The 72,089-nt window shown below is 42.5% G+C and overlaps 2 protein-coding genes across 4 annotated transcripts; one reads left to right on the top strand and one right to left on the bottom strand.

Annotated features, from left to right (window-relative positions):
* The first annotated feature begins 26,210 nt into the window (after window positions 1-26,210).
* Window positions 26,211-51,677, top strand: LOC147459381 (tryptophan synthase alpha chain-like). Its single transcript, XM_086510658.1, has 9 exons — window positions 26,211-26,453; window positions 26,777-26,923; window positions 27,126-27,191; window positions 27,294-27,402; window positions 27,473-27,549; window positions 27,626-27,703; window positions 27,884-27,961; window positions 50,917-50,976; window positions 51,050-51,677. The coding sequence occupies exons 1-9, from the start codon at window positions 26,277-26,279 to the stop codon at window positions 51,182-51,184; spliced, it is 927 nt and encodes a 308-aa protein (XP_086366784.1). The 5' UTR covers window positions 26,211-26,276; the 3' UTR covers window positions 51,185-51,677.
* Window positions 51,678-53,176: 1,499 nt separating this feature from the next.
* LOC147459380 (heavy metal-associated isoprenylated plant protein 28-like) lies at window positions 53,177-55,221 on the bottom strand. Of its 3 annotated transcripts, none has more exons than XM_086509819.1 (3): window positions 54,759-55,221; window positions 54,460-54,547; window positions 53,177-53,699 (listed from the first exon to the last, which is right to left on the bottom strand). In XM_086509819.1, the coding sequence occupies exons 1-3, from the start codon at window positions 54,762-54,764 to the stop codon at window positions 53,350-53,352; spliced, it is 444 nt and encodes a 147-aa protein (XP_086365945.1). In that variant the 5' UTR covers window positions 54,765-55,221; the 3' UTR covers window positions 53,177-53,349. The 3 variants fall into 3 exon arrangements, with proteins under 3 accessions (XP_086365945.1, XP_086365946.1, XP_086365943.1); XM_086509820.1 differs by having other exon boundaries at window positions 54,460-54,590; window positions 54,759-55,219; XM_086509817.1 differs by having other exon boundaries at window positions 54,460-54,550; window positions 54,759-55,217.
* Window positions 55,222-72,089: the final 16,868 nt, after the last annotated feature.

Raw genomic sequence — 72,089 nt, 5'->3', positions numbered from 1 at the left:
TCCAAGAGGAGAGAGAGCTTAGGAGGCCTCTTGATGAGGACCCCAAAAGAAGACTCTCTGCCATACGAGAGGAGGAATCCAAAGAACAAGAAAGTAATGAGTCCCTAAGTTCCTTTGAAGACGTGGCTCCACGAAGACGACAGACTGAACGATCGCCAACTCCTCCCAAGAGGAAACGATTAACCCATAGTCCTCTCCTCGTCATTCCGAAAGGGAAGAGAGGAAACAAAGGTAGAAAAGGGCAAGAAAGAGGTCACCCTCTTCTTCTAATTCTTCACCTTCCTCTTCCGACGAAAGCTATGGCTATTCTCCTAGAGAATACAAGAGGGGAGGACATCGCAAATCTTACCCTGCATGGTGAAGGTCCAAAAGCTTAAGAAGTTCAAAGAGGGAGGAAAGAGTATCTCTTTTCTCACCTATGATGGCACCTTTGGGGTTATCGACCAAGTATTGGCCTTCAACCAACAATTTGATGCAGCCTTTGGGGACGAGGGCTTCACGGAGTCCTCCAAGCTACACCATGTAGCTATGCAGTTCCAAAAAATGGCTCGTCAATGGTGGGCTAGCCTTCGTGAGTGGCAACGACAAAGCTCCAAAGACATGAAAAACTCTACGAGTTTCCATCATGAAGCAATTCCTTGCAAGCAATGCAAACGACAAAGTGCTTACTGAACGATGGACTTTGAAGCTGCTCTCTCATGAGTCTATCCACAAATTTGTGGACAAGTTTTTGGGATTTACATCTCAAGGCCTAGAACTATCATTGAAGTGATTCACCATACTATGGTCACTTCACAAATCAAATTCCAAAAAGGGGCTAAAAGGAATTTTATGCCCACAAAAACTAGGGACCGAAATGAAGCAAAGGGGAAGAACAATGCCCAAAACTTTTCCCAAGGAAACTTCAACAACAACCAGTCCAAAAAGAAGGGAGTTTACAAAGGTAAATATAAACTCGCTCCTAAAGAGCTAGAAGATTTTCGTAATGACCACAAATGCTTTAAGTGTGGGGAGCAAGGACATGGATATCGTTCTTGCCCCAAAGAAATGCCCGCAATGAGACTCCTAGAGCTTCCAAGATCGAAGCTCCAAAAGAGAATGCTCATTGCAAAGGATCACCTCTCTCCTATGCTTGGGGAAAGGTAAGGGAGCATGATGCCTTCATCTTGTTTGACCCTGGCTCTACTCAAAATTCCATATCAACAGAGTTGGCCACCAAGTTAGGCATTGAGATGGGAGATGTGGTTGTAGCCGATGGAGCCTTCAAGGGGCAAGAAGCCGCAATTACTCCCTTGATTGGGAAATTGAGGCTTCATGTCCAAAGCTCTGTGGACAAAGAGGATTTCTTCATCTCCCCTCATCTCCCCTCTCAAACATGAGATGTTATCTTTGGGGCACCATGGTTCAACCGCATGGTTTCCAACATGAAGTTCCCTGAAAAGAGAATCTACTTCACCTACAGGGAAAAGAGAATGTATATAGATGCTAATGAGTCGAGGAACACCATATCCCTGGTAAATATGCTTGCTTTTGATAAGTCCATGAAAAGCTCTACTTCTGCGTATATGATTTTTGTTGGAGAATTTGTAAACGATTCCAATGGTTTCACAAGTAGCAATAAAGGGAATCAAGAGGAATTAGAGTTGTCTAATTTCCTAAATGGATTCCAAGATTTTTTCATCGATGACATCCCTAGTGAGCTACCTCCAAAACAAGGGATGATGACATGCAATGGAGCTTCTACCAGGAAGCTCACCGCCTAACAAGCCTCCTTATCAAGTTTCCCAAGGTCAACAAGAGGAGATCATGAGGCAAGTGCATGATTCGGTGGAAAAAGGGATGGTGAGGCCTAGCTCCTCTCCATTCTGTTCACCAGTACTTTGTGTAAAATAAAGACGGCACATATCACATGTGTGTCGACTATAGAGCACTAAATAAGATCATCAAAAACAAATTTCATGTGTCATTGGCCACTCAAATTCTCTTGAGGAGTACAAGCAACACCTTCAGGTAATCTTTCAAGTTGTGAGAGAAAATAAGCTTTTCATTAATCAAAAGAAAAGTGATTTTTTTTCTATAAGAGATTCAATATTTAGGTCACATTATCTCTAAAGGTGACACCCGTGTGGATCCAACAAAGTTAGAGGTAATAAAAGGATGGCATAATCCAAGGAATCCATAGGAGGTACAAAGCTTTGAAGGTATGTGTGCATACTATAGATGCTTCATAGAAAAATTCTCGCTAATAGTAGGCCCATTAAGAACGTTAAGTATTCATGGACTGCAAACGTGCAAGAAGCTTTTGAGAAGCTTACCTCTCAACTTGTGCTCATACTACTAGATCTCTCAAATCCATTTGAGGTCCAATGTGATGCTTAAGGTGGTTGCCTTGGAGCTATTTTGCTTCAAAATGGGCATGCCATAGCATATGAGAGTCAAAGACTCAACTCCGATCAGCGAGTATTAGGCAAATATGAAAAGAGCTACTAAGTTGTTCTATATGCCCTAGACATGTGGAAATTCTCTCTTGAGGACACCATTCATTCTACGAATGGATCACAAAGTCTCAAGAACTTCATGACGCAAACCAAGCTCTCCAACAAACAAATAAGGTGGGAAAATTATCTTTCACAATTTAAATTTCATATTTCTCACATTGTTAGCAAGCACAATCAAGTGGTCAATGCACTTTCACGACGGCCAAGAGTAAATGTGGTGTCTATAGCAACTCACGATGATCTATCTTTTATGATACATGAGTATGCTACTGACCGAGACTTTAAGTACATAATTACAACCTTTGCATCAGGGAAGAAAAAAGAAGCATTCACCTTGGAGGATGGTTATCTTCCAAACGACAATAGGCTATGTGTTACTCACCCATACAACAAGAAAGTCATGTATGAATCCCATGCTTCTCCTTATGCAGGTCAAAGAGGGATTCCATAATCTACTCTTTGAGGAGTAGAAATGTATTTATGTTGGTCTACCATGAAAAGTAAACATAAAAGAGTATGTTTCAAAATGCGTGGTATACCAAAAGTTGAAATTTGATCAAGGGAAGCAACTTGGATTGTTTTAGTCGACAAGCTTAGCAAGAAAACATACTCTATGCCTGTCAAAAAGACTGTTAAGGCACATCAAACGGCAACCCTCTTCAGATCTCAATTTTTCAAATATCATGGCTTGCCACCATCCATAGTGTCGAACAAAGATCCTAGAATGACTAATAATTTCTAGAAGGATCTCTTTGAAAATCTAGGAATTAGATTAAATTTCTCTTTTGGCCTATCATCCACAAATAGATGACCAAAGTGAAATAACTAATCCAACGTTTCTTGATCTACTAAAAGCCTATGTCATGGAAGTAGATCAACGTTCTCAATGAGAGAAGTACCTACCTCTTATAGAGTATGCGTGCAATGACATTGTGCATACTTCTATAGGGAAAGCACCTTTTGAGGTTAAAGAGGGAAGATCTAAAAGTCCGTGACTACTTAAAGTACATGGGAAGATCTTCGCTACTGATGAATATAGTCGAGACTCACAAGAATCTTTTCCAAAGATTAAAGAGGTTATATCCATCTCAAAGCAAATGCAAGAAGGGTTGTTGCTAATAAGCATAGAAGAGCCTTAGCCTTTAAGGACAATGATTGGGTCTTGCTAAAGTTTCTCAGGGCTTATCTAAGGCCTATTACGGGCAAGAATCCTACGCGCCATGAAGAGTATTATGCTCAACTAGCAAAAAGATACTATGGTCCTTTTTAAATACTTAAGACAATCAATGAGATAGCTTGTCAATTAAAGTTGTCCAACCATTGGCTCATGCACAATGTTTTCCATGAGAGCCTACATAAGCCTTATAAAGGAGCGCCACCAAAAGAAGCAATAGTTGCAGACCCTCCAAAAATCGACAATCAAGACGAAGTACTTCAATATGAGTCCATCCTATGACATGAAAACAAGGTATTAAGAAATGGTAAGATTATCTGTCGATATCTTATTAAGTTAAAGAGTTATTCTTTTAAAGATGCTAAATGGATACAAGGAACCTAGCTTAAGGATAATATGAACCTTTCTAATGCTTACGATGATGCCTTAAAGTAAGCATATGGAAATGCATTTTAAATGAACAATGTTTTTGTCTTATAAGAATAGTTCTCTTTTTATTGTGCACAAATTTAAATAGTATGCATGCTTAGGATCATGTTTGTGGTGATGACGTCCCCCAAACACCAAGTAGAACTTGTCACTCTACTTTGGAAGTATGATATGGACTAAAGAGCAGACATGCTTGCGACAGCTAATTCTCCCAAGCACCAAATGGATTAGTCATCCATTCTGGAATAATGTCATAGGGTAAAAAGGGATCCTCTACCTGCTAAGAAACATGGACTAATGACTAGGCTTTATCTTGTCTACCTCATAATCGAGGAAGACTATGATTTCAAGAGAGAGATAATGTCATAAAATCTAATATCTAGTTAACCTAAATGATTTTCTCAGATTAAACTGATCATTTAATGTGGGAGAATAAAGGGGAACAAGAGTTAAAATAGAGACATGTGCTTCTAAACCTATCTCAATAGGGGACCAAAAGAAGAGATGGTTACGTCTCAACAATGGTCCAAAAGGAGATTGTCTACCAAAGAGCAATGTGTAATAAGTGCTTCTAGACTTATCTCAATAGGGGACCAAAAGGAGAGATGGTTATATCTCAATAGGGGTCCAAAAGGAAATTGTCTACCAAAGAGCAATGTGTAATAAGTGCTTCTAAACTTATCTCAACAGGGGACCAAGAGGAGAGATGGTTACATCTCAATAGGGATCCAAAAGGAGATTGTCTTCAAAAGAGTAATGTGTAATAAGTGCTTCTAGACTTATCTCGGCAGGGGACCAAGAGGAGAAATGGTTACGTCTCAATAGGGGTCCAAAAGGAGATAGTCTATCAAAGAGAAATGTGCATCTAATGAAGCTTAAAAGACCTTAGGGTTAGCTTCTTTAAAGACCTCCAATGGTTAGTGTTAAAAGTTCTTAGACCTAGGACCTTAGGCAAGCTAGGGTTGAGCTTGAGGTGGGAACCCTACCCAAGCTTGAGGTGCATGTCATGCTTGCTGACTAAGGTGCTTGAGGTGCTTGTCATGCTTGGTGACTAAGGTGATTGAGGTGCTTGTCATGTTTGGTGACTGAGGTGATTGAGGTGCTTGTCATGCTTGGTGACTAAGGTGCTTGAGGTGCTTGTCATGCTTGATGAGCAAGGTGCCTGAGAAGCTTCCCATGCATGCGGGTTAAGGGGTATAATCATGTTAACTTGTCATGCTTTTTGTACTAGTTATCATGTGGCAACAAGCATATCTTGTAAGCATAATGAGAGTGTAACTTTTCAAACGTGTGGGAATCCATCGAATATTTCAAAATAGGGAGACCACCCTGAATCCACTTTCCTGACCATTTACGCGGTGTTACTCTTAGGGGAGTGGGGCAGTCAAAATGCGTGGAGAGAAGCGGAGTGGGGCAGTCAACATGCATGGAGAGAAGCGGGACGCAGGGTTCAGAGGTAAGAGGGGCGCAGGGGCCAGAGGTAAGAGAGAACCAAAAACAAAGTCGACCCCTGAACTTTCTGCTACTTCTTCTCCGCCCCGAAAAAGGGTGAAGCTCTCTGATTCCCCAACATCCCCAATGGCAAAGACCTTGCATACAAAGGGGAAGGATGACTCAGGTACTCTCTCTCTCTCTCTTCTCTCTCTCTCTCTCTCTCTCTCTCTCTCTCTCTCTCTCTCTCTCTCTCTCTCTCTCTCTCTCTCTCTCTCTCTCTCTCTCTCTCTCTCTCTCTCTCTTTATGATTTGCAAGGATATTAGCTGGTGCTGTCTTGGCTGGAGAGTTGTCCCTTGATGTCTGCTTTAGCAGTAGGACATCTTGTGAATAGTCACTTGAAATACAATCGCTCAAGTCGAAGTCTGGCTCAAGAAGCACAAACCAGTGTTTGATTTGAACCTTGAAATTGGAAGGAAGTGCTCAATACTGCACTTTCCTACTGCTAATCTTGTGACATTGGGGGTGTGGAGGCCAATGGAAAGCTCCAAATTTTACAGTCCCAGTACAGAGCAAGTTTTGTATTACAGCAGAAGAGTTCAATTATGTTCATGGCCTCTCCCTGGCTGGTGCCAACCCCAAACTAGTGAGGTGGGATCAGATCAGTGATGTGGAGTGGTTCAGTGTTTTCAGAGAGTCAAAGAATCGTAGTCACTATCGCATTAAATGCAGTTGTTTGTGTACTGATATGTTAGACCAGGTGATGCAGCTGCATTACAAGGTGTACCTGAAGCCCCCAACAAACATGGAGATCAACTCTGCATTTGCCAAGGGGTTTGTAAAAGAATTCAACCCGGCGGCAATTACAAGTAGCTCAGCCATGCAATTCAATTGGGTTGAATTCGTTGTCCAGCATTTGCAGGACCTCCAAGAGAAAGGGTACTACGAGGCCCATGTCGAAAAGTGGAGGATGCACAATGTATGTCTAAACATCGAGGAGGCGCAAGCTGAAATGAAGGAGGATACCAAGGAGACACCCATCTCTCGCCACAACACTCACCAGCAGGCTGAAAGCCTGTCATTTTTTGGCGTTGAGAATTTGCAACACATAAAGGCTGCCTCTGAAATTCTCAGCAAACAACTGCAAGATGCTAAAGAACATCTTCTAACTACAAAATCAGACTTTGAAGTTGCGAGGGTTGTCCAAGCAAGCAATGCTAGGGTCACCCCAATTGTGCTTGCTATGAGACAAAAGCTTCACGACGCTGAAAATGAATTACAGAGGTTACTACAAAGCGACAACGTGGATACAAAGAGGGAAATAGAGTGTAAAGTAAAAATAGAGACGTTTAAAGAGACATTGGAAGGTTTGGCATTTCCTGACAGTGAGGACACTCTTGCTACTGACTCAACTTGTCAGCGTGTAAGTGCGTGACTTTTATGCTTCTACCGTATGATTGGACTATGTGCACAACAAACCTATGTACTTACCATGCTCCACTTTTTTTTGGTGTGCAGATTAATGTGGAGGTTATGGAAGCAAAAGTGAATGCATGTGAAGTTCAACTGCAGCTTCTAATGCACATGAGAAAGATGCTACAAGGCTCCTCCATTCCCACTGCCCTGTGTAATATGGCTATGGGCACTTTTATAGAAAGTATAGAAGGGGTATGCGATGGGACGATGATCAACCCGTGCAGTGGGTGCAGTTTGCCACTTGAAGTAAAGGGAATCTCCGCCACGATCAAGATGCCCTGTGGGCATAGCTACCACTTTCTCTGCTTTGCAGCTGCATGCTCCTTGTCGACAAAATGTAGAGTTGTGACCTGCCTGCAAAGGATACCACAAGAATGGTGTTGGAAACCCACAGGGCAAAGACATCCAATCACACCAACATCTGGTAAGATTGTACAGGGTGTGCTAATTAGCATACGCAGTGTGTTAATTAGAATATTTAGTGTGTTAATTGGATATGCTAATTAGCATATCTTGTATGCTGATGAGCATATTGGGTATGCTGATTAGCATACCCAATATGCTAATTAAAACACAAGATATGCTAATTAGCATATTGGGTATGCTAATTAGCATACCCAGTGAGAATATTGAGTGTGCTAACTGGATATGCTAATTAGCAGACCTTGTATGCTAATTAGCATACCCTGTGCTCAGTGAAAAGATTAGAGTAAGTTTGGCATATTAGCATATCTAGTAAGTTAACTACCATATCCAAATGCTAACTAGCAAACTGTATATGTTGATTAGCATACTGGGTATGCTGATTAGCGTACTGGGTATGCTGATTAGCATACTGGATATGCTAATTAGCATACTGGATATGTTAATTAGCATAGTGGGAATGCTCATTAGCATACTGGGTATGCTGATTCATGTATTGAGTATGTTGATTAGCATACTGGATATGCTTATTAGCATATTGGATATGCTAAATAGCATACTAGATATGCTAATTAGCATACTGAAGACAGTCCTTGTATGCTAGCTACCAGCAGTCCCAGTATGCTAATTAGCATACCCAGTATGCTAATTGGCATATCCAGTATGCTAATTAACATACCTAGTATGCTCATTAGTATACCTCGTATGCTAATTAGCATACTTGTGCTCATTGTACAGACTAGAGTAAGTTTGTCATAATGGCAAATCTAGTAACTAAGCTACCTTCTCCAGATGCAAACTAGCATATTGGATATGCTAGTTAGCATACTCAGAAATTCGAATTAGCATACTGGGCTTGTCAGCATAATGGATTCCAATGTATGCTAGGCCGCACACATAGTCACAGCATATCAAAAATTTTCTAGCATACATGACATGCTTATATGAGTCTTAATCCACGTTTTTTGTTGCAAGCCTGGGGCAGTCTCTCCGTGATGTGGGCAGTGTGCATGACACGAAGGGCAAGGGAAAGGCTGTAATGGAGGACCTTTCGATTGAGGAGAGTGATGAGCTGGATACAGGTGAGAAACCCTTCGACGGAGAAGGGTGTTGAGCTAGATGCAAGGAGTGAAGGGGTGGATGAGGGCTCCCAGCAGATGCCAAATGAAAGCATGAAAACAACGGAGGAAGGCGGTGATGTGAGCAGGAACTCAGAAGATGAAAAAGAAGATGATTTTTTTGTCATGGCTCCTCGTGTGCCTCGTGTGCCAGCGATGCCTGCTGCAACTGACAAAGCAGAAGCTTCTCAGCAGACAATGGCTGGTGGCTCAGGGGAAACTTTGAAGAATGACAACATAGAAGATGAGCAAGAAGTTGGTGACAACAGCACTCTCGAGGGTTTTTTGTGTAAAGCTCAGCTGAAAAGAAAAGTTGGCCTTGAAGAGGTACCCGAAGACATTGCAAGCACAGCCTGTGTTTCGGACAAGGCTGAAAGCTCCAAAGGTGAAAAGAAAGCCACCCGCTCAAGAGCTTGCAAAAAATTGTGTTAAGACTTATTGCTCCCTACCCGGTTGTGCCCTTCACTGTATATGCTAGACCATTTTGAAACCCAAATGCGTATTGTAACTGACATGCATTTTGTTTTCCAATGAAAATGTATTTTTGTGCAATATAAATCTGAGCAGCAGTTCATTGTAATTTTTGCGGTTTTTCCTTTTTAAACTTGTTCATTTCGTATCGCGGTTTCCCTGCAGAGGAAGAGAAACAGGCATTAATCGTCATGCCTGATGCAACTGCGGCCATGCAATGGCAGAAATTACGGAGATGGTGAGTCCACAAAGCCAGGCAGTTAAGGAGACAGAAAATGGAGATTGAAAACGCCTTGAACGATATTCACAGCTTGCCCATAGTATTATTGAGCGCCTAAATTATGTGCACCCAAGTGGGCCGGTTATTTTTGTTGAATGGTATCCTCTACCAGACCTAATATGGGTGCCTAAGCGTTTATGTGATGAAAAAAGGGCTCTGGTGCTGGACCTGAACGGTCTTTTGGTGGCAGTGGTAGAGCCTCGTTTTGGTGAAAGCCCCCCAGCATATGCACATGAAATGCTGAAATACGATGTACTTGATAAGAAGGTGTTCTGTCGCAAGGACAACCTTTTTTTTTTGGACTGGTGCCTGCAGTTCTTTAATGTGTTTATATGGAGCACAAGCCTCCATAGTAAAGTCATGAGTATTTGCCGTACTTTTTTTAAAGAGCAGGTGCCAAAGATTACTGGGTTTTTTGCTCAAGCGCACTGTACAAAGCAATCCTGGCAGATCCAGAGAAAACCTGTGTTTATGAAAGACTTATCCTTGTTTTGGAAACACACTCCGGGGTACAACGCCCAAAACACACTTATAATCGATAATAGCTTCTACAAAGTGTTTCAGAACCCACCACAAACTTGGCTTGTTACTCCCAGTCTAGAGCACAAGAGTGCTGAGCAGAGGGAAAAGTTCCTTATAGAAACTTTGAAGTCCTGGCTTTTTCTTTGGCTGCAAACGGATGATCGGAAAGCATATGTTGCTGATAATGTGTTTGAGACAGGCTCAGATGAGTTTTCAAATGCAGTCGTCAAACGTTTGCTTGACATTCAAAAGAGGGATATAGAGGCTAAAAGACTGGAAGAAATTCGTCGCAAACAGCGGGAAGCTGACCTAGAAGCAGAAAGAGAGAAAGAAAAGTTGGAGAGGGAAAGAAGAGAAAGTGAGCAGCATAGTGCCAACCTAGAAGCAGAGGAGGAAGCAGAGAGAAAAGAAAAGAGGCAGCAGGAAGAAGACAAACAGCGAGGACAGCCCGGTCACTACAAGCGCCCTCCGAGGAGGCCTTAAGGGTTTTTGGGGCAGTGACTGTCATTGTAAAATTGAACCCTATGTAAATAATTTGATGGTGGCAATTAATGTAAACAGTTTGAGTTAGCATGCTGGCAATTAATGTAAACAGTTTGATAGTTAGCATGCTGACCAACTTTATAATAAAACTGCATACCCTTACAGCAAAGTGGTATATAGAAAATCCAGAGGATACAACTTAAAAGCTAAAGGGCATGCTATTACAGATTGCTTCATAGCTTTCTGGAGTGATTGTGTATATCTACCTTCTCCTTGGGACGTGCTCCATGGGTATTTTGATACATCGCAGCAGATGTGAAAGTAGGTGGACGATAGGCTACTTGTGGTCTAGCTTGAAGGTGTGTGCATCCAATTGCTTGTAATACAGTCCTTGCACAACATATGAGCCTCTGTCAATTACATTGCTCCATTCATCAATGTACCCCTTCTCCACCTTCTCCTTTTCTGCAACACACTTAACCAGATAGAAATCCACATCTTCGGCGTTGGTTAAAGCATCTGAATTTACAGCAAATGTGTCTCCAGAACATAGAGCTCTACTCAACACATCATGATGAACTTCGTATGTGAAGTCATCATAGCCAACGACTTCCTCTGTCGAAACTTCATCTGTTTGCTTAAGTAATGGCTACAGAATCTGATAATCCCAAGCCTCCACATGAGCTTTATTGATGCAGCGATGCCACCTTCCGTTCATGCATGCATCACAGAAGCATGCCAACTTTCTTGTTGCAAGGGCAGTTGGATCTTGCGGGTTGTGACCACGAATAGCATGCAAAGAGCGAGTTTTTGCCACAGTGGCACAATTCCACTTAACTTCCCTGTTAACATCTCCCTCTTTAACCTCCTAGAACACACGAGCACATTCCCTTTCTTTTGAAGGATATGATGCAGGTGCTCCATGCGATAGGTTGGCCTGGCAATAAGCAACCACATCTGCTGCATAGTGCAATATAGCTCCATTAGGTTTTAGTTGTTCATGGGTCAAGGTTCTTTTCACAACTGCTCTTGCACCATCATGCTCGCCCTTGCCATGCCCTGATCCAAAGAAGAACCAGCTCATCCCAATCCCTGTGAGTCCACCATATCTTGCAACAAAATAGAAAGGCCTGGCTCCCTTGAATTGCGAGGCCACACCATCTGACCACACCCAATGTTGTTTACAAGTGACACCCTCTTGTTGTAACCAGTCACGGTGTAGCATGAAGCAATGTTGCACAAACAGTGTGTCATGGACCCTATCATTTGATATGAAGAAGTGGATTGTTTTGACTACCTCCCCTGCCTTGCGGTAGTATGTTATGTGTACAAAAATAGTTACTTGACTAGAGTGCCAATGCATTGGCTGAATCTCATTTTGCTCCTTGAAGGCGTAATTTTCAGCAAAGTCAACAACTGAGACAATGACATCATCCGGAAAGCGAAGTATACAATCCTTAAATTGTTGTCCTTGCCATCGTGCCACATAGTTATGAGTGATGAAGAGCTTCAACTTGGTCTGCAACAGTCGAAGAAACTCCCAGCACTACATTTCTTTATGCAAAAGATCTTTTCTTTTCTTACTGTTTCCATGCATGTCTTTTGCTTCTACATACGCAAATACTTTCACATTAATAATCTTACCTGGATTTGCTGTTTCTAAGCAGCATAATTATAACTTCTTTACTCCACATATCTTACAGTCTCCCATCAGGCATTCCCTTCTATGGAAAACTGCATCTGCTGGCTTTGGACAGAGAACGGACTCCCACATCTGTGTGACACCTTTGAACGTGTGATGTGAAGCCAGGCAGCCGCTGCTAATGTTCTTGCCTATAGCACAGATATTGCATACACAGTTGCAACATGTATCATGCAGCCCAAAAGCACGAGAGCGCATGTGGTTTAGTGCGTCTTTCAAAAAGGTCATCTACACATGGTATTCGCAACAGCATGTGTACCTATCCTTCAGCCTCCTGCAAAAGAATGGCTTTAACATCTCAAACATCCTCATGCCAATCTTGCAATCTGGATGTTTTTGTTTGAATCTTTGAAAGAGCTCAACCTGTAATATCCATATTTGATCAGTATGTTTACTAGGAGAAATAATCCAAACAGGAGTATACGCATTGCTACTTAATACATCCACCATAGAAACAAATTGGTGTGTTAAACAACACATTGTATGGTCCTAACATGCATGTAACTGGGTATAACATTGTATACTAAGCATGCTAGTTAGCATGCTGAGTATGCTAACTAGCATAGATGAGTATGCTAACTAGAATACTAGGTGTGCTAACAAGCACAATCAGTGTGTAGTGTAGCATACGAGGCATACTCATCAGCATGCTGAGTATACTCATCAGCATACTGAGTATGCTAACTAGCATGCTGAGTTAGCATACTAGCTGTGCTAACTAGCACACTCATTAGCATACTAGCTAGCATACTCATCAGCATGCTGAGTATGCTAACTAGCATACTAGCTGTGCTAACAAGCACAATCAGTGTGTAGTTTGGCATACGAGGCATACTCATCAGCATGCTAAGTATACTCATTAGCATGCTGAGTATGCTAGTTAACATAGCTGAATATGCTAACTAGTATACTAGCTGTGCTTACAAGCATAATCAGTGTGTAATTTAGCATATGAGTCACTGTTAACCACATGAATGTGTGCTAAGAAGAATAGAAGGTATGCTAACTAGCATACATATTGTGCTAACTAGCACACTTATTATGTTGAACAGCATAGCCAGCACACTACGAATGCTAACTGGCATAAATCAGCTTACCCGTTATGCTACTTAGCATTCTCAGCTCTGCTAACTAGCATACTCATGAGCATGCTAGTTAGCATGCTGAGTATGCTAACTAGCATGCTGAGTATGCTAGTTAGCATAGCTGAATATGCTAACTAGCATACTAGCATAAACCAGCTTACCCGTTGTGAGCGGGATGAAAACACACACAGCGCCTCTATAACGACCCGACACACACTCTTGGGAAGATACACACACACATTATGGGGCACCACTCGGCTTACACAACACACCTGGCCGAGACAGGGAACACACCTCTGGAGTGAGAGGAAAGAGACTATCCACTTGCCCACTCCACACAGACACACACACACACCCAAAAAACTCAACTCAAAAGAGGAGAATTTTTTATTTTTAGATACAAATGAGCTTGGGCCAACACCAATGGGGCAAACAACTCACACAATATAGGTAAAAGATACCAGATACAATCACAAACTGGAGCAGAAACTTCGCTCATAGGAGAAACTTACACAGAAAAACAGCAGGAAAAGAGTGAGGAATTTGGCAAAATGGACAGCGCCATCGCGTCCGGAACGGCCCAAAACCCAAGTCTACAATGTCAAAGTGCTCAAATCCGACCTCGGATGAGCAGTTTACGGCCAAAACAGGCTCCAAAAACACCAAAAACACACCTGCGGCTGTTCCTCCTCTCTTCTCCACGTTTTTTCTGGTCTTCTCTCTATTTTTTCAGTTCCCACACTTAGCTTTATTAGTTGGGCACCCTTGGCCTTTCAGATGACCTCAAACGGACCCCGAACAGGCCAAAAACTGACCTCGCAGTGCATAGTTGTCACCTTTTTGCATCATTCGCACACCTGGCACTCAGCTTTTTTTCAATAATTCATCTCGCCACCACGTGAAGTGGCCCCAAAAAGTGGTCCTCATGATGACCTTTTTGCGTAACTCTCACAAGAAAACACCCACGTTGTGTCCGTCCTCATCTGCGTGCAAATATTGACCTCGTTCGCCCTCCTGACGCCACTAGATGCCATCTGACACACCTGCTGACCTCACGTCGTCGGCCCGCGGATAGCTTCCTCGAGAAGTTTTACGCGCTACAAACTCCTCATTATTGTAGAAAAACACAGTGGTACTGGTAATTCTGAAAATCGATGCACTATGTACACCCTGTCCTACCTGTACACATGTGGGCCCCACGTAACCACCTGGCTATGGAAATTGGGTAATCCTTTATTCGATGCACCATGCATGTGTATGTACATATGCGCAATCCCTTGCTCAAAAAAACTCCTGACATAATTTGCCCATCCCCTAGCCTGCTAGATCATTCATGATCAGCAGCAGCAAAGAGAGATATGAGACTCGCCGCATCACAGGTCTCCTCATCCTTCACAGACATCACTCGCTCTTCAGAAAACTCGTCTTGCTCCACCATCATCAACCTGGCATGATACAACTTAAGACGCAATCCATTTACCCTTGACGTATGTAAAATCCCATCCAGGTTAGCCAACTGATATGTACCATTCGGGAAACACTCCACTACCTTGAAAGGGCCTTCCCACTTAATTTGAAACTTCTTTTGGAAGGTGTTGTCCAGTTTGCTGTTGTAGCGCAAAACCAAGTCATGTTTCTTGATACCCTTACTTTTGACCTGTTCATTTATCTTTGCCAAAGCCTTATCCTGCATCTGCCCATAATGCTCCAATGCGCTCATCCTATCCAACTGGACCTCTTGTAACTGCAAGAGCCTCTCTTTGAATGCATCACTAGGCGACCCAAGCAACTTCTCTAACATCTTGACCGCAGGCAACTCTACCTCCACAGGCAACAGTGCTTCCTTTCCATACACCAAATGAAATGGAGTAAACCCTGTACCTATCTTCACCGAAGTACGGTAAGCCCATAATGCACTAGGCAATTCCAAATCCCAATTCTTTCCTTGGTGCTCTGTCACTTTAGAAAGAATTTGTACCAACTCACCATTGAATCTTTCATTTAAGCCATTACACTGCGGGTAATAAGGAGTGGTATGTTGGTGCCTAATCTTCATCTTTGTGCATAAGAAGTCTAGCAGTTTAGCTCTAAATCCTGGCCCCTTATCTGAAAGTAGCTCTAATGGCACCCCAAACTTGCAACATATTTCATCATACACAAATTTTGCCACATCCTTTGCAGTGATCTGTTTTACTGCTATAGCCTCTGCCCATCTAGAGAGATAGTCCACTGCCGTCAAGATATAGCTTTTGCCCCTGCTTGTGATAGGTAACGGGCCTATTGCATCAATCCCCCACTTTTCAAACACATCAAATGCCATAATGGTTTTTCGTAGCTCTGGCTTCAACACTCTCTTCCCAAATGCTTGACACCTATTGCAAGACCTACACCAATGGTGAACATCCTTGTGCAAACTAGGCCATACATACCCCTCTTGCAAAATCTTATGCAAGGTGATCTTTAGAGCAAAATGGCCACCACATGCGCCTTCATGATTCTCTTCCAACACTCTATAAAGCTCCTCCTGCCAAGGTACACGTCTCAACACGAGATCAGCCCCTTTCATGTATAAGACATCACCAATCAATTTGTACCTGTATGCTCTACGCACAAATCCATACTTCTTAGACTTATGAATCTCCTTTGGAATGATTCTTGTTAGCAAAAACTCCTCTTCTTGAGCCAAACTTTCCCGGCCATGATAAAGAGGTAAATTGGTCCTCAATACGAATAGCTCCCCAATCATGCCTTGAGCTGCTTCATGTGCCTCTCCATTTAGAGCACGTTCAATGTGTCTGATGCTCCATGCTTCAAACTTTTTTAACAGGCCTTTAATTCTAAAGCACATTTCCTTCAATGAGGTGTTCTTGCTCTTCCACACACCCAACACTTGCTTCACCACTAACAAGGCATCACCTTTTATGCTCAACCTTCGAACCCCATGCTTCAAACAAATGTGTAATCCGGCTTCCAGAGTAGCATATTCAGCCTCATTGTTACTATGAGCATCCAATTTGAACCCTCTCTTGCATACTAGCTTCCCCTCGAGATCATAAAGTGCTATACCCCCTGAAGCTGCATCATGGCTCTTTCTGTATGAACCATCAAAGAACAACACATGTGCATTGCTGATCTGTGGCACTTCTTCAACTACCTTCTCACCACCTCTTCCTTAACAATAAGGGGATTCTCCTTGTAGGTCAACAAATCAGCTAGGGTAGCCCTTGTACTATCTTCCACTAGAAAAGAAAACTCAAACTCTTGCAGCTCAATTACCCATTTCTTCACCACATTTGACATGTTAGTACCATTAATTAACTGTGGCAAAAAGGCATAACTCGTCAAGAAAACAAAAGGCCGTGGTAGCAAGTAATGACGAAATCGTCGACAAGCAAATATTACACTGGCCATCACTAGCTCTACTTCCGAGAACTTTCTCTCCGCTACCAACTTCACTCGGCTTGCACAATACACTGGCCTCATATAATGGTTGCCCTTCCCCTTTTGCAATAGCATGGCTCCAATGGCATCATCCCCTACTGATGGATTTACATAAAACACTTTCTCCCAATCAGGAGCCTGCATGGCTGACAACCCCCCTAACACCTTTTTCACCTCTTGAAACACTTCTTCACACTTTTCATCCCATTGCAATGGATCATGCTTTGCCACTTGCTGTAACGGATAAAGAAGCTGCGAAGACAATGGAATAAACCGTGCCATGTACTTCACTTTGTGTATAAAAGTTGCCAATTGCTTCGTACTCGTAGGTGATGGAAGAAGAATAATAGACTTAACCTTATCTGGATCAGCCTCAATGCCATTTTCTGACACCATATGGCCCAATAACTTCACCCTTGGCTATGCTAGATGACATTTCTTTGGATTTAGTTGTCCTCCACATTCATCATATCGATTCAATACCATTTGCAGCTTCTCATGGTGTTCAGCCCTACTGCTATAAACACAGAAGTCATCCATAAAAGCTTTAACACAACTACCAATGAATGGTTCCAACACCCAATTTGCTCTCTCTTGATAGAAGGAAGGTCCATTTGACAACCCAAATGGCAATACTGTGTAGCAATAGCAGCCCCATGGCGTAATAAAAGTTGTCTTTGTGCGGTCTTTAAGAGCAATCTTCAATTGAAAATAGCCTGAAAAACCATCACACACACTGTACCTCTCATAACCTGCCACTGAATCCAAGATCTGATCGATGAATGGAAGAGGATATGGGTTCTTCTTAGTGGCTGCGTTTAAGGGTTTAAAATCTACACAAATTCTCCACTTCCCATCCTTCTTTGGACTGACTACAACTGGACTCACCCATTCTGTGGTCTCCACAGGGACTATGAACCTTGCCTTCAACAACTTGTCCACCTCTTCTCGCAAGGCTTCCATTTGCTCTTGACCCATCCTTCTTAGCCTTTGCCGCACTGGCTTAGCACCTTCTTTCAGCTCTATATGCGTCTCTTCGCCCTTGAACCCTCTGATCTCTTCATATGAAGTAATGAACAAATCAAGAAAACTAGCCAGCATGTGCAAATATATATCCTTCTCCATAGCTGAGAGGTCTCCACTAATCATTTGCGTCATTAATTCCTGCTTCTTTGACAACTCAACCTTGGTTTGCATCAGCCCTTCAATCACTTCATAAGGCCCTTCACTTTCATCTTCAACTTCATTCGCAAATGCGACTAAACCACACTCCTGGATTTCTTTATCCATCAAAAGAAATGCAACATCAGCATCCTCATCACTGCTGGTAGTGCTATCACTGTCCTCATCTGTCACCGTGGAAGAGTCTTCATCACTAGACTCATCCTCATCTTCATAAAGCTCCTCTAATCGTTTCCTTGTGTCCATATTATAAAGCTTCTTGGTACCTGTCTTTCCATAGAGGCTAATCGTACCATTTTCGCCAATCTTGAACAGCCCCCACTGCACGTAACCATGGTCTGCCCAGTATAATAGGATATGCTCCCAACCCTGTTGGCATCACATGAAAATCAACCACTGCCTTTGCATCATATGCCTCCACTTCTAAGCTCTTTACAACACCCAAGCATTTTACTTTTTGATGGTTTGCCAATCTGATCCGAAAACCTGACACCCCAGCCACTGTGAGACCCATCTTCTCAAAGCATGAGTGTGTTATGACGCATATTTGGGCTCCGCCATCCACATAACCTTGTCCCAAATTTTTTCTTTTATGCCACACATCTACTATTGGACAAATGTCTGGTAGCTCGTCCATTGCCAACACCTTCACTGAACCTCTCTCTGGCTCTTTCTCCATTGGGTTAACCATCCTCTTCCACTGTCGCTTTAGCTTAGGCACCATCTCTATAAGCTGCCCAAAAGTAACATCTGCCTTCCTGCTCGTCAGATCCTCCTTCAAGTCATAGCTTAATTGCCCATCCCCTAGTGGAAAATCTGAAACATGAAACTTTCGACGAGCTCTCCTTTTCCTCTTGGCCTTGACATCCTCGCCTTCATGGCTCTTTCCTTTCTTCTTACTAGGACCTGGGGCACTTCTTCCTTCCTTTTCCTCTGTGGTCCTCTTCCCAATAGGCATCACTAATGTATCCTCTAGCTTTGATGCCTTCTCCAAAGTGACTACACTTAGCACTTTTGTCTTTCCCTTTTCCTCCTGGGTCAGTCCACTGGTTCCTTCGTCTCCCTTAATTTCGATGCCATAATCATTTGACCTAGTTAGCACCTGTCTTGGCAATGGATACATGTCTCCCCCCATCCTTGGTGGCTTATCACATTGCGGGCTGATGTGACCCAACTCTCCACAATTATAACATGTGGGCGTCTGCCTCCAAAACCTACCATTGCTTTGTCCAACACCATTCCTAGGCCTTTCTTCACCTCCTGGCTGATTTGCAAACCTCCCTCGATCTCGATTATTTCCCACTTGACCTAGCATGTTTAGGCTGAGATTCTTCATCAAATCTACCATTTGCCTCATGTCTTGCCTTAGCCCATCATCTTGCATTGCTGTAGTGACCACTGCTGGCATAACCTGAGTAGTAACAGGAACCACTGGTTCATGATGAACTCCTGACATGCGACCTTGTAAAGACTCTATAGGCTGAAATTCAGACCTCATTGGCAAAGACTCCACCCCTAACTGGCTCATTTTCCTCAGCTTCCACTCTTTGTTCCTTGCTACCTCTAGTGCATCCTCATATGCCCTAGGCTTCTTTAGCTCCACCCTCCAACGTATATTCTCCCAAAGACCAGCTAAGAACCTGTCCTTCTTCATCATGTCAGGCGGGGGTACTTGTGGTGCTAAAGCCTTGCACATTCGCTCCCATGCCAATGAAAACTTACGTATGTACGCATCTACTGGCTCACCTTCCTTTTGCACTAAAGCCTGTACTTCTTGCCACACTTTTTCAGGATCTTCTATCTTCACAAACTCCACTTCCAACCCATGTCGTAGATTGTCCCAACTCAACCTTACAGGTGGATCAGCCACACGCAACTCCTCTTCAAATGCTTTAGACCAAACTCGTGCATCACTCTTCAAACAAATTTGGAGAAGGCGTAACATTTGCGTAGGGTCATGAATCTGGTTGCTAATGCAGGCAACCTCCATCTTTTCCAAAAATTCTTCCACATCTTCATCACTTCTTCCATGAAACTCCGGATAAGAGAAAGCCATGGCTACCCAAATTATGATGCTTTGAGAACCCCTTCGAACACACGTGCAAGAACCCAAAACTTTTCACTACCCAATCCCTAGAAACTTCAATGGAGCTCAGCTTTAGATAAGGACAAACACATGCACATCAAATGAGTTTTCATAGTTGATCATTGGAATTACAATAGGCAAAGGACATTCCAGGATCTCTCTCAATCTTCTTGGCCCAAACATAAAGACTATGCGCTGCTGGAAAAAGATCTTCTTGGACACATGAACATTAATCTGAATTCTTTGAGTTAAATGAAAAGGAGTGAACTGAGGGCCATTTTGATCATCCATTAAAGCCAACCATGAAGCTCCCAAGAAGGCACACCTGACTCAACCTCTGATTTTGCCAAAATTTCAGCAGCATAACAGCATAAATGGCTCAAAATACCAAAAAACCAGCCATCATAACTTGGGAAAATTTCGACAGAGTTTCCCCAGAAGTAGAGCAGTAGGAACCCAAAATATAGACTGTCTATGTATGCATAAACTGTCAACAATAGAACCCGAGCATCAAGTAGGACTCACTAGTACATAGCCTATGGCGAGGTCACGAAAAGGGTGCTCCACCTACCTGTATCACCGAAAGGATCTCCACATTTGAGAATCCCCCAGCTCAATAAAACCTCACGCTATCGACCCTCACACGAAGGCTAATGCAAATCGCGTATAGTCAAGTCTCAGAAATGACTATCTTCCAGACCAAGTCTCAGAAATGACTGGGACTGCCAAATACAACCAAGTATGGCTCCACAAATGCGTACAATGGCAGTTTCCACAAGTAACGTACAATCCAGCAGACAATGCGCTCAAACAGGCGCCAAATGATGCATACCCACGGCAACGCAACTGACTCCCACTGTCAGTGTCACACTGAACTCCAGCTACCTGTACCTATGTGAATCACCTGTACCTGTACCTGTCCCTGTAACCTGTAACCTGTAATCTGTAATCTGCAACGTGCAACCTGTAATCCCAAAGCTCGAAGCTCGAAGCTCGAAGCAGAAGGTACTCGAAGAAGATCCTCCGTGGGGGCGCCAAAAGAATGTGAGCGGGATGAAAACACACACAGCGCCTCTATAACGACTCGACACACACTCTTGGAAAGATACACACACACACATTATGGGGCACCACTCGGCTTACACAACACACCTGGTCGAGACAGGGAACACACCTCTGGAGTGAGAGGAAAGAGACTATCCACTCGCCCACTCCACACACACACACACACCCAAAAAACTCAGCTCAAAAGAGGAGAATTTCTGATTTTTAGATACAAATGAGCTTGGGCCAACACCAATGGGGCAAACAACTCACACAATATAGGTAAAAGATACCAGATACAATCACAAACTGGAGCAGAAACTTCGCTCATAGGAGAAACTTACACAGAAAAACAGCAGGAAAAGAGTGAGGAATTTGGCAAAATGGACAACGCCATCGCGTCCGGAACGGCCCAAAACCCCAGTCTACAATGTCAAAGTGCTCAAATCCGACCTCGGATGAGCAGTTTACGGCCAAAACAGGCTCCAAAAACACCAAAAACACACCTGCGACTGTTCCTCCTCTCTTCTCCACGTTTTTTCTGGTCTTCTCTCTATTTTTTCAGTTCCCACACTTAGCTTTATTAGTTGGGCACCCTTGGCCTTTTAGATGACCTCAAACGGACCCCGAACAGGCCAAAAACTGACCTCGCAGTGCATAGTTGTCACCTTTTTGCATCATTCGCACACCTGGCACTTAGCTTTTTTCCAATAATTCATCTCGCCACCACGTGAAGTGGCCCCAAAAAGTGGTCCTCATGATGACCTTTCTGCGTAACTCTCACAAGAAAACACCCACGTTGTGTCCGTCCTCATCTGCGTGCAAATATTGACCTCGTTCGCCCTCCTGACGCCACTAGATGCCATCTGACACACCTGCTGTCCTCACGTCGTCGGCCCGCGGATAGCTTCCTCGAGAAGTTTTACGCGCTACAAACTCCTCATTATTGTAGAAAAACACAATGGTACTGGTAATAGTGAAAATCGATGCACTATGTACACCCTGTCCTACCTGTACACATGTGGGCCCCACGTAACCACCTGGCTATGGAAATTGGGTAATCCTTTATTCGATGCACCATGCATGTGTATGTACATATGCGCAATCCCTTGCTCAAAAAAACTCCTGACACCGTTATGCTACTTAGCATTCTTAGCTGTGCTAACTAGCATACTCAGCATGCTAGTTAGCTAGCTGAGTATGCTTACTAGCATGCTATATTGCTAGTTAGCATAGCAGAGTATGCTAACTAGCATACTAGCTGTGATAACAAGCAAAATCAGTTTGTAGTTTAACATATGAGTCATGGTTAACCACACAAAGTGTGCTAAGAAGAATAGAAGGTATGCTAACTAGCATATATATTGTGTTAGCCAGCACACTTGTTATGTTGAATAGCATAGCCAGCACACTAGCATAAAAGGTGTTAAAGTAGCATACATATTGTGCTAACCAGCGTAGTCCTCAAGATCACTAGGCATGCTAACTAGCAGAAGATTTATGATGAACACCATACCCACCATACAGGAATGCTAACTAGCATATACCATAAACTAGCTTACCCATTATGCTAATTAGCATACTACGAAAGGTAGCTAGCATACGCATTGTGTCAAAGAACATACAAAGCATGCTAGTTAGCATAATAGGTATGCTAACTAGCATAAAGGGTGTTATAGTAGCTTACATATTGTGCTAGACAACATACTTATCATGCTAAATAGCATACCCAGCATACTAGGAGTGAGACTATGCTAACTAGCACGGCATACATAGCATAACATATTGTGATAACTAGCATGCTCCGTATGCTAGGTAGATTACTAGCATGCTAGAATGCATAAGTTATGGCACAAGTATGTCATTGATCACCACTCATCCAGGAGGTGCACAGGGTGTTTTATGTAGCTTTTCCTTCCTACTCTCTTTCGACAAACATCCTTCTTGTTGGGTGAAACACGAGTCTCCTCTGTCCAAAATGTGTAGACCAATTCCTTAATTTCATATGTGATAGGGCTATGACGGTGTTGCTTGTGACATTCAACCAATGAAAACAGTTGAGCATTGACACCAGACTTCCCCTGCCGTGATTTTGCTTTGAACAAGCTGCGAGGACGGTCGACTTTTAGGACCTTGAAGAATTTGGCAATAGGCATGTTTTCCTTTGAATTTATCATCATCTGCAATGCTGCATTCTTCAAAAACAGCTCGTCGTTAGAAGCTGGCTGCTTGACGATAGCTAGTGTGTTGCGGACATTGGAGACAATTGCACTTTGCACATTAGCCTCCTCCTCTAAAGACTGATCACGGATTGCCCGAACAAGCGGATGTTGAGCAACAAGATTCTAGATTTCGCACTTTGCTTCTTTGTTGAGACCTTCAGTCCTGCTCTTGAAAGCTTTCACAATCTCGAAGGAGATTTTCCTTTTCTCCTCAACGCCGACGGCATGATGTCCTCATTTAGTTGTCATCTGTCGGTGCTCCCGCTGTTTACGCTTTCTTTCTGTCTCATATTTCTTGATAATAGAAAGAGCTGGATGCTGGTAGTTGTGATTCATTTTCTGTAATGGCTCCCTTCTGCCTCCATTTCTAGTGGCAATAATGTTGTCTGTTGGTTTTCCATATCTGCAAGTCTGCTAAGCTTTGACAACTCAACTTCGAGGCAAGAAGCAATGCGAGAGAGAGAGAGAGAGAGAGAGAGAGAGAGAGAGAGAGAGAGAGAGAGAGAGAGAGAGAGAGAGAGAGAGAGAGAGAGGGAGAGGGAGGGAAGGAAGGAGGGAGTAGGAACATGGAAAACTGTAAACTGGTCTGAGAGTGAGACAGAGAGGGAGTCTGCGCCGCAGAGAGAGAGAGAGAGAGAGAGAGAGAGAGAGAGAGAGAGAGAGAGAAAGAGAGAGAGAGAACAGAGGCCACACCCCACGTCGTCATCGTAACCGAAAACAAAGTCCACATCCCATATGGGAGGGAACAAATAATATATCTTATGGTTATTAAAATTTCAAACTTCACTTGCTCTTTGGTTTTGAATAGATGCTAACAAGCACCTCTTACTAGCATTGTCTCCACCAGTAACCCCTTGCCACTGATTACAACTTCCCAGTGATCGTCACTTCCCTTTTAGAAGAAGGAATCCAACAACCCCCTGCTAAAAGATGGAAACAAGAGCAAGCAGTGATACAGGTCGAATAGTGTCAGTTTTGTCTTCTTCTATTGCGGGAACCTCTACAGTTTCAGTGCGTATCATGACAAGTGCGGTTTCTATGATGTCCACTGTGGTGTCTACACAGACAACAACACCCCGGACACAGGAGCAGGTGCTCAGCAAGCGCAGATATTGGGATTGATCCCTAATTTTGCAGAGTCATGTTACGGACTGTCTCCAATTCAAAGTGAGCAATTGCAGATGACACCGGCACAAAGAGAGCAAATTTTTGAGTTGATTGCACAGAATCAGAGGTTGATGGAGCGACTAGAGGAACTGAGGAAGTGGCTGCACCGAGCTGAGTCAGAACAACACGAGGAGCATGCTCGGCAATAGGTTCGTGAAGATTTGGAAGCGGCCACGACAACTAAAGAACGGCAAGTGGAGTTCGCGCGAAGTGTTTCAGAGGAATTGGCCATCGGGCAAACTATTCTCTTAAACTCGCTCACTAGAAGGCCAATTCTGATTTACTTTCCCTTGTTGAAGGTGATCTGGATGTTGTGGTGTCCCTCTTGAAGGATGACATATAAGTTCAATAGGAGGGCGAAGTCAAGAAATGGCGATCGGCTCTCAAGGCCTCTATCTGGAGTACCAGCTATGCCCGCACCGGGTGGGTCATCTATCACTTCGATGGATCGGGGTAAACAAAAGGCTCATGATTTTGACCCAATTCTGCAGAGACCTATTTTTAGAAACCATGTATCGCAGAGAATACTGATTGGTTGCAGAATGTGGAACTAGTACTTCGAACGATGGAGGAGGAGCTGGAAACTTTGAAACCCAATTGATATTGAGCAAGGAGGAAGTGGCTCAGCTGAAGGGCAGCGTGGTGAAGTATAAAGCATTGTTTCGATGTACTGCGTTCTGTCTTAATCAGTGTGTCAATTCTCTGAGAGTGTACAATCTCCCTTGGTGGAATGAGGCTTCTAACCTGTTAAGGCGGCATTATTCCAACTATCAACCCTTTGCTACCTTGCGGGCTTATGTAAACCCTAACTCGCCTCCCCCTTTTCCTCCACATTTTGATTCTTCTGATGGTGATTAGTTCTCTGTATGTGTGATCAGGTCCTCCATGCGTTCCAAATGTTAGGCCATTGGAAACCTTAATGTATGTATGAATGGGCAGGAGTATTGATTGGGAATGGTGTGACCTTTTGTACCGTTATGTTCATGCGGAGTTATATAGCCAAGCGCTCTCTGCGTGATAAAATATATCAATGTAAAGCTGTATTCTAATGTTAATGGTGATGATACTAATTTGGTGAATTTTATTCGGACTCTTGTACCTTATTTGTGTGTAATGATGCAGTCTTTAATTCTGTTCGTAAGCGTTTTTATACACGTATAACAGATATGCAAAAAACATTGTTTCGAAAGGCAAAAACAAGAAAAACGAGCTGCAACACTTCTTGCTCCTGCTTTTTCTTTGCAAAAATCAGCAATGGCTTGCTGCTCGAGCTCTATACAAGTTGAATACACATGCCTAAGCTCAGATCTGCAATCTGGGCTTCTCTTGCACTGCAATCTGTGTGCACACAATACCGACATAAAAGCTTTCGTGTACACGAGCAAAACCGCTCGCAAACCTGTAATGCGCACACATTGCCAAGCTGTCCCATTCTCCCTTCTCTTGAATGTGTTATTGTCAATGCGCTTGTTGTTGCAAAATCATCGACTCGACCATCCCATTACACCCGCCAAGAAATCGAAGCTTTGATACCAGTTGAAAGAGTACGTGGTGGCAGAAGGTGCGTGTATGCGGTGCGGTGCGGTGCACGAGAGGGAAGAAGAGAAACCTTACGGTGTGAGTGGAGCAACCTCCAAAATGTGAGGAGCTCTTGATTCTGTGTGATCACTAATCAGTGGGTAGTCCGAGCAAAGACACAATCCCTTTACCTCAACATAATGGATGCATGTTTAGTACAAAAACCCATTATCATTTTAGAGTTAGCAAAATTTTTTACCCTCTTCACATATAGGCCTAGGAGCACTTGAAAAAAACCATTTTCTTGGCCATAAATTAGTCGAACAACCAGGATTCATGCCAAAACTTAGCCATGCCTTCAAAATCAAGTCCAAAGGAACGGGGAGTTTTCATTTTCAACCGACACTATGAACCGGATATGTGAGCACAGGCCAAAAAGCCAACAAAAAAGTAACCATTAAGAACGAGTGTAAAATCATGTCACCTGTATAAATGCAGGAAGCTTAAGTCTTAGCTTAAAGCTATGGAAAGCTTGATGGCTGCGCAGAAGCTAGGCCTTCTTCAGCAGCAACACGTTAGTGTCACCCCATGCTCCTTCACACGGACGCGCTATCCTCGTGTCTTGTCCATGTCGGCTGTGACTTCAACAGCTCGCAAGACCATCGCTAGCACCTTCTCCGATCTCAAGTCTGCCGGAAAGGTACGATACTATGAGAGAGAGAGAGAGAGAGAGAGAGAGAGAGAGAGAAGTAAAAGAAGTTCTCCTCATCATTGCAGCCTAAATATTTCGTGCAACTGCCACTGTGAGCACACCTTATGTGCTTGAATATACTTGCCCTGTGCTATATTATCTGTGTTTTCCAACCGGCTTCAAGCAGTATTCAGAGCGATACCTTGTTGTCACTGATCACGAAACTTGCCATGCTTTGGCGTTTCCTATTGTTCATTTTTGTTGTGTTTATTTACTGCTTGTGGTTAAGGAAAATTGCAAACTCTCTCATTTTCTTCGCATATCGACATTAGGTTGCCCTCATACCTTACATTACTGCCGGAGATCCAAGCTTGTCCACCACTGCTGAAGCTCTTGTGGAGCTTGATAAGACAGGAGCAGACATTCTTGAGTTGGGAGTTCCTTATTCTGACCCTCTTGCCGATGGCCCGGTTATTCAGGTACTGCGCATTTTGTTTCATTTATAGATATTTAAACGCTCACGTCAGAAATTGATGAAAAATCTTCAAGCAACACAACATGATATATGTTATATCTTTGCATGATACCTTTGTGCCTAGATTCTATGAGTCGTGATTCAAATGACAAGAATGTTGCAGAACCTTTTGCTAGCTCTTAATTTATGCAAATCACATTCTGTAGGCAGCTGCAACGAGAGCTCTTCGAAATGGCACTACCTTGGAGGCTGTTTTGGAAATGCTAAAAGAGGTACATTGTCTTTGTGTGTATTCCTTTTCTTTTTTAAAACAAGCTTTGCTAAGTCTTAAAGCATTTACTCTGAAACCCGTCCATTTTTCTCTCAATATATAGGTAATACCTCGACTCACAGCTCCCATTGTGCTATTCACATACTATAACCCAATTTTAAAGCGAGGCATAGAAAACTTTTTACAATCTATCAAGGCAGTGGGTGTCACAGGTACAACCACGTCCTTGTATTGGTTTAGTTTGGTTCTCAAGTCATTTATGATCTGATGTTGTGCTGTTAGGTTTGCTTGTTCCTGACCTTCCTCTTGAGGAGACAGATGCTCTTAGAAGGCTATCTACACATTATGGATTAGAACTGGTAATATGACATCTTTTATGCTTCCAAGATAGGTATATCAACACACTTTTACAAAATCTGTGCTTCCTTGTTGAAGGTGTTACTGACGACTCCGACTACTCCAAAGGAGCGAATGCTTGAGATTTCCCAAGCTTCGCAAGGTTTTGTTTATTTGGTGAGATGCTTTTATACTGGTTATTACCTTAATGGGAAAGTTCCAAAGCTAGCATGACTTATAACTATTCTAAGTAGCATTTACCTTGTTGCACCCTTTCAAGCCCCTTTATTTGAAGGCGCGGGGGGGGGGGGGGGGGGGGGGTGTTCGCTTGACTTTGTTTATTGCTTGCTTGTGTAGGTGAGTTTAACGGGTGTGACAGGAGCAAGGGTGCAGGTCAGCAGCCGGGTTGAGTCCCTTCTTCAAGATCTTAAGCAGGTGCTTTTTGGAGAACTTTTAAGCATTCTGTATTCGGGTGTAATGCTTTTCAAGCTGTAACATATTTTTGAAGGTTAGGATTGTGTAGCTGGACTTTATTTCCTTTGATAGATAGATAGATAGATAGATAGATAGATAGAGAGCCCTGCGAGAGCAGACTGCAATCACAAGAGAGTACAAGGCTCTACATTATGCTCCATAGCATGCTAGCATGGGGGTACCTAAATAGGGTGCTGAAAGAAATGCCGGACTCACTTCGAGATACCCCACGATCCATAAAAAGTGGGAATAAGTTGGAAGTAGGGAAAACAGGATGTGCATCAAAAAGACTTGCAAGCAACAACCTAATTGAAAATCCCCCCCCCCCGAATGCCTAGAATCTAGAAAAGCCTCACAAGGCCGGGCACAACCGCAAAGAAGCTCACTCACAATATCTAGACGGGGAAAGTGAGGCAAGATTGCATTCCAAACTTGTATTTATCATTCTCCCCGTACCGTTTGATAAATATGTGTATTGGTATCCGTGTAGAGATATGTCCTTGTTCTCCACATTCAAAACACTTTCCCGCTTTGAAATATTCGTCTCTTTGTTCTTCTCTTAGTCGAGATGATGTATCTCTCTGTCGTCTGCTTTTGTTATGACTTCTTGAAGGTTTATCTGGTGGGTAAGTCAAGTTACCCGAATGTATAGCAAATCCCCAGTTTGCATGTCCCATCAACTTTTGTGTGGACTTGGACTTCTTTTCAAGACAGTAGTCTCGGCTCTCTCTAGGAAGTCCACAACAAAAGCGCTCAATTTGCTCCTTGAAACTGATCTTCTTAAACTTTAAAGGATGAAGCAGGTAGGAAGACATCCCAAAATCTTTTACGGTAAGTATCCAAAGGTTCCGCCTTGATCATCTTGATTCCAGTCAGTAATCACCTTTCATTCGTATTCTTGAGTGAGCCATGAAGAAATAAGGAGTTTCTTAAACTTCAGACACTTTGTCAGTGCTTCTTTTCTTAACAAAAGAGTGGACCACCATGTCCGTGCATTGCCTTTCAAAAAGGATGCTGTCCGTCCAATCTTGGAGTGCTCTGTATAGCGGTCTCCAAAAAATGCTGTCAAACTGTTGGATAAAGGCTAAAGCCTTGGGAGCATCTTGAAACCTTGAAAAGTACTATTGCTTGTCCTCCCTCTTTGAACTCCTTGGCCTTTTTGCCCTTGTCGTCGAGAAAATCATATTGATTGGCTCTGTAAAAGTGCTTCCTTTTTGAATAGAACGAATGGTCCTTTCATCATTTCTTGCCCTTTCTGTCCTCATCACCCGAGTCAGAAGTGGATGAGCTGTCTGAGCTGTTAGTAGAAGATGAGGACGAACTGGACAATCCTTCGAAGCATACTCGCTTCTTCTCTTTTTTGGCATTCTCAAAAGAGGATTTTTGGCCCAAGTAACCAGGGAAGTCAGTTCCCTTGTTACATTTCTTCATATGCTTCTTTACCCCTAGCAGTTAGTTGACTTGTCTTTCAACCACGTCCTCCATTTCATATTCAGTAAACATTCGTGGGGTAGGAGGTTTCTTGAGGGCTGACTTTATTGGGGAACCGAATCTCGATGGCTTTCTCCCAATGGGAATGTACCTTATCAATCAGGTGCAGGGTCCAAAATTTGGCATACTGAGGATCCTTTGTAAATTGAAGCATCTGCTTTGCACAATCATCAACTTGTTGTTGACGTTGCATTTCCATCAATTGATATCCCGTAGGCCGAGGTGGCCCGTACTCTGGATCTGTTGATCTGTTCGAATTTCTCGTGTTGTCTCCAATTTTCGAAGTGTCAGGAGGGTTTGTCTGATACTTGCAGGATTCGTTGTTTGAATTCATGTGTGCTGCGGTAAGAGGATTGGATTTCTCGGTAGAAGAGAAGTAGGCCGTGCTCTGATACCACTGTCACAGGCTTGGGCACCCCAAGTCGGAAATGTGGCATGACACACGAGAGAATCACTTAAAATACTTCACAACTTTATCACACTACAAAATTAGAGTCGACACGGCCCCGACGTAGTTCCGTACCCAGAGGTATTGGCCCCAATGTAATGTGCAATGGATGTGAATGTTGAACTTTGCTCAAGATGAGTGCTCCGAACTGTGCTCAAGGTTCCTTTTACTTACGTAAGGGAGAGCCTTCCGTTCCTTTAGTGAGAGAGTGCAAATGATCACAAACAAAGTGGTGAACACTGTGAATGCGGGTGCATGAGACTGAGAGGTAGAGAGAGAAGAATACGACACCAGAATGTTGTCAAACCCTCCTCCGAAGGCCCCAATCTCTATGGCGAGAGTGGTCTACTATTGATTGCACAAATCTCTACAATGCTTTGGACTTGCCGACGATGTCGACGACGACGAGACGGGCTGAAATCTGAAAATGCTAATGGTTGAAATTTGCAAATCTTTATCTGCTGAATTCTAACTCTATGTCGGTGACGATGTCGATGGCGACGATGCAACGACGACGCACTGAAAAAATCTGCGTTTTTCGGGCTAAATGTGCAAACTTCGATGGATCTAACCGTGCGACGAGGATCTGCTGCGGGAAGGTGAGATCTGCGAAGTTTGGGACTTCTACTGCGATGTCTGACTGCTGAAAACTGAAAATGCTGATGCTTCTTGGGGTTCCGTCGCGGTGAATCTGAAAAACGCTGATATGCTAGACTGATGCAAAAACGCTAGGGCTGAATATTATCTAGTTGCGAAAACGCTAGGGGTCTGTTGGTCCTGCTGTCGTCGCCAGGGGCTGATTTGCAATGCCAAAACGCCAGGGCTGGTTTTGAACGAAAACGCTAGGCTTGCATCTGCAAAAACGCTAGGTCTTCTGTTGTGGGGCCTTGCTTGAGAAGGTGCACTGTGGATGTTCGGTCCCTGCGGCCTCTTCTCCAGAAAGTGTTAGCGCTAGGTTTATTTATATACATGCTTGGTAAATTCGCCCTACCTAGTTCCCAATAAAAGTCACTTCAAAATAATTAGGGAAAATTGGCTAAAATAGGGAAAATAGGTCTATGCACTGTAAAAATGCTCCTGATGGGTTCTGACGAAAATTTGATGATCATGCTGTCTGCAACCAAAGGATATGTATCTAATCTAAGTGTCTGGACATGCACGGTCTGCGAACAGACTCACAAAAGTGCTGGATCACTTGCTAACCTACCTGAAGTGAACCCATGTCAAAGTAGCTTGTCCACGTATACATAGGGTTAGATGTGCACGTGACATCCCCTCCTTTTTAAAGTGAGGTATTGGTACAGAACTGTATGGCGTCGAGGGAGATCGCCAACAGCGTCCGGAATCCTGGAAAGGACTCTTCGACGGCCCACTTTGATGTTAGAGAAGGATCTTCTCTTCACCCGAGCTCTTCTCTTCCGCGGGCGCACCCCTTGGCGGCCTTGCGCTCACACCAAGGTTGCTTTTTCCCACCTCATGTCGATTGGCCGGTTGCTAAAGGCACGGTCCGCTCTCAATGAATGAAAAGAGACACAAGGGGAGGCTGGACAAGCCCTTCTTTCTTGGGTTTCTTGTCACTTTCCAAAAACACGATTAGGAATTGACACGCCCAAGAGGACTTGGGTTACGTGCGACCGCAATAAGCAAAAAAAATTCTGTGGTTCTTGTGGTTCTTTCCTCAAGTGATACAGAACACTGCCAAAGCTCTAATACCAATTTAAGATGCAGCGGATGTGAATGTTGAACTTTGCTCAAGATGAGTGCTCCGAAGCTGTGCTCAAGGTTCCTTTTACTTACGTAACAAGAGCCTTCCATTCCTATAGTGAGAGTGCAAATGATCACAAACAAAGTGGTGAACACTGTGAATGAGGGTGCATGAGACTGAGAGGTAAGAGAGAGAAGAATACGACACCAGAATGTTGTCAAACCCTCCTCCGAAGGCCCCACTCTCTATGGCGAGAGCGGTCTACTATTGATTGCACAAATCTCTACAATGCTTTGGACTTGCCGACGATGAGGACGACGACGAGACGGGCTGAAATCTGAAAATGCTAATGGTTGAAATTTGCAAATCTTTATCTGCTGAATTCTAACTCTATGTCGGTGACGATGTCGATGGCGACGATGCAACGACGACGCACTGAAAACGCGATGCTGAAATCTGCGTTTTTCGGGCTAATGTGCAAACTTCGATGGATCTAACCGGCTGCGGGAAGGTGAGATCTGCGAAGTTTTGGACTTCTACTGCGATGTCTGACTGCTGAAAACTGAAAATGCTGATGCTTCTTGGGGTTCCGTCGTCGTGAATCTGCAAAATGCTGATATGCCAGACTGATGCAAAAACGCTAGGGCTGAATATTATCTAGTTGCAAAAACGCTAGTGGTCTGCTGGTCCTGCTGTCGCCGGGGGCTGATTTGCAATGCAAAAACGCTAGGGCTGGTTTTGAACGAAAACACTAGGCTTGCATCTGCAAAAACGCTAGGTCTTCTGTTGGGGGCGCCTTGCTTGAGAAGGTGCACTGTGGATGTCCGGTCCGTGCGGCCTCTTCTCCAGAAAGTGCTAGCGCTATGTTTATTTATATACATGCTTGGTAAATTTGCCCTACCTAGTTCCCAATAAAAGTCACTTAAAAATAATAAGTGAAAATTGGCTAAAATAGGGAAAATAGGTCTATGCACTGTAAAAATGCTCCTGATGGGTTCTGACGGAAATCTAATGATCATGCTGTGTGCAACCAAAGGATATGCATCTAATCTAAGTGTCTGGACATGCACTGTTGTGAACAAACTCACAAAAGTGTTGGATCACTTGCTAATCTAACTGAAGTGAACTCATGTCATAAAGTAGCTTGTCCACGTACACATAGGGTTAGATGTGCACGTGACATCCCCTCCTTTTTAAAGTGAGGTACTGGTACGGAACTATATGGCGTCGAGGGAGATCGCCAACAGCGTTTGAAATCCTGGAAAGGACTCTTCGTGGGCTCACTTTGATGCGTGGGTCATGCGATACTTGAACTTCATAAAGGTCTGCAAGGCTTGCTTCTTTGGGCCGTGCCAAAAGTGACACGTCAATCAACTGTGGCAAATCACAATGGAAATGCCGATGCTTGATGCTCGATCCTTCTTGTGCTCTTTCAGACACTGTGTCATACCAAGGAAGAGACCTGGAATGTGAACTCCTTGAATGCAAACATTTCATCTTTTCATGAGTAGTCCGCATACATCCGTGCTCATTCATGAGTGAATCGTGCTCAGCGTACAATATGTCATGCCTATGAAAAGGGATCACATAAGGACGGTGACTAAAATACAAGAAACCATCACGAATGAAACACTCCAACAATGCGTATTGACTAATCATTCGAACACATAATACTTCCTGTGGGGGTTCTTTGGACCTAGGCTCGAGAGCCAAGATCGATTCTTTGTGAGGGATCAAAACTTCTTGAGGCGGTTCTTTGGACCTCGACTCGAGAGCCAAGATTTGTTCTTCGTGATTGATCGAAACTGCAATAAGGTTAGCTTCACTAGAAAAAGTATCAACTAAACCATCATCCTTGGGAACAATCACATCATCTTCTTGCAAATCATCATGCTTGTGAGAAATCACATCGTGATCATGCTAATCATCATCATGCAAATCATGTGTGTCATGCTTTGGAAAAGAAGAGACTGAGAGTCTCCTTTTCCGGATTTTTGAAATCTTCGCCTGCACACTTGAAATGAGAGATAAAGAATGAACAACTTGATCTCCATGAATGATAAGGGGAGAGTCACTTTTGGCATTGAAAGTGAACGTATTTTCCGTCCAATCAATGAGAGGGTTATGCTCACGATACCATCGAATGCCCAAAAGCATATCACATCCTGAAAGAGGAGAGACTACAAATTTCCTGCAGAAGGACACTGGTTGAACAATGAACAAAACATGAAGGCACTTGTGCGTGATGAGAGGGTCCATACTAGGAGAGAAGTCTGACACCTCGAAAGGAGACGTCTTGCGAACCTCCAAGCGGGCTCTTTCAACAAGAGAGTCACTAATCAAATCATGCATACTGCCTGGGTCAAACAATATGACAAAACACTGACCCTTCACATGACCGTAACACTTAATGAAAGACTCATCAATGGGAGGATCATGAGAAACTTGGGTCACACTCTTGTTCTCATTTATTACATTGATAGAGGAAGTGGGTTCTGTTGATTCTTTAGATTCCTTAGATTCAAGCTTAGGACATGTTCGTTTTATGTGGCCCTTGATGTGACAATGAAAACAACGACCTTCCTTAGAATAAATGCTTTGTTCTTCCGACATGATGTATCCTCTTAAAATTCCTTGTTCTGCTTTTTCTGTCACTTGACACATCCAACTCTATGTGTCCGTGGACAAGCTACAGCACGACAAGGGTTCAGTCAGTCCAGTCAGTCTAGATTTAGAAGTGATCTGGCACTTTTGTGAGTCTGTTCGCAGACCATGCATGCCCAGTCACTTAGTGTAGATGCATATCCTCTGGTTGCACACAACATGATCATAAGCATTCCCATCAGAATCCATCAGAATCCTTCAGGAGAATTTTCAAGTGCATTTAGCTTATTTTCCCTATTTTTGACATTTTTCACTTATTATTTTTTAGTGATTTTTGTTGGAAAGTAGGTAGGGCAAATTGAGTAAGTTTGTATATAAGCAAACCTAGACTAACACTAAATGGCAAAAGAGGCAGCAGGAACTCCACCGCTCAATAGGCAACTTGTCAAGCAAGACTCCCAATCTTAGCGTTTTTTCATCCCTTGGCGTTTTCCATCAAGCATCATCGCCAGGAGTTCCCACATCCTAGCGTTTTTTCAGGAGATCTTCACTGCAAGGACCCCTCGGCCCTAGCGTTAGTAAAAAGCCCAGATCGCCCTTCCTTCTGGCTGCCGTTTTTCAGCAATGAAGCAACAGCAGATGCAACCCTAACAGACCAGCAGATTCAGCCATAAAGACCATCAGTTTTCAGCTTACAAGAAGTGCAGTTTTCAGCCATAAGGACCAGCAGGAAATCAGCGTTTTCAACAAGCCAAATCAGCGTTTTTCCGCCGCAACAGAATTCAGCCATTAGCTTTTTTGGACAGCAGTAGAAGGACTTCAGATTTCAGCCCATAGCGTTTTTTGACAGCAGATAAAAGATTGCAGATTTCAGCCCTTAGGTCGGTTTCGCCATCCCCGCCGTCATCACCGACATAGCCTAGAATTGCATCAGTCACATGCATTCAGTTTGTACCAGTTTGTGCAATCATAAGTAGACCACTCTCGCCGACGAGAGTGGGGCCTTGGGAGGAGGGTTTTACAACGTCTTTGGTGTCGTATTCTCTTCTCTCTCTATCTCTCAGTCTCATACACTTGCACGCACAATGTCCATTCACTTTGTTTGTGATCATTGCACTCTCTCATTTAGAATGGAAGGCTCTCCCTGCCATAAGAACAAAAGGAACCTTGAGCACAATTCGGAGCACTCATCTTGAGCGAAGTTCAAACATTCATTCCGCTGCACCTAACATTGGTATCAGAGCTTTGGCAGTGTTCTTTATCACTCAAGGAAAGAACCACAAGAACCACATAATTTTTTTTTGCTTGTTGAGGTCGCATGAACCCAAGTTCGCTTGGGCTTGTCGATTCCTAATTGTGGTTTTGAAGAGTGACAGGATTCCCAGGAAAGAATGGCTTGTCCAGCCTCCCCTTGTGCCTCTTTTCACTCATTGAGAGCGGACTGTGCACTTAGCGGTCGGCCAATCGACGTGAGGTGGGAAGCGCAAGGCCGCCAAGGGGTGTGTCCGCGGAAAAGAGCAGAACTCGGGTGAAGAGAAGATCCTTCTCAAACACAGATTGCAAGCGAAAGAAGAACCTCAAGAACCCAAGACCCGCAAGAACCCAAGTTCCTCGTGAACTTAAGAACCCAAGACCACAAGAACCCACAAGAACCCACGACTTCAGAATGGTCATTGCTCGAAGCGAAATGGATACTTCGCTTGAAGGTGATGAGCATGAGAGAGGCGAAGAAGAATTTTCCTCACCAGGAGGTTTTTCCGACCCTCCCCCTTCCCCATTAAGTCAAGGATTGCACTAACTCCTTTGGAGGAGGTGGAGCAGATGTTTATGGAAAGGAAGTTAGAACACGAAGCAAGAAATGCAGAAAGAAAGGCAGAAATGGATCGCAGACACGCAGAAAGAGGAGCAGAAAGAAAAGCAGAAATGGAGCGCAAACACCAAGAAAGAATGGCAGCCGCCGTCAAAGAAAAGAGAGACCAACACATGAAAGAGTTCTTGCGACTCTTTTCTTAAGTTCAGACATAGATGCAAGAGATTTGGGAAAAGGAGACTCTCTCAGTCTCTTCTTCTCCCAAGCATGACACACAGATTTGCATGATGATAAGCATGATGATTTGAATGATAATGATGATTTGGATGACAATGACAAGCTTGATGATTTGCATGATGAAGAAGATGTGATTTCTCACAATCATGATGATTTGCATGAGCAAAATGTGATTTCTCACGAGCATGATGAGTTGCATGAAGATGATGTGATTGTTCACAAGAATGATGTGTTAGTGGATACTTTCTCTAGTGAAGCCAACCTCGTTGCAGATTCGATTAGTCACGAAGAATCGATCTTGGCTCTCGAGCCTAGGTCTCAAGAACCCCTTCAAGAAGAACCGATCTTGGCTCTCGAGCCTTGGTCTAAAGAACCCTCACAGGAAGTATTATGTGTTCGCATGATTGATACGTATGCATTGTACGAGTTTCATTCGTGATCGTTTCCTGTATTTTAGTCAGCATCTTTATGTGATCCCTTTTTCTAGGCATGACATATTGTACGTTGAGCACGTTTCACTCATGAATGAGCACGGATATATGCGGATTGTTCACGAAAAGCTGAAAAGTATGTATTCAAGGAAGTCACATTCCATGTCTCTTCGTTGGCATGACACATTCATAGAACGAGCTCATGAAAGTATGAGCACCAAGCATGGGCATTTCCGTTGTGAATTGCCAGAGTTGATTGATTTAGATCAGAGCGACAAGATTCGATCTCATTGTTTGCGTGTTTGGTGAACGGTTTGGCACTCCGTCTATTGGTTCATCTACATTGTATGCACAGTGTATTAGGACGACATGATTTTTTCCACTCACTTTACATGGAATAGGTATGTTCATGGTTTTGTATTGGAAATGGTTTCAGGAATTTTCAGCCATGGAGATTCTTGAAGAAGAAAGAAGTATGACTCGACGAAGTTGAAGCATCGAAGGAGCCACAGAAGACTTTGTGTCGCTTTCGGCGCGGTCCAAAGAAGAAGACTTTGCAAACCTTTATGAAGTTCAAGTACCGCACGACCCACACATCAGAGAGGGCCGGCGAAGAGTCCCTTCCAGGATTCCGGATGCTATTGGCGATCTCCCTCGACGCCATATAGTTCGGTACGAGTACCTCACTTTGAAGAGGAGGGGATGTCACGTGACACATCCAACCCTATGTGTCCGTGGACAAGCTACAACACGACAAGGGTTCAGTCAGTCCAGTTAGTCTAGATTTAGAAGTGATCTGGCACTTTTGTGAGTCTGTTCGTAGACCGTGCATGCCTAGTCACTTAGTGTAGATGCATATCCTCTGGTTGCACACAGCATGATCATAAGCATTTCCATCAGAATCCATCAGAATCCTTCAGGGGAATTTTCCAGTGCATTTAGCCTATTTTCCCTATTTTTGACAGTTTTTACTTATTATTTTTAAGTGACTTTTGTTGGAAAGTAGGTAGGGCAAATTGAGTAAGTTTGTATATAAGCAAACCTAGACTAGCACTAAATGGCAGAAGAGGTAGCAGGTGAAACCGGCCCGTGGGGCGGTAGGCGTCGGCTTTCATCCGAAATTCTTTACTTTAGACACACTCATAGAGCACTTCGCAAAAGAGACCTGTAACGGGAATTAACACTTAATCACACACAGCTCGGAAGTTGGAATGCTCCGAGCAAACGCCGACAACCTGTAGGCCCCAAAATTGGCGCCCCTTTCGGTATTTCTTTATTCTTTAGGAGGGTAAAGTACAAAGAAGAGTCCTGGGAATCCTTTGACTGTATCCCACTAGGTACCGCCTGTTTTGGCCAAATTTCGGCAGCATAACAGCCCCTAAACTTGCGCGAAACCAATTCCCCTGCTGGAACTTGCTTCTACTGGCATATACCCTCTGATTCCTGCCCAAAAACAGTAAATTCAGCACGCTGTATTTACTGGTTTTTGCCCTGTTTTCAGCCCCAAACAGTCCCCTAACTGTCCTCTGCCAGTGGGGCACGGTTCCCAAAGGTTCTGGCGTCCGTATGGCTGAAAAACAGTAAAATTACAGCGCATACACAGCGCTGATTTTGCACCTGTATGGTGAGGTTATGACCCTCACCAGTGCCTGCTTTGGAGTAGCAGCTAGCTATCCCTGTTCCTGCTCAAGGAGGCTCTTGCCTCAGCACAAAAGCATGAACCCACACAGCTGTACATCAGTCAAATGAGGAGCCCTCTTGTGGGGCATCACATAACTGCACGTAGGGGGGAGAGAGAGAGCAGTGTGTAGTGTGCAGGGCATCACTCCTAGCACCACACTGTACATGAGAGGGAAAGGAAGCACTCCATAGCTCTTAACCTGTGACAGGCTCTCAATGAAGCATCCCCCCAGCATAAATCGAGCGTCCCCTCTACTGCCCTTGACCTGTAATGCATCTCAGAACAAATAGATGCAAAAAGGGGAAGATTTCCATGGCTGCCAAAACCTGTGTATCATTGAAAACGCAGCAAAACGGCCCTGTAAACACGCATTTGATGCCTTCCAATGCTGAAAATGAGCTCCTTGGTCCAAGGTAAAGTCATGGGAAGCTCCAAAATGGAGAGAAATGGCTGAAAATCACAGTTATCAGCCTCCAAAACTGCTCCAGAAAGTCAGTTACGGGTTCTGTTCTCCCAGACTTGGTAAATTGACCAAAAAGTGCCACTTGGCACTCATACATGCAATTTCCCCGCATTGGGCTTCCTACTTAAAAAATCTCTCAACTTGTGCATCAGTTGACTTTGCAACAGAATAATAAAATGTTCTGCTAGTCATACTGAAGGTAATGACGCGAACACATTTCACGGCCCAAAATAGCAGTTCCCTAAATTTTAGGAGATGCTTCCGTTGGGCTCCCACTGGTCATCTGACCATCTATCCTCATTGGGACCGCATCCAAAAGTGCAATGTGGCCCAACCGTCGGATACTTTTTGTTGGTGATACCACCTTTACTTTATGCCTTTATTGAGTTCGCTTCCTAGTATCCACCAATTTGCTAAGTGCGACGGGGGGAGCTACATGATCTTGAACTGAGCCTAGACATCCTTTTACTTTACGAGTTCCACTGCCGACCAACTTTCCGTCTGCGGGTGAAACTACCGTTCACATTGGCCATACAATGTCCGACCATTTGCAACTTCAAAAAGGTCTCAAAAATTAAACAAAAATCATTGGAAAGAAACCAACAACTAAGGTTAGCAGTTGCCACGTCCTTGTGACAGCAGGAGCTCCACCGCTCAACAGGCAACTTCTCAAGCAAGACTCCCAATCTTAGCGTTTTTCCATCCCTTGACGTTTTCCATACAAGCATCATCGCCAGGAGTTACCACAGCCTAGCGTTTTTTCAGCAGATCTTCGCCGCAAGGACCCCTCAGCCCTAGCGTTAGTAAAAAGCCCAGATCGCCCTCCCTTTTGGCTGGCGTTTTTCAGCAATGAAGCAACAATAGATGCAGCCCTAAAAGACAAGCAGATTCAGCCATAAAGACCATCAATTTTCAGCCATAAGGACCAGCAGGAAATCAGCGTTTTCAACAAGCCAAATCAGCGTTTTTCCACCGCAACAGAATTCAGCCGTTAGTATTTTTGGACAGCAGTAGAAGGACTTCAGATTTCAGCCCATAGCGTTTTTGGACAGCAGATAAAAGATTGCAGATTTCAGCCCTTAGGTCGGTTTCGCCATCCCCGTCGTCATCACCGACATAGCCTAGACTTGCATCAGCCACATGCATTCAGTTTGTACCAGTTTGTGCAATCATAAGTAGACCACTCTCGTCGATGAGAGTGGGCCTTCGGAGGAGGGCTTTACAACGTCTCTGGTGTCGTATTCTCTTCTCTCTCTATCTCTCAGTCTGATACACTTGCACGCACAGTGTCCATTTACTTTGTTTGTGATCATTGCACTCTCTCATTTAGAATGGAAGGCTCTCTTTTCCATAAGAACAAAAGGAACCTTGAGCACAGTTCGGAGCACTCATCTTGAGCAAAGTTCAAACATTCATTCCGCTGCACCTAACATTTTCATATGGAGTGAGCTTAGGTTTAGCAATTGTGTTAGCTTTTCCCTTAGGTTCATTTGGACAGTTCTTTTCTAAGAGACTATTGGAAGATTGGTTAAAAGAGTTTGTTACTAAATTGGCTTTATCTTACAGAAAAATAATTTGAAATGAATTATTGGATTTATAAGTGAGGGTTTTCTCGCTTGGAACATCAAGGGGAAATAATTCTAAATGAATTATTGGAATTTTAAGTGAGAGGGTTTTTCTCATTGGAGACATCCGAGTACAGAGTATTCCTAATGCGTCATTCAAAGTAATGACGGGAGCACTGAGAACGGGAATATCTGTAAGGCCACCAGGAACGAGTACTTCTGATGCGTCACATCGGATGGGTGACTGGGAGCATCGGAAAGAAGTATTCGACCATCCGGGAACAGACATCTCTGATGCGTCATAGGATGGGTGACATAGAGCATCGTGAAGGAGATTGTACCGTAAGTTCGGTAGGAAAGGACTAGGTGATGGGTATTCCTGATGCGTCACAAGGTGGGTGACTGGTGCATCGGAAAGGGGATTTCCATAGTCAAGAGGAAATTCCGAACTGTGTTGGAATTGTGTACAAGGAAAAGCAAGCACTTGAATGAGATGGGTTCAAAGGAAACTTTGAGGAAAAACAGATGCTTTTGAGAAAGCGGGATTGCTTTTCAAGAAAGCATGTGCAAGGAAGTCGAGGAAGTCTATGTCTGCATTGCAACTGTGCATGTGATTGCATCCAGGGACGCCTGGGAAGTGTTGTGAAAGCATTGTTTTTAACTTATAAGGTTTTATTGAGTTTTGGGCAGATTCAGACTATTTTTAAAATACGCCGGCCGTCCACTTAATAAGTGGGCAGCCATCTGATAAATAAGGCAACAGATCAGCCAACGCTTTCTCTCTCTTTTTAAGGCAGACAACGCAAAAAAAAAAGAGGGGGAAAAAAAAACCTGCCGCGATCTCTACGCGAGCAGCTATTCGTGCCCGTGACCAGGAGCTATAAAAGCATCACATGCCCTCACTCAGAGGAGAGGATCATTTTTTGCAAGAAGGAGATGCTGTTGCAGAGTTCACCCACAAAGAAGACATTTGCCGGTGATGCCCAGGCCTGTCCCAAGTGTACCCGATGTCGCCAAGACCAAGTGCGCGAGTTCCCTCGTGAAGAAGTGCCTACGGAGTGTGTTTTCATCGCGACAAGCTGCTGTGTTTCTCTGTTTTCAGCCCATAAACGTCGTAGATGGGACTGATTTACGAGAAGAAACCCGAGAACACACCTCTTTTGTGTAGGATTGGAAGAGAGGATTTTCTATGTAGAGATCTCTTCCGGGGAATTGCTTTTCGAGAACTGAGTTGCGTTTCGAGCGTCGAGACTTTGAAGGTAACATTTTCATGTTATGATCTATGAGTATTTGTTTGTGGGTGTACTTCCTCTTAGTGAGGGAGTAGGAGCAGAGGAAGGCATGAGCCTCTGTAGGAGAAAGCGCTCTGAGGAACTAGAGTCAGATCAGCCCAAGGGTTTTGTACCCAAGTTTGGGAAGTAGATCCACGGATCGGAGAGAGGTAGTCTCTCGAGTTGTGATCCGGAAGTTGAGATTCCCAAGTAAGGACTTTGCGTCCGAGAAAGCAGAGTTGTTCTGCGAGAAGAGGACTCTGGAAACAGAGTTAAAAGAGAGGTAGGGATGCCATGCCCTGAGTATGGAAGGTGAGATCCAGAGGCGAGAACCTTGATTCTCGAGGATTTGGAATAAGGAATGGAAGTTCCTTGGAATAGGGTTTTGCCCTAGGAATAGGAAGCCGAGGCTTCCGGGAACCATCAAGTCAAAATTCTAGAACGAACGTGGTAATACGTTTGATTCAAGTGCTTGTATAGACTTCTCCTCAGTAACAAAGATACTATTACGGGGGGAGGGACCAACCCATCTTCTGGTCCCCAGTACTGTGTCGATCTTCTTACTCTCTATAGCCCTCGCTATCTATTTCTCTCTGTATCCTCTGGCTTCAATACTAAATCCTATTTATCCGAATGTATTTTATATTGTTATGCGCTCCCGTTTGTGACAGAGATACTGTTCTTACCATTCTTACCGTTCTTACCATTCTGAGGGTTCTGAGAAGTCTGGGAGGTACTTTGAGACGACCTTTTCTCCTTAGGCTTGCCCTTTTTGTGCTTCATCTCTTGGGAGAGAGCAATTGCTACCGCCTTGTTGAGATCCGCGGGGTCGAAGACTTCTACATCAAACTTGATATATTCGTCCAATCCAAAAAGGAAAGCCTCTTTGTGCTCATCATCCGATTTGCGTAATTTGGTGCTGAGCTGCAAAACACGGTTAGAAAAAGACATGACTGGCATACCATTCTGCTTGAGATTGTGCCAATCCTCTTTCAGCCGCGCTAGGTACTGTGGTGGCATAAACCGTGCCTTGAGCTTGTCTTGGAAGTCGGCCCAATTGAAGGAACAGGGTGCGTCTTCGTCTGCCTCCTCTAGGTGCGCTGCCAACTGTGCCTCTTGTCATGCGTGGTACCAATCAATGGCATCACTGACAAGGTACATGGGTGCCGTCAAAAGCTTGCTATTGCCTGTCTTCTTAGTTGTCGCAAAATAAGCATTAAAGTGGTGCAACCAAGAATAAATAACACTAGCATCCATCTTACCATCATATTTACTGAACGTGACCTTCTCTGTGACGGGGTCGTTGGAGTCCGAATCTTGGCTTGCGCCACTTGATGAACTACCAACATCTTTGGTTGGCTCGGACTTCAAGGTAAGAACATGTTGGATCAATTCTTGCATGCGTAGCTCTCTCTGTGTCTCACGCTCGGCCTCCAAGGCCGCTCGTCTTTCTTCGGCCACTTCCTTTCTTTGTGCTTTTATTTCTGTTCGTTCTTCGGCTGCCAAGCGCGCTTCGCGGTCCAAGGTTTCGTGTCTGTTTTGGCGTTCACTGTCACGTGACACATCCAACCCTATGTGTCCGTGGACAAACTACAACATGACAAGGGTTCAGTTCAGTCAAGTTAGTCTAGAATAGGTAGTGATTTGGCACTTTTGTGAGTCTGTTTGCAGACTGGGCATGTCCATACACTTAGAGTAGATGCATATCCTCTAGTTGCACACAACATGATTATCAGATTTCCATCAGAACCCATCAGGAGCATTTTTACAGTGCATAGACCTATTTTTCCTATTTTTGACATTTTTCACTTATTATTTTTAAGTGACTTTTGTTGGAAAGTAGATAGGGCAAATTTACTAAGTTTGTGTAAGTAGAAACCTAGCGCTAGCACTTTTTGGGAGAAGAGGCAGCAGGAGCACCTTGTTCAACGGACAACTTCTCAGCAAGACCAACCCCCCGCGACAACTCTAGCGTTTTCAGCATTGCAAAAGCCCTAGCGTTTTTGCATCAGATCAGTCAGCGTTTTTGCACTTGCAAATTCACGGCATCAGAAGACAGCAGATCAACCCTAGCGTTAGCAGATTCTCCCCAAATCAGCCTAGCGTTTTTGGATCAGCTAGAGACCTAGCGTTTTTGCAGATCTTCGCGACAGAACCAGCAGTAGCACCAGCGTTTTCATTTTTCAGCAGTCAGACTCCGCAGTAGAACCCCCGAACCTCGCAGATCTCACCTTCCCACAGCATATTCTCGCCGCACGGTTAGATCCCGCGAAGTTTGCAGTTTTTCAGCGCGTCGTCGTCGTGCCGTCGTCATTGACATAAAGTCAGAATTCAGCAGATAAAGATTTGCAGATTTCAGCCCGTCTCGTCATCGTTCTCATCGTCGTCGACATCGTCGGCAAGTCCAAGCATTGTAGAGATTTGTGCAATCGATAGTAGACTGCTTTCGCCATAGAGAGTGGGGCCTTCGGAGGAGGGTTTTGACAACATTCTGGTGTCATTCTTCTCTCTCTATCTCTCAGTCTCAGCACCTTCATTCACAGTGTTTATCACTTTGTTTGTGATCACTTGCACTTTCTCATTAAAGAACGGAGGCTCTCCCTTCCCTAAGTAAAAGGAACCTTGTGCACAGTTCGGAGCACTCATCTTGAGCAAAGTTCAACATTCATTTCGTTGCACCTTACCTTGGTATCAGAGCTTTGGCAGTGTTCTGTATCTCTCAAGGAAAGAACCACAAGAATCACAAGAATCTTTTTTTTTCTTGTTGCGGTTGCACGTAACCCAAGTCCTCTTGGGCGTGTCGATTCCTAATCGTGTTTTAAAGAGTGACAAGAAACCCAAGAAAGAAGGGCTTGTCCAGCCTCCCCTTGTGCCTCTTTTGACTCATTGAGAGCGGACCGTGCACTTAGCGGCCGGCCAATCGACGTGAGGTGGGAAAAAGCAACCTTGGTGTGAGCGCAAGGCCGCCAAGGGGTGCGCCCGCGGAAAAGAGCAGAGCTCGGGTGAAGAAAAGATCCTTCTCTAACACAGATTGCAAGCTAAAGAAGAACCGCAAGAACTGAAGAACCTCAAGAACCTCAAGACCCTCAAGAACCCCAAGAACCCAAGTTTCTCGTGAACTTAAGAACCAAAGACCACAAGAACCCACGACTTCAGTGGATGGTCATCACTCAAAGCGGAATGGATACTTCCCTTGGAGGTGATGAGCATGAGAGAGGCGAAGAAGAATTTCCACACCAAGAGGTTTTCCGACCCTTCCCCTTCCCCATCTATGCCAAGGATTGCACTAACTCCTATAAAGGAGTTGACGCAGTTGTTTATGGACAGGACGTTAGAACATGAAGAAAGAAGGGCAGCCATAGATCGTGACTACGAAGAAACAGCGGCAGCCATAGAGCGTAAGTACCGCTTGGAAGCCAAAGTAAGAAAAGCAGAAAGAAAGGCCGACTTGGAGCGTGAGCGTGAGCAAGCGCGCTTGGCGGCCGAACAGAGCGCCCGTCACATGAAAGAGATGTTGCGACTCTTTTCTCAAGTACAGAGACAGATGCAAGAGATTCAGGAAAAGGAGACTCTCTCAGTCTCTTCTTCTCCAAAGCATGACACACATGAAGATTTGCATGATGATAAGCATGATGATTTGAATGATAATGATAAGCATGATTATTTGCATGATCAAGATGTGATTTCTACAAGCATGATGATTTGCATGATCAAGATGTGATTTCTCACAAGCATGATGATATGCATGAAGACGATGTGATTGATCACAAGGATGATGTGCTAGTTGATACTTTTTCTAGCGAAGCTAACCTCGTTGCAGATTCGATCAAACACGACGAACCGATCTTGGCTCTCGAGCCTAGGTCCAAAGAACCCTTACAGGAAGTATTATGTGTTTGAATGATTAGTGAGCACGCATTGTTCGAGTGTTTCATTCGTGATCGTTTCCTGTATGTTAGTCAGCGTCTTTATGTGATCTCTTTTTCTAGGCATGACATATTGTACGTTGAGCACGTTTCACTCATGAATGAGCACGGATGTATGCAGATTTCTCATGAAAAGCTGAAAAGTATGCATTCAAGGAAGTCACATTCCATGTCTCTTCCTTGGCACGCCACAGTTGTAGAAAGAGCACTAGAAAGTATGAGTACCAAGCATGGGCATTTTGGTTGTGAATTGTCACAATTGATTGATTTAGATAAAAAAGAAAAGATCTCATTGTTTGCGTGTGTGTGGTGAACGGGTTGGCACTCCGTCTATTTGTTCATCTACATTGCATGCACTGTCTTTAGAGAAGACAAGATTTTTTTCCAGTCACTTTACATGGAATAGGTATGTTCATGTTTTTGTGTTGGAAGTGGTTTCAAGAATTTTCAGCCATGGAGATTCTTGAAGAAGGAAGAAGCATGACTCTAGACAAAGCTGAAGCAACGAAGGAGCTACATATGATTTTGTGTCGCTTTCGGCGCGGTCCAAAGAAGCAAGTGTTGCAGACCTTTATGAAGTTCAAGTATCGCACGACCCACATCTCAGAGTGGGCCGGCAAAGAGTCCTTTCGAGGATTCCGGATATTGTTGGCAATCTCCCTCGACGCCATACAGTTCGGTACTAGTACCTCACTTTGAAAAGGAGGGGATGTCATGTGACACATCCAACCCTCTGTGTCCGTGGACAAGCTATAGCATGACAAGGGTTCAATTCAGTCAAGTCGGTGTAGAGTAGGAAGTGATCTGGCATTTTTGTGAGTCTGTTTGCAGACCGTGCATGTCCATACACTTTGAAAAGGAGGGGATGTCATGTGACACATCCAACCCTATGTGTCCGTGGACAATCTATAGCATGACAAGGGTTCAATTCAATCAAGTGAGTCTAGAATAGGAAGTGATCTGGCACTTTTGTGAGTCTGTTTGTAGACCGTGCATGTCCTCTGGTTGCACACAGCATGATCATCAAATTTCTATCAGAATTCATCAGGAGCATTTTTACAGTGCATAGACCTATTTTTCCTATTTTTGACATTTTTTCACTTATTATTTTTAAGTGACTTTTGTTGGAAAGTAGGTAGGGCAAATTTACTAAGTTTGTATAAGTAGAAACCTAGCGCTAATACTTTCTGGGAGAAGAGGCAGCAGGAGCACTTTGCTCAACAGGCAACTTCTCAGTAAGACCAACCCCCACGACAACTCTAGCGTTTTCAACATTGCAGATGCCCTAGCGTTTTTGCATCAGATCAGCTAGCGTTTTTGCACTTGCAGATTCACGGCGATAGTAGACAGTAGATCAGCCCTATCGTTAGCAAATTCTCCCCACAACAGCAGATCAGCCCTAGCGTTAGCAGTTTTCCACCGCAGAACCCCAAATCAGCCTAGCGTTTTTGGATGAGCTTGAGACCTAGCGTTTTTGCAGATCTTCGCGACAGAACCAGCAGCAACACCAGCGTTTCAGTTTTCAGCAGTCAGACTCCGCAGTAGAACCCCCGAACTTCGCAGATCTAACCTTCTCGCAACAGATTCTCGCGGCACGGTCAAATCCCGCGAAGTTTGCAGTTTTTCAGCGCGTTGTCGTCGTACCGTCGTCATTGACATAAAGTCAGAATTCAACAGATAAAGATTTGCAGATTTCAGCCAGTCTCGTCGTCGTTCTCATCGTTGTCGACATCGTCGGCAAGTCCAAGCATTGTAGAGATTTGTGTAATCAATAGTAGACCACTTTCGCCATAGAGAGTGGGGCCTTCGGAGGAGGGTTTTGACAACATTCTGGTGTCGTATTCTTCTCTCTCTATCTCTCAGTCTCAGCACCTTCATTCACAATGTTTATCCACTTTGTTTGTGATCACTTGCACTTTCTCATTAAAGAACGGAAGACTCTCCCTTCCCAAGTAAAAAGGAACCTTGTGCACAGTTCGGAGCACTCATCTTGAGTAAAGTTCAACATTCATTCCGCTACACCTTACATTCACGCTCCATCGCAACGCGATTCGCTTCTTGTTATTGTGCCATTGTCACAAACGGGAGCGCATAGCAATATAAAATACATTCGGATAGATAGGATTTATGACTTATTACTGAAGCCAAAGGATAGAGAGAAATAGATAGAGAGAGAGAGATAGAAAATGAGAAGATCGACACAGTACTGGGGACTAGAAGATGGGCTAGTCCCCCCCCCGTAATAGTATCTTTATTACTGAGGAGAAGTTTATACAAGTACTTGAACCTAACGTATTACCACGTTCGTTCTAGAATAAGACTTGATGGTTCCTGGAAGCCTCAGCTTCCGATTTCTAGGGCAAAACCCTATTCCAAGGAACTTCCATTCCTTATTCCAAATCCTCGAGAACCAAAGTTCTCGCCTCTGGATCTCATCTTCTAAACTCAGGGCATGGCATCCGTGCAACTCTTTCTAACTCTGTTTCCAAAGTCCTCTTCCTGCAGAATAACTCTGCGTTCCTGGACGCAAGTCCTTACTTGGGGAATTTCAACTTCCGGATCACAACTCGAGAGACTACCTCTCTCCGATCCATGGATCTACTTCCCAAACTTGGGTACGAAATCCTTGGGCTGATCTAGCTCTAGTTCCTCATAGCGCTTTCTCCTGCAGAGGCTCATGTCTTCCTATGCTCCTACTCCCTCACTAAGAGGAAGTACACCTGCAAACAAATACTTAGAGATCATAACATGAAAAACGTTACCTTCAAAGTCTCGACGCTCGAAACGCAACAAAAAAGCAATTCCCCGGAAGAGATCTCTACATAGAAAATCCTCTCTTCCAATCCTACACACAAATGAGGTGTGTTCTCGGGTTCCTTCTCGTAAATCAGCCCCGTCTACGACGTTTACGGGCTGAAAACAGAGAAAAACAGCAGCTTGTCGCGATGGAAACACGCTCCGTAGGCACTTCTTCGCAAGGGAACTCGCGCACTGGGTCTTGGCGACATCTGGTACACTTGGGGCAGCCATGGGCAAACGGCAACGTCTTCTTTGCGGCTGAAATCTGTAGCAACATCTCCTCCTTGCAAAAACTGTTCTTCTCTCTGGGAGAGGGCGTGCGATGCTTTTATAGCTCCCGCTCCCTAGCCACAGCAAAGATAGTAGAGCATTGGCTGCTCGCGTAGAGATCGCAACTGTTTTTTATTTATTTATTATTTTTTTATGTGCGCTATTTTGCCAAAAAAAGAGAGAGAAAAATCGATGGCTGGTTTATACTGCTTTATTTATCATAGGCTGCCCACTTATTAAGTGGGTGGCCAGTCACCTTTAAAAATCGTATGAATCTGTCCAAAAACTCAATAAAACTTTATAAGTTAAAAACAATGCTTTCACAGCACTTCCCAAGCGTCCCTGGATGCAATCACATGCACAATTGCAATGCAGACATAGACTTCCTCGCTTCAAAACATCTGCTTTTCCGAAAAGCAATTCCGCTTTCTTAAAAAGCATCGGTTTTTCCTCAAAGTTTCCTCTGAACCCATCTTCATTCAAGTGCTTGCTTTTCCTTGTGCACAATTCTACCACAGTTCGGAATTTCCTCTCGAGTCTCGACTATGGATATCGCCTTTCCGATGCACCCGTCACCCACCTTGTGACGCATCTGGAATACCCATCACCTAGTCCTTTCCTACCGAACTTACGGTACAATCTCCTTTACGATGCTCTGTGTCACCCATCCTATGACACATCAGAGATGTCCGTTCCCGGATGGTTGGATACTTCTTTCCGGTGCTCCTTGTCACCCATCTGATGTGACGCATCAAAAGTACCCGTTCTTGGTGGCCTTACAGATATTCCCTTTTAGAGTGCTCCTGTCATTACTCTGAATGACACACTAGGAATACTATGTACTCGGATATCTCCAATGAGAAAAACCCTCTCACTTAAAATTCCAATAATTCATTTAGAATTATTTTTCCTTGGTGCTCCAAGCGAGAAGACCCTCTCACTTATAAATCCAACAATTCTAAATTGATGATACTTGGGAATTTTTTGGCCTAGAAACAAATTGGCATCACAATTTTCTAAAAACAAACTAACTTATGGGGTCTTTTTTGAAACATTGGGATATAAAGAGAACATACAATTACTAATTTTTTTTCATGAAAAGAATTTTTTTTAAAAAGAACATTTTTTGACAGTGGTTTTAGGTTAAAAAGGCCTGTAAGCTGCACACGGATACTAACTGATATAGTCCATTGACACCTGTAATACACATCCAAGGCTAACGAATTTGTTTGTTTTGTTTGGATGAATGCAAGTGAGGACTCTATCTTTTCTTGGATTTTTTTTTTTTTTGGCTTAAAGCTATTGTCAGCCAAGATAATACACCTGCTCTTACCACTTGGGAAGTAATTCTAGATTGGATCACTATCATTGTATACTAGAATGAGGCTTCATTCTCATATGCCATGTACAAAGATAATTCTAAGACTGAGTTATTTTTGTACTAATTTTTGCCTTTTTTTTGAAGCCAGTTGTCTTTTGAGTGTAAAAGTCCAATTATGTCTTATTATATAAGTTAAAACAACTACACACACACACACACACACACACACACACCCATTTGAGTCTGGCTCCTTCTTGACGTGTACGTTTTGAGTTTAATCCAAGGCCGATGATGAACTCTGCTAACACTTTGTCAGAACAGTTGATTCCAACTCTGTGCAGACCTTAAGAACGAGGGACAAGTCCGCATTCTTTTGCTGTAGGCCCTGAGACTGCTACTTGGTAGTCATGGTGAGCATGCTGCTTTGCCCCTCTATGCTATCTTCAGATGTCCATCCGCATGTAGATGAGAAAATGTCGGTGCCCTCAGAACGTTTAAAAAGCTCGTCTCTCTCAGAGAGCGATGTCCCACCAGAACTGAGGAGAGGTGGAGAAGTCAGCCGCCACCTGAATTGAGAGAGAGACAGAGAGAGAGAGAGGGGTGTTTCAGCTCAGCTGCAAGAGAGACTCTCTCTCTCTCTCTCTCACACTCTCACACACACACACACACACACACACACATGGAATCTATCCTCTTATCTCATAATCCGAGGCTAATTGTGTCCCATGCACGTGTACTGTAAGTAGCAACCGAGCTGGTCTCACCCCTTTTTGTTTAGCTGACAACGAAGGTGAAATTCTGTTCTGGCGCTCTTTAATTGTGACACTCTTAAATTTAATTGTACTTATCTTACCGAAGTTAAATAAAGCTCGTATGAATGCGGGATTTTTACAGGTTACAGACAAACCAGTTGCTGTGGGCTTTGGAATCTCAACACCAGAACATGCTATTCAGGTTTGCAGCATTTGGTTTTTGAACAACAGCATGTTTGCCAACATGTCTTCATTTTTGGTAAATTTTCTTGCAGGTTGCTCAGTGGGGGGCTGATGGGGTCATTGTTGGTAGTGCTATGGTGAAGCTTCTTGGAGATGCTACCTCACCACACGAGGGAATCGCTGCAATAACGAACCTCTTGCAAAATATACGAAAGGCGCTGTCATGACACAGAGAGAGAAAGGCGTGTAATGAAACCTGTTTGTTGCAATATCATGTTCCATGGGATTGGGTATGGTATTGCCAGTGATTGGATGGGGCCGTGATGCTTTTTTTTGAGAAAGTGAACCAGGAGTCCGAATTCCTGATAAGAGTGAGTGCTTGCATAAGCAAGAGGGTGCCACATTCCATAGCATTTATCAACATGTCCTCTCAATGCTGATAACGACGTTGAGGGGACTACACTTACCTCATCTCCATTCCGATAAATTTGTATTTTCAAGAACGCTCAGTGTTTGCGGCTATGCCCTTTTGACATTGATAAATTGGAAACATTGTTTCAGTGACTATGAGGGGGTTGAGCCCATTGGTCCTTGGTAGCAGCAAGGGCTCAAATGTTCATCTGCACTCCTTCACCATGGATTGCGTTGTTTGCCTAGATGTCATTTAGTCACGAGGAAAAAGTCCCTAGGCGCAAAGAAGAAGAAGATCCATTTCCAAGATCTCTACTTTTAAGGATAAGTCTCCATAATATTATTACATCGTGTGGTTTTTTTTTTGACATGTTATAGTAGATCTTATCATGCAGCAAAACATTGGTAATAATGATACATACTATTAGTGGTGAAAACTCAAAAGAAGCATGCATTAGATAGATTGAACCAGATAGTTTAATGATTGCTCTAAATTTAGAATGTTAAAAGTTTTTGATTTCGTGCCCTCCCAGGGAAGGAGGGAGAACTCTGTACATGTCCATGCACTTACAACTAAAACTTTTTAATATGTTTTTAGGTTCATTTAGCCATGATAGCCTCAAGTCATAACATGTTCTACTAAACTCCACCACTTGGTCTACAACCTAACTCTATGGAGAGCACATATCTTGACATTCGGCTAAGTTTATATGAAATGCGAACTTGGCTAGTTTGCTAGTCTATCTATATCTATCTATACTATTATAATGGGGGAAGGGATTTTGGCCTCCTCCCCAAGACACGTGTCAACTCCTCCTTGAAGCGGCAGTGTGGCTTGCAACCTCTGACGAACACAGGGAACTGAGTGCGTGTGCGAGGCCGCCAGCCACACTAGTAGTTACTAATATAGCTTCTGAAGTTTAATCACCTAGAGGTTTGATGGCTTGATGTGGCTTAGGCCGCGTTCAGACTGTTGTTTGAGAACACACACAACAGGCAGAACTTTGTTGTCGCACTCCATTCACACTGCATAGAGCCAACAGACAGAAAAAGCTGATGCCTTGATAATCTACAGGTGCTGCCAGCAGCTGAACGTCTTCTGTGCTGAAAAGTAGAGTTTCATAGGGGGTAGTGCCGCCCGCATTGTTGGTGGGCCTAGAAAATGAAACTTCCCTGTTCAGCAAATTGCAAGAAGCAATCTTAAGCATCATGGCCTCCACAATCCTTTGCCGTGTGCAGTTTGAACCCTCCATTAATCACCATGCCTTCACTTGTTCATTGGGAATCCTAGAATGACTTATGTGTCGCTGCTTAGTGCTTGTGATAGAATTAATGCTCAAATTCCTATGGTTTTAATTTAACTTTTACATTATCCAAGAGCCATAATGATGTAATCCCTAGGTATAGGGTTCAAGGTTTAGAGGCTACTACATTATCCAAGAGCCATAATGATGTAATCCCTAGGTATAGGGTTCAAGGTTGAGGCTACATTTGGTAGGTGTTACCCACTTCCCCGTTGAGAAAGCTATTCCCACGGTATGGGTCGTTGTGGGTGTGAAGGGCATTTTGTATTGATATACAAGATAATTAACATGAGTCCTTACTAGTGCTCAAAAGAACCCTAAGTTTTAGTGTAATCCCACTTACAAATTATGTACTTACCTCAAAACTTTAAATTTGAAGGTAAGAGAACCTACTCGTGTTTACACAAGAATCGTTGATCTCATGTGTTCCCTAAATTCCTGCATTTTCCTTGAAATATTAAGACGTACAACGGATCATAAAATGTTTTCATTGGAAAAAAAGTAAATACATGTAGATGACTGGTAAATTCAAAATCTAGAGAAAAGTATAAAGTATCTTACAAAAAGTTATGTGTCAAGAAAATGTGACCAAGAGGTTGCTACAATTTTGAGCCATACTTGGCAAGCTCATTGTTAGCTTGTTAGTATATTCGCCTATGATATGTATGTGTGTATAGTCACATTATATGACAAGCATTTGGGTTATCATCGCTAAACATGGATGCATCATAGGAAGTTCCTGAGAAATCCTCATCCTCGTCGCTCATATAGTCCCGGTGATACGTGCTTGGCGTGTAGTAATGGGATGTTCCAATGTTATTGAATCCATGTCTGTAATAGTTGTAAGTTTTTTGGAATGCTGAAGGGGTGTGGACATAATCCAAGAAATAATTCTCTTCTTGAGTTGGGTTCCAAAACTCTGCCGCCTTTCCGGTCTTTCTAACACGCCTCAATACTTTCATTTGGTCCACATAACCGGTTACTGTCACCTTTTGTTGCTCGAAGTCCACTTCCACATTTTCTACTCCTGCAAGCGTTGAATGACTTCAAATGATCAGCTTAATTAAAAGCTAGTCCCGAATAGGTAAAAACTCAAGAGACCATTCAATTAGGTTACTATAAGTTGAAGAAAAACACTAAAAAGAGGTGAATAGCAGATTATCAATAGCTTTGGTACAAAAATATTGAGTTCGAAAGATTTCCATGGATATTCATGCACAGTTCTTGTTTGCAAAGAAACTGCAGTTTGAATGTTGTTCGATTTCTATTTTTGCAATCACCGACTGTACCATGCCCGCAAAGCTCTAGTCATGCTTAACATGCTATATTCCCTCTGGAAAGCATTAAGTTTTTTTATAGGGGACTGAGTTTGACATTCTTCAATCAAAGTTTTTTCTGTAAGAGTGATTTAGTGATGATGCTTAGAATTATTAGAAAAGATCAGAATGGTTAATGCGAGGGGAGTTTTCACAACATAATTACAGGCCATCTCAAAGTTCTGTATAGTTTCGATGAATGTAATAGACCTCTTCTCCAAACATGCATCATGACCCCTCGGTTAAAATGTAGACATTAAAAGATTGAACCCTCTTTTTTTGATGAATTAACAGATTTTAAAGATCTTAAACAACAAGTCCTGTTGAACTCATGTGGTATATTACCATGCCTATTTTGGCATAGTAGTAACAAATTAACTTAAAACTGGTGCATGCGTGACCACATCCTAACTTGATGCAACTAGAATATGTGTAGAATTTAAGAGGCCCTTATATGTCGCAATGGCTTACCTTTAAGTTTGAAGAGGGCTTTGCGAATGGTGCGCTCACAACCTCGACAGTCCATGCGAACTAGCAATTCCACCTGCATGTTCGACTGCTGCTGCAATACAATAAGCAGCCAACGGAAGAGCAAATTGAGCCTACACAAAAATTAGTGATGCAAGATGACGATTTGAAAGGGTCCCTCTCTCTCTCTCACTCACACACACACACACACACACACACACTCACTCTACACAGCCCATCAAATCTAAAGTAAGAATTAAATGCTTTGAGCAGGCATCAGCTACATTGCAAGAATGGCGTACCTGCATGCTACAGACGGGTAATTGCAAGTTTTTGCGGCTTGAATGTGGAAACTCTCTCTTTCTTTCTCTCAAAATATCCTGCTGCGCAGCTGTGAAGTGTGTAGTGTGGTTGAATATGCATGTATGCCATTTTGCATGGGTCTTTTATAGATGCAGATATCCCTAGGAGGAGGAGGAGGAGCCGTCCACTTTCGTGACTTGAGATGAGAGCAGGGCCTAATTTCTCGAAGGGAGCGAAGACCAGTAGTTGCGTGCCACAACCACAACCTAACTTCGGAGAGTGGGCACACCTTTCCGACCGTCTGTCTGTCCAACTGTAGCGCGCCACGCCTTCCTGTGTTTGCTCCCGAAGCCCCGCATGTCCGCCGCTCACATGCAGCTGCCGTACTGGCAAGTTCGTGGAAGCAAAGGAGACAGTACTCTGTCTAGACATGATGAAACAGAGAGAGAGAGAGTGGCAGTAGCCAACTGCAGGCAGTGCTGCCGCGGTAAACATAGAGAGAGAGAGAGAGAGAGAGAGAGAGAGAGAGAGAGAGAATTGGGTTTTTTTTTGGGGGGGGTTTGGGGGTGGGGCGCGGGCCTGGAAGTGACACAGGCAGGTGTGACAACGTCAAAATTGGCAACATTTTTGGAACCTCGAGCAAACTTGGATCTGTACATTTGAATTTTGGTGCCTTGAATTCTAAATTTCCCAAATTTACATTATTTGATATTTACAACACAAGCCGATTCCAATATACTTAAAACAAGCCCACGGGTGAAGTTGTTAGGGACTCCCAAGGGTGAAGTCCCCAAGTTCATGGTGTGGAGTGTCAAGCGGTGCTAACAGATTGACTTACTTTTTCATGTGAGTTTACGAATTTGCCCCAAGTGCATGGAGCAACTCTAGTCTCTTGTGCTACCCTCCCGACACACTTCTACGAATCTAAACTAACATAGTATGGCAGAAGGGGTAGCCCTTTACACGTGTCAAAATCTGCAACATGAAGGTTGAACTTCAAAATTCAGAGAAGCTCCTGTGCACGCGATAAAGAGAGAGAGAGAGAGAGAGAGAGAGAGAGAGAGAGGGAGGGAGGTCGCCGAAGGCGGCTGGCCGTACTAGTGAGATATAGATTTTGGGGGGGCGCTCATCTATATATGATAGGAGGGGACCCTTCGATGATGGGGTCACGTCACGAAGACCATGATGACATGGTTTGAATAACTTTGAAATGCAGATCTACTCCACAAGTAGAGCTCATGCGATGCGAAGTGGAAAGATCAGCTATGTTGTGAGTCACAAGTTCAAGTTGAATGAGTGCATAGTGGGTTACTCGTTTTTTTCCTTTTTTTCATTCTGCCATCTCCATGAGATCTATCCAAGGGCCACTCCTCCGAGAATCCTTCTCATGTCATATATAGATGATGGAAGATGGCGAGAATTTTTGGCCTATGAAAAAGGTGGCCAAAGGACAAATTCAAGAGCGACGAGCCTTAGGGTTACCTAGCCATTTCATGATAGTGTAAATTAATTTGGATGGAGCACAATCTTTGATTGTTGTATGACATAGGAACACTCCATAGAAAGAGAATTTATCATAGTGAAGAACTAAATCAAGTCCATGGTGCATAAAAACTAGGATAGCATTCAAAGGCCAAAGGGCAATTGCAATGGTGACATCCAAAGAGGCTAGTGTATTTGGAAGGCATTGTGATAGTTTCCCTTGCTAGCCTCGCAGGAAAAAAATGTTAAGAGTTAATAGATCGATCGGACGAGTCTTCAGCTCAAGACCCATTAATCCAAATAGAGGGAGAGAGGGAAAAAAGAAGGGAAGGGGGGGGATTCAATGGATTCAAATTGGAATTAGGGCGTTCAAATGAGCCCACCAATAGGCTCTTGCTTCTCTCTCTACCTCAGCTCGTCCCGTTCACACAAGACGACATTCTGAAGGATGCTTTAAAGGCGCAAACTCTGCATAGCAACAAGTAGGGACAATGCAGTGGCTGATCGTGGGGCTATTACCTTGCAACTCAAGATTAAACATGAGCATCATGCATTTGACTCTACGAAGTAGCTCGACAATAGGTTTCTTCCGAAGGGGGGGACCTCACCCAAGCGTTTACATTTTCTTCTTCCCAATGAGTGTCTGCCATTGACTATGTACGCCTCTTCCCCTCACACTGCTTCTACCTCGTCTGAACCCAACCTTAATCTCCAAGATGCCATAATAAAGCTTAGACCACCAATTTTGTTTGCTCTCCTCTACAAAAGATGAGGTGGCTTATCTTTTTTAAGAAACAAGGTAGGGCCCAAGACTAGCTCTATTCGGTATGCTAGGGGTTTGTTGGATTATCGAGTGAAGCCACCACCATGGGATTAATCCCATAATCATGTCTACATGAGTGGTTAAGAACACATGTGGATACTCGTAGTCAGATTCCTAAAGTTATATATGTACTAGTATGTGACCCATCCGTTGCTTCTGCTAATTAGAAGCAGGGCTTAAATCTGTGACACTCACTTCCCTCACCTTCCCCCCAAGGTGGAAACATGTGCAAACATCCTCTATAATTGATACTAGTGTGTGACCCGTGCATTGCTGCGGCCAAAAAAAGCATGGCCATTGGGTCACACACATACACATATTTGTGTGTATGTGCACACACGCATGTGCAAGCATGCACAAGTGAGGAGTCTCTTTAATCACTCCAAGAATCTGTAAATTTTCTCTCTCACATAGATCTTAAAATAAAGACTTGTTGAATAGATCTTTGATATCTATTTGGATTTTTCTTCCCACAATAAAAACACTCTTCTTCCTAACCCACCCTCCCCCCCCCCCCCCCCCCCCCCCCACACACACACACCCCACAAAGTTTTGAGTTCAAGACTTGTCAAGATCTCTCTTAGTGAATAAGAAGAGGAACCTACAATAACCTTTGAGTGTGGTAGATTCCCTCTCAAATACCAGGTCTTAAGTTCATGACTTCTTAGATAGAGCTTTGATGTGTTCCTATGACACCCCCAACCCCCCCCCCCCCCCCCCCCCCCCCCCCTCCCTCCCCGCTCTCTCTCTCTCTCTCTCTCTCTCTCTCTCTCTCTCTCTCTCTCCAAGTCTTGCGTTCAACTCCAAGTCGGCTAGATCTTTAAGGTCTCTTGGGATAGTTTCCTACGATGTTAAAACTCTCTTCTTCTTGTGTGTGTGTGTGTGTGTGTGCATGCTAATAAAAAGAGAAAAATAGTATAGCCTTTCTATCACCCAAGTGTGGTAGATTGGTTATGCCATTTCCTTCTTGAATAGCAAGTCTTGTGTTCAATTCCTCGTCGGCCAGATCTTTAAGGTCTCTTGGGATAGTTTCCTATGATGTTAAAACTCTCTTCTTCTTCTTCTTCTTCTTCTTCTTCTCTCTCTCTCTCTCTCTCTCTCTCTCTCTCAAACTTCAAGTTTTGGCTAAGTGGATATTTACACTATATTGGAATTCTTTTTTTGGAGGGTGAAATTCTTTTTTCTTTCTTCTCTCTCCCCCCCTGCCCCCCCTCCCCTCTCTCTCTCTCTCTCACACACACACACACACACCCACCCACCCACAGTACTGGTACTAGTACTACTGGTATGATTACTGCTATACTAGTACTGGTTGTATTGGTACTAGTACTGGTAGCTACTGGTACTACTAGACGATACTGGTACTGATACTGACACTATACACTACTGTTACTGATACTCCTGTACTGCTACTGGTAGTACTGGTACAATATATAATGGTATTGGTATTGGTACTTACTGGTACTACAAGACTATACTGGTACTGATACTGGCACTATAAACTACTGGTACTGATACTCCTATACAGCTACTGGTAATACTAGACTTGTACTAGTACTGTAGACTGGTACTGATACTTATACCTATTTGTACTACTGAACTATAATGGTACCGGTACTGATACACACACACGACTGTTTTTAGTGTGTTTATATTTCCTTGGAATATTTTTATTGAGACTGTTGGCCTTGGGTACTTTTTGTGAATAATTTGCTTACGTAATTTTTGTAGGGTGGTACCTTAATGGTACCTAACCCTTAGATACTCAATGGGTTATGGGCGGGCTAATCGGTTCTGTAAATGTTGTTGTCTTTTGCTCAATAGCGAGGTGGCTCCCTCCTGACGGGTCTGCGATACTGCGCTCTTAAGTGCTCTCTCTCTCTCTCTCTCTCTCTCTCTCTCTCTCTCTCTCTCTCTCTCTCAGTGTGTGTGTACATGGCGGTGCTGGTATACCATCCCCCTCTTGAAGCCGGGCCCGCCATACGACTAAGAAGGAAGGTGGTAACCTGCTCCAAAACCTATAAAAAGGTGAGCTTTACATGCTTACTTAGCATTAGTGGTGTGTGTATTTGGGAGAAGTGTCTGTACTTAGGACTGTGAGGATTTTACCTACAAAGGGGTAGTGTTAAATGTCGGATCTATGGCAAAGGGCAAGGATAAGCAGACTATTGTGGAGTTGGCTGCTCCAACTCATTCTGAGGTGACTTTTGGCATTGAAATGGAATGCTATCCGAACTATTTGATGGTTGTCAGTATTCCTCATGCATATGCCGGTAGAGGCACTTGAATAGCTTCTTTTGCTGAACTTTATGTAAAGCACAAGGGGCTTCATATGGTTTTTTTCCCATTGTAAATGATTTCATCTTTGAATATATGATTAGCTTGAACTTTCTTATTATTTATCTTTGAAAGCAATCTAATTGGGTGACATCTATAACATGTGGGATACCCATGCATCACCTGCATACAATACCAATGCTAACTAATGTTGTGTTGTTTCCATGGGTGCAGGTGAGGGTTACCTTCTCAACTATGGGTTTCAAAGTTCCTTGGCTTGAAGATGAGGAGTATTATATCTTCTGGCCCATGGTTTCAGCACTTGTGTATAAGACTGTTCTGTACTATGAATGGGAATTATACCTCCTTTTCATTGACATAGTTTTTAGTGTCTTTTGTAATGTGAAAGGATTGTCTGGTGGATATGTTATATTGTTATTGAAAACACACACACACACACACACACACACACACACACACACACACACACACACACACACACACACACACACACACACACAGACATTCAACTCTTCGATTACCCTCTCTCTCTCTTTCTTTCCCTAAGGGAAAGTGAAAGCTCATAGAGAGTTTCACAGACATTCAACCCCCTGATCTCTCTCTCTCTCTCTCTCTCTCTCTCTCTCTCTCTCTCTCTCTCTCTCAATCTTTCTTCCCTAAGGGAAAGTGAAAGCTCATAGAGAGTTGCAATTATCTGTGTGTGTGTGTGTGTGTGTGTGTGTGTGTGTATGGGCACGTGCACACATATAAGCTAGGAAAGTGGACTATAGTCCCTATAGTCACTCCGCGAAGATGAAAATTCTCTCTCTCTCTCTCTCTCTCTCTCTCTCTCTAGAGCTTGAGATCAAGACTCGTCGATTAGATCTTTGATATGTAATCGGATTGTTCTTATGACAATAAAAAAATATTTTCTTCTTCCTCCCTCCTTCCGCCCCTCTTTGTCTCTCTCCCCCCCTCTTTCTCTCTCTCAATGTCATCAGGTCATTAGTGAAGACTAACTCTCTTCTCTCTCTCTCTCTCTCTCTCTCTCTCTCTCTCTCTCTCTCTCTCTCTCTCTCTCTCTTTGTGTATGTGTGTGTGTGTATGCGAGCGTGTGCAAAAACCTTCGAATGTAGGCAATTCACCTCTAAAACTTCTCATTTGCAAGTTTTCAAAGTTTGTGATATAGAGGATTGTGTATCGATCACTGCTCGAAGAAAACCGAGGTTTAGTGTAATCTCAACTTCAATTTTTTAGTTTACCTTTAAATTCTAATTTTAAAGGCGAAAAAAGTAAAAAGCCAAAATAAATTTAGCGTTAAAACCTTCAAATTACCTCTAAATTTCTCATATTTAAAAGCATGGCTAACAATAAAAACGATTTAGTATAATCCTATATGCATGGTTCCAAGTTTGAGGTAAGAGTATTGTGTGTCCTTGAAAAAATCCAGGTTAAGTGTAATCCCAACTACAATTTCTTAGGTCGTACCTCTAAGTTTTAAATCTGAAGGCAAGAAAATCATAAATCCTATAAAATTTACGATTAAAACTTTCAAATTACCTCTTGAATTTCTTATGTCTATGAGCATGGTTAACAAAGAAAAAGATTTAGTGTAATCCCCATTGAAATTTTTTAGGTTTATCTCTTAATTCTAAATTTAAAGTTATGCTGCTACCATCAGTTAAATTCACCCTCTATGTTCTCAAAGTACTCTCACAAAAATGCTCTCTTTAATTCTCCTTCCGCTATTCTCAAAGTTCATAGGCTATTTCCATTACAGCAAGCTTCCTTTAGATTAAGCCACTCCAAAGCACTGAAGGTAGAAAAAAAATTAACAATACATGAAAAAAGGCTTCATTAGGCCTAGTTCTAATCCATGGGCTTCGGCTATTCTTGTGGTGACGAAGAAGGACGGATCTATGTGGATGTGCATAGATTATTGGGCTCTTAATCAGATAATGATTAAGGACAAGTATTTGATGCCGCGTATGGATGAGTTGTTTGATCAACTTTTGGGTCAAAGTAGTTTTCAAAGATAGACTTGAGATGTGGTTATCATCAAGTTAGAATTAAATTAGAAGATGTTGTAAAGACATTGGTTAGAGCTAGTTCAGACATTTTGAGTTCTTGATTATGCCCTTTCGACTAATTAATGCACCAACAACATTTATGATGCTTATGAGTGTTTTGCATCCATACTTAGGAAAGTTTGAATAGTTTTCCTTAATGATATACTAATCTATAGTAAATATAAAAAAGAACACCTAGAACCTTTACACCTAGTATATGAATTATTGAGAAAACAAAAACTATTTGTGAAGGAAAGTAAATGTCATTTCTTTAAGACCGAGATTCATTATCTTGGTCACATTATATCCGTAGAGAGAACACAGACGGAACTTGAGAAAGTGGAAGCTATTCTCAAGTGGCCAGCACCAAGAAATCTTGAGGAACTATTGACTTTCTTGGTATGTCGAGACTCTACCAACAATATGTGAAGGACTACACGAAGATTACAGTCCCGTTAACTGAACAGTGGAGGTAAAAAAGTACAAGTATAATTTGGGGGACTCCCAACAGAAGAGCTTTTACAAGCTTAAAGTGTCTAAAGAAGCCACAACTATATTGACTAGTTGATCCAAATGAGCTATTTCTCACAGATGCAAGTAATGAGGCCATTGGGGCCGTCGTACTTATGCAAAGGGGACGTCTGATTGCACTTGAGAGTAAGAAATTAGATCATTGAGAGGTCCCCAACCCGCAGACACCAAAGTCGAGATGGGGTCTTATGACAGGTCTCTAGGTCTACTAAAAAGCAGAGTCTCTAAGTAAGAAGGATCTAGGGAATAGACCTTTACTATTGGCAATGGCTTGGGACTATAGCCCTAGAAGAAGACCTAGTCATGTCTCACAACAAAAATGGGATAAAACTTCAAAAACTTTTTCAGCCCTAGAACTTTTGCAATTAAGCTAAGGTATCCTCATCCAAGGCTCCCCCCCCCCCCCCCCCCCCCCCCCCCCCCACATGAGTGAGGGCACAACTCTTGGTGGACTCATCTTCCAATGAAGAAGTCTGCTAACAGTTTTAGTGTGTGGGGATGGATAGTTACCTGACTAATCAAGTCCACCCATTAAATGATTGATAAACTTAGTCAATCCCCACTTACCACCCCGCACTCACACATGACTCTCTGTTTCCTGATTACTACCAAATTCTTTTAGCATTTAAAATAATGGTTAAAAACATTCTTTTAGCAAACAGACATCTTTAAACTAATAGGCCTACGGACAAGAAAAAGTTAAAAAAGTCTTGAAAATCAGCATTAAAAACATTCTTTTAGCAAACAGACATCTTTAAACTTAAGACAAGGTACGATCACTTATAATGTTTCTTGATAACCCTGACCCGTACTCCACTTGTCTCAAATATACATGTACATGGGTGAAAAACTGGCACCCTTTCTTATTCATAATCCAGGGTGGAAACTCATCACCCAAAGTTTGTACGCCAAAACCAGTTGCCCATACAACTGGGCTTTTTCCCTATGATAAAAAAGGTATCCTAAGAAGTATCAACGAATATACACATGTACGGGGTAAAAAATCCTCGTACATGGGAGCAACCGACTCATCCATGGCTGAAAAGCCATCATTGCTCATCACCTGTAGTGAAATATACCAAGGAATCAGAGGTGTCTTGAGACAAGATGTCTTAAGGATAACCAATTTTTTCTTTCTTAGATCAACCAGGGTTAACCCAAATAATTCTTTCTCAACTTATAGACAAGTGTAAGTTGTTTCCTTACCCTTCCAGTTTTTTGTCAATTTTATCTTTCCTACTCCTTATCCATTCCTTAACTTATGCAATGTTATTAATTGTGACTTTATAAGAAAGAACTCAAAACTCAGATTATAACAAAGACCTACCTTGGATTGGTTGGGTATCTGCTGGATCTCTAGGACCCGGACATTCTTGTCCATAGGCCTATTGTTGGGTCATGCCTCATGGTCATAAGAGCCCATGGTTCTCTTTGGAACACTATCTTCTTCATTAGTTTGCGGGTTCGCTTGTGTCCTCTTTAGAGCCATAAATTCTATCCTTATTAAAAGGACGTCTACTTATTAGGTAAATCATTAAAACTTGACTTTTTTTTTGTAATGAATCTAAATTTCTCTTTTCACTCCAACTAAGGTTAAGTTTGAAGTCATAAAGGGTAATTTCTTGACCTAATAATTTTTTATTTGATTATATATGTAAGGTAATTGTATCCTTGCTTCCTTAAAGGGTTTCTAGGCTCCCTTAATTTTCTTATTAATATCTAAAACTTTTTTCTAATTTTCCCTTCATATTCAAGCCTAAAAATGGCTTAGTTTTCACTTTATAATTATTATGCTAATGAGTCTCCTAGAGATATAATTATCTTAACTTTCTAGAAATAATTTTCACCTCTAATAATTTGTTTAAATACTTTAAGATGGATTTACTATTTATCCTAGCTTATTTTTGAACAAAATTAGGGTTTTTGGTTTAAGATAATTACTTTAACTAATTTTGTGTATAAGAACTAACTATCCAAGCTTTCTAATGCTATTTTCTATCTTTGATAACGACTATGTAATTATCTAAGCTAATTAACTATTTTTTTCTTCAATTTACAACTAAAATACACAATTTTCACTTAATTAACTAGTTAAACTGATTTTCAATCTATGAGATAATTAATACAACTTAATAAAAATGTTTTCTATCTTTGTTGATAGTTATCATGTAATTATCTAAGATAATTAGTTAATTTCCCCTTCAATTTATAGCTAAAATAAATAATTTTAGCTAAATTAATTAATTAAATTAATTTAAAAAAATATATTATCTAATTATCCCAAATTTCTAATAGTTTTTCTATCTTTGTTAATTATCATGTAATTATCTAAGCTAATTAACTAATTTCTCGCTTCAATTTACGGTTTAAATCAGATAGTTTTAGCTTAATCAAATAGATAAACTATTTTTCTAGTCATGAGATAATTATATCGGTTTGGTATTAGTGTTTTATAGCTCTCACATTTACCATGCAGTTGTCTAAGTTAAATAACTATTTTCTCTTTTTAATTTACATCAAAATTATATAATTTTAGCTTAATTGAATAGCTAGACTAATTTTTTCATCATGATATAATTATCTCGACTTGGTATTAGTTCCTTCTAACTTTGATAATTACCACGTAATTATGTAAACTACTTTACTAATTTCCCCCTTCAATTTACAGCTAAAATTAGATAATTTTAGCTTAATTAAATAGCTTAACTAAGTTTTTGATAATGAGATAACTATTTGATATTTCTAACAATGTTTTCCATCTATGATAATTAACTTGTGGTTTACTATGCTAGTTTGCTAAGTTTCCCATTAGTTTTAAAGTTAAAAACAACTAATCTCTGCCTGATCAATTACAAAGACTAATAAAAAAATTATGACATAAATTTCTCAGCTCCCTTAGAGTATAAAAAAGCTTTGATAATCACGATGTAGTTATCTAAGTTTAAATGAGATAATATTTCTTAATTAAGACCAAACTTGATCCGTTTAAGCCCTAATAGGATTTAATGTTTGATTAGAATGTTAATCATAATTAAATATTAAATGATCAACAATCTAATAATATAGAAGAGAGTAATTAATAATAGAAAGTGTCTTAATATTTTCTAATTAATAAGCTAATTCGAAAAATTAGACATAAATTAATGCCATTCACTAATTAACTATGATTAGCACTAATTATCTGGCTTAATGAGTAGAGGTTTTTTTTCTCTCTAAGTGATTTCCAAGAAGTATCTCTTTAACACAAGAGGTTTGTACAAGGACTTCGAGTCTGAGCCAATTTGTGAAGCATAGGGTCATATTTATAGCTTGTCAGGGTCACATGGTCTGAATCTGGCAATTCCTTACAGTGCAAGCAGACCCTAGGCTCAAGATGGCACCACCTGCTACTAAATCTGTGTTGCTTGGGATGTCAGAGACAGCCTTCCCTAGCTCCTGCCCACTTTAAAATTAAAAAACTGATAATTTCTAGTTTATTTTCTTCTTTTTTGGTAAATATCTGGAAAATATGTAGGAGGTTATGATGAAAATCTTAAGCTTTAATGATTACTAAAATCATTCAATTATTTTTGCAATTTAAAGTGTCAAAAAAATTTTCAGAGGGGATATCGGTGTTAGATTTTACCCAAATTTAGTTATGAGAGTTCCTATTTATAGGTTTGTTGTGCTTAAGATTCCAAAAATACCAACCTTTGCTTGAATCGGGCAAGTTTTCACTGATGTTTAGAAATCAAATCTTTTTAATTAAGCTTTGTACACTCTCTTGTATATTCAGTAGTTGAAAACCTTACAATCATGCATAGCGAAACTATTCGGCCTATGAGAGAGAGAGTTACTAATGATAGTACATGCTTTGAAAAAGTGGAGACACTCTTTATATGGTGCCTTTTTTGAACTTTGCATTGACTATGAAGTCTAAAATGGACTTCAATTCCGAATGATTTGAAGGGAAGAAAAACTCATTGGGTGGAGATGCTACAAGAGTTTAATTTTTAGATGCGTTACCACAGAGGTAAATATATAGTAGTGGAAAATGCACTTAGTTGCATGCTGTAAATTAATAAATTAAACTTCACAATTTTCAAGAACAAATTCTTAGAGTCATTTCCTGGCTTATGTTAGCATGATCCATCTTTACAGAGGTTTTGCGAGGCTAGCTTTAGAGGCAATGGGCAGGGAAGCGAGAGTTAATCTCGAGAGACTAACCGAGACTTTTGGGTATAATATAGAGTCGGGGAGCTCATGTTGATGTATGGTTTTCAACCAAGATCTTCTATGACTGTAAGCCTAGAGGAAAAGATTCAATTTGCCAAGGATGTCCTTGAAGATATGAATGATATGCTAAAGGCAACAAAGGAAAGAATTTGTAGTGCACATGATGTTTTGAGGAAAAAACTCTTTATAAGGTGGGATAGTGTCATGTAGGCTATAACACCATGACTGCCAGATGGCCGGGGCCATGGTCAGAGTGCCACGACAAGGTGCCATTTGGGGTTCAGTGGTTGAGGATGCCCATGTCGCGGAGTGCACAGCGGCCAAGACAATGTGGACGAAAGGCAACACACCATTAGGAGAAGTTTGGACTCAAATTTGGGCCTTGTAAGAAATGCCATGTCAGCCTAGAGAGAGATAATAGAAAATTCATTTTAACCCTTTTTCATACCTATTTTCTAAAAATCTAGATATCTTATTCATGCAAAGTATGTTTATTAAAAAACCCAAAAAGTATTCTAGTCATGATAACACTTCACTGTGCGCGACGGCTAATGAATTCAATGCCGAATATCTCAATCTTCTAAATTTTTGAAAACTAATCTCTGTTTTCTCGCCTCCTTCTTCCCCCCATTCCCTCTTGCGTTCTCTCTCGCGTGCGGGATATTCAAATTGCCATTCTTCAGCCGCCCCCACCTCCTTTTGCACACAGTTTCGATCAGTCATGTCTTAGTTGACACTTGTAGCTTCTCTACGAAGAACTTCTATGAGGAACAGGAAAGATGTATATCACATGCACATAGAGCTCTCACGAGAGTATGAATCCCTCTGCAAGAAAAACAAACCGCAGACGCTTTCTGAAGCTTCAAAGAAGAACTTAAGATCACAGGGCATGAAAAATGTGGACCTTTGGATGGACGTCAGAATGTATCCTTAGTGAACCATGTCGGAGATGGCCACCATGGCTTGTATAGCTACACTAAGCAGTTAGCTACAAGAAATGACGTTCTGCAACAAGAGAGAGATATTGTATACAACAAGAATGTCCGCTTACACCAGAAAGTCATGCAATGTGCTCAGTAGATTGAAGGTAGCAAGGAGACCATCAAGGAGCTTACACAACAACTCAGAAGAAAACAAAATGGCGCTAGGTCTTCACCAAAGAGAAAGAAAACTAAGAGACATCAAGGACTTGAAAGTTGGCTCGGCAGGAATTAAGAAAAGGGTGCAAGCCATCAAGTGAGTGCATCTATCCTTCTTCGGTTTATATTCATAAACTCTCACATCTCTTACTGCTAACATGCTTGCACAGATCTTTGCTTCACCCTAACAAAGAAGTGGAGCATAGCACAACCAACTCCTCAGCCCATTAAGGACTCATATTGAATCACAAAAACGTAGCTGGCCTCTTGGATGATAAGTGCTATGGTAAGATCGTTGCTAAATAGCATGACAGCCTTTTAAAGGAGAACAAACTCCCTGCGTGGGACATTCAGTCAATTTTGGATGAAGTTGATATTTCCAATAAGGGATATGCTGCCATTTTCAAGTATGTAGCATCATTTGCAGTGCTGTGCCACTAGAAAAGGGTTTTGCATCATTTGCAGTGTTGTTCCACTAGAAAAGGGTTTTGATTCTTAACTCCTCTTACTTAGGTCTATGCAAAGACATGTCAAAAAGTTCCGCATCAAGCACACGCTTCTTCCAAACCCTTTCTCTATTCAAAAGACAAGACGAGAAGTCAATGAGGAGGTGCTTCAAAAGCTAAGAAGTCCTTTCCACATTCAATCGACATACAGATCGCCAAAAGGAGAAGAAATGGTCTATGACAATTACAACAATATTTTTTATGATATCATCGTGCTGCAGTCATAAATTGTGTAGTTGTTTGATGTCACTGTTGAAGAGTGCAATGACATCCTGAAGTTTTCATCAAGCTAGATGAGTGCGAGCTTGTAAAGCAGACAAAGTTTAAGCGAGTCACAATCACACTTATGAACAGAGCTCTGGATGCAAGCATTGGACCAGATGATCCTCAAAACTTTAGTGTGCAATCTGAGCACAACAATTTCCTTCTTGCGACGTTCAAGGTTCGTAGAAGTTATGTTTAAGATAATTTATCGTTATGTGGGAGTTGAATGCTTTCAAATGTGCATTGTAAAAAGTTCAAAATTATCCAGGTGCCCACTGAGAACTTCGATATATTGAATTGGGTTTTTCATCAAACAAACACACCAAAAATAGTAAGCGAATAGAGAAATGGAAAGAAATTGGATGTGGAGGGCATGGGATCCTACAACATTGAGTGGCACATGGGCTGGAGACCTAAAAACCTTGAAATGCATGTACAACATTTCCAAAGGAGCAACAAGCAAAAGCCCTTGCTTGTACTGCATGGGAGGGGTTCACATCCTTGATAAACCATTTTGGAGGAGAGCTCCGGATAGGCATCTGCGTGACCCTAACTTTCGACCCATTTTGGATATCCCACTATCTAGAGTACACATATGTACAATGCATGCACTTTGTAGAGTTATAGAAAAACTAATGTTTCTCTACATCTGTTTTGCCTGGACCACTTGACCTCTATCTGCAAAGAAAAGGGCAATCTCAGCCTTAGAGACAGCCTTCTCAGAATTGGGTTTGCATGGAGGACATGTTAAGATAGAGCAGGATGAGAAGAGATCAAAAAATTGATGGGATGTTCCAAAGAAGCTATCCATTGGTGATGTGAAAGTATGACTCTTCCTTTCAGTGCCCACAACTAGACGACAACACAAAAGCCAAAGTGCACAAGAAAGACAAACACTAAGATACAACAGGTGGAAAAATCCGCACAATGCTGTAGTTGACCATGCAGACAATGGTGCAATAAGGACTCGCAAAGCAAAGGTATGGAAAACTTTGGATGCAATATTTAGGTTCTGCGAATTGAATTCATGGACTAATGGCGACTATACAAATTTCCAAGAAGCCATGGAGACCTACCACAAAACATTCATAAGTGCATGGACAAATCAACATATTACTCACTACATGGTACTGTAATTTGGTTGAAGACATGATAATCTTTTGACCAGATAATACTCATCCTTATAATTTTTGAATGCTTTGTGTGCATCACATTATCTGTAACCACATGCCTTGGTTTGCAAGGCAATATGGAAGCTTGGATGTTTGGTCTACACAGGGCATGGAAAAAACCCACTATCAAGCTCATACTGGTTATTTCAGTCACACTCGACATGGAGGTGGTGTGGACAAAGCAAATAGCTTAGAGGAGCTACACCAATGGACGTATCGGAAACTAATTCACATGTCACATCGCAAAGAACAAGTCAAACAAAGTCAGATTGTCCATGCGATGAGATTAGCAGAAAAACAACAAAGAAAGGAAATATGGGAGTTATCGTTTGTGGCTAGGCAACATGCGGAATGGCGGCTACAAAAACAATGCGTTGGAAGGGTTTGGACAACACCATTAACTCTTAGCCACAGCAAGATCCAAACAACAAACGTAATGTATCTGGAAGAATCGATGTAATTTCAACTTTTCATATTGTGAATGATGGTTGCAACAAAAAAAATACAGTGCAAGACATTGTTACATAATCAATCTAACTTTGATGCATAAAACAAATACATTCTATTTATTTTTAATCATTTTGAAATGATACATAATATTATGGCCTCTTGTTGTTATATGAAGAACCCACTTCCTCGTGCCTTGGTCTCTTTGAATGACGCATTTCATCATCAGCATCCGTCGCAAGCACGTTGAGGTCGAGAAATTGGGTCTCCTCAGTTGCCTCAACCTACGGGGCCTCTTCTATAAGTTGAATGATTGGTTGCTTTTGTTTCAATAGATCATGTTTTCCATATTGTGGCAATTGTGGTGGGTCTGTGATTTCACAAGCTAGACCATACACAACATGTGTCAAAAAGTAGCGACTATGCAGGCCATACATGCCAGGACCTACACCAAAAATTGAGACCGCTGCTTGCTTGTCTAGCAGCATCACCTTGTCTGCATTCCATCTGATGACCGCGCCTCCTAGATATTTTGAGGGTGTTTTCAATACAAAAAGGGTAAATTCAGCCTTGTCTTTGGAGAAGCTGGAATGGAAGCAGAGAAAATTTGGAGCGCTCAAATTCTCCAAGTACTGACCAAGAGAGGAATTCTTTCCCAAGTCTCCTTTACCTCATCCACGGGGACGAGGAATGAACTTATCATCATAGACTATGAGCTATGAGAAATAAAAGCCAAGTGTTGGTATATACACATGAAACTCTCATACAGGGAAGCTAAAAAATATTTACACATGAGTATACCTTCTGATTTTTTTCTTCTTCGAGTAATGCAGCATTCCATAAGTCAAGTGTACTCTCGTTTGCAAAGGATGAGGACGGCATCAATGTCATTGATGGAGCACTTCTCCCCATCTTTGTGATTCCAAGCCTTTCCTGTACCGCCTTTCTCCATTGGAAGCATCACGACACATGTGGCTGCATCCTTGTAGATCATTGCTAGTGCCTCTGTTGGTTCCATAAACTCACCCGCTGTTACATGAGCATCCATGACATAATCGGTAGGGTCAATTATACTGCCATCCTCTTGTAGATTTTGAGCGATTATAGCAAGGCAATAGTCCTCTCTCAAGTCAAACAGTTCCATAATATCATTGAGCATTACATAATGATGATCATCGATGGGAACTGTAGGGAGCACATTTGTTGGCAAAGCTATCTCTGACAGCTTAACACCTTCTAAAACACACAAAGCACCACTAGGTGGTTGCACCAACTTGTCACCAGTGACTAGACAGTGACTGCTCTCGGCCTCATCTGCTGTGTCCCAGTGATCATTCAGATTAAATTCAAAAAAAGTATGAACCCAGCATAGTATTCTACAACTCGACACTTTCGATTACGTACGGGACATCTGATGTCATTCCTGTGAGACTGCACTGGCAACTTGAGGCTGCTTCTATAGAAAATATCTTTCTTTAAAATGATCAAAATTGATATCCTTAATATGGACATATCGACAAACTCACCAAAGTCAAATGTGCTGCTGATCGTCTATTGATCGTATGTTTGATAGAACTTTGCAAGGAAATGTGACGTAGAAGCCAAAAACGCTTGCAATGAGAAGGTAGGATTGAAAATAGGCTTGAATTCCTACTCTCGCTGCTGAAGCCCAATTCTATAGAGAAAATAGTACAGCTTGAATTTGGGTGCCTTGTTAGAGCAAGGCAACTCCTCCTCTATCTCGATCTAAGAGGAATCCATTATGGAGAGAGGTAAGACAACGTGGGTTGTTGGTTAGGGTGAAGGTAGGAAGGCACTGGCTAACACTAAAGAGTACGAAGGGGGGACTGACTGGTCTCCTGTATATAGACTCCTCAAGAACTCGACTAGGTCATCTCAACCACCCCTATGATTACATTAGAAATGGTGCAATGAATGCAACACAAAGACCGAGGCAACCTCCACCATCCCTATGACACGTGTCCTTCATGTGGTGAGTACTATAGCTATATAAAGCACCTTGACTGCACACTCCAGAACTCGCTCACATCTAAAGAACGTAGGAGGCATGGAGGACAAGAAGAGAGGAAAGGTGAAGCTTTCCCAAAAGATAATGACGGAAATGAAGGATGTAGAGAAGACCATAGCTGAGGTAAAAGCTCTTCAAAAGGAGCCGAAGAAGAAAATCCAAAAGGCAAAGGCTGAGGAAAACAGCATCGTAAAGACCGAGGACAAGAAACCACCAACGATAAAGGAAAAAAAGAATAATGAAATTGGACAAAAAGATTGTGTTTTCTTGAAGTTGTAATGGAGTCCTTGAAGATCATGCAAATGTATTCATATATTGTTCCTTTGTCTCTGCCTCTTTGTTTCTTTTTTTGGTTAACGATTATGAAGGAAGAACT

Source organism: Adiantum capillus-veneris, chromosome 4, assembly GCF_014529385.1.
Source record: "Adiantum capillus-veneris isolate H3 chromosome 4, ASM1452938v2, whole genome shotgun sequence".
NCBI lineage: Eukaryota > Viridiplantae > Streptophyta > Polypodiopsida > Polypodiales > Pteridaceae > Adiantum > Adiantum capillus-veneris.
Note: the sequence above shows the minus strand (reverse complement) of the source record. Positions and strands in the feature narration are given on the sequence as shown.

What these genes read in the sequence shown, in the direction of transcription:
- LOC147459381 (XM_086510658.1), top strand. Translation starts at nt 26,277, where the DNA reads ATGGAAAGCTTGATGGCTGCGCAGAAGCTAGGCCTTCTTCAGCAGCAA. An exon ending in CAAGGCAGTGGGTGTCACAG is followed by an intron (nt 27,403 to 27,472) that starts GTACAACCACGT and finishes TTGTGCTGTTAG; the next exon opens with GTTTGCTTGTTCCTGACCTT. An exon ending in TTCTTCAAGATCTTAAGCAG is followed by an intron (nt 27,962 to 50,916) that starts GTGCTTTTTGGA and finishes GGATTTTTACAG; the next exon opens with GTTACAGACAAACCAGTTGC.
- LOC147459380 (XM_086509817.1), bottom strand. An exon ending in AGCCCTCTTCAAACTTAAAG is followed by an intron (nt 53,700 to 54,459) that starts GTAAGCCATTGC and finishes CAACGCTTGCAG; the next exon opens with GAGTAGAAAATGTGGAAGTG.